At 39.7% G+C, this 72,089-nt stretch overlaps 1 protein-coding gene across 2 annotated transcripts; it reads right to left on the reverse strand.

Moving 5' to 3' along the window:
• Nucleotides 1-33,765: 33,765 nt before the first annotated feature.
• Nucleotides 33,766-56,950, reverse strand: LOC142170714 (uncharacterized). Of its 2 annotated transcripts, none has more exons than XM_075232975.1 (4): nucleotides 56,423-56,950; nucleotides 54,105-54,168; nucleotides 35,765-35,833; nucleotides 33,766-33,991 (listed from the first exon to the last, which is right to left on the reverse strand). In XM_075232975.1, exons 1-3 carry the CDS (start codon nucleotides 56,948-56,950, stop codon nucleotides 35,805-35,807), a joined length of 621 nt encoding a protein of 206 aa, XP_075089076.1. In that variant the 3' UTR covers nucleotides 33,766-33,991; nucleotides 35,765-35,804. The 2 variants fall into 2 exon arrangements, with proteins under 2 accessions (XP_075089076.1, XP_075089075.1); XM_075232974.1 differs by lacking the exon at nucleotides 33,766-33,991 and adding an exon at nucleotides 34,028-35,062.
• Nucleotides 56,951-72,089: the final 15,139 nt, after the last annotated feature.

Raw genomic sequence — 72,089 nt, forward strand, 5'->3', positions numbered from 1 at the left:
GCCTAAAGGATTACCCCATGCAATATAAATAATACTTCGCAACTCCCTTAAGGTAGGAGCTGCTCATACTATTCAGTGGGCACAGACTATCATCTCCTGCTACCCGATTACTATGTTAAAATTGTTTACTTAAAGGCGCTCTAATCAATTCTAAGTCGTGTTCTATACGTGCACTACCCGTCCCATGCTTATGGTCCAGGAGGCTTTGGACCTATTATTAGGTTGTTCTAGACTCTACTTAGGATGCTCAAAAGTGATAAAACTAGCGCACATTCAAAAAATATAGGACTACACATAATCAAAAAATAAGAGCTCAAGTTTGCCTCCTCATATAGACACAGATGCACGCAGGCAGTTATGAACTTATGCTAACTACGTTCAGATTATTACGTAGGAAACAATATATAGGAAGTCTCGGAGTCAAGGTATATTAAATTATTTAAGACATATAGGCATTATTTCTATTTGATTGAACGATTCAAAAGTTAACAAGTCCTATAGGCAGTATTTCTAGGTGAGTGACAACATCCTATAGATATGATCTCTACACGATATACGTCTGGGCAGTGAGGCCACTGAAAATGTAGAATTACTCATTTTGTCCTATAGGCATATTTTAGACAAACTATTTAATAAGAAGAGAACATCAACAATACCAGTTTTAATTAATCAATTCGAGATCCTATAGACATGGTATCTAGATGAGTCACGTAATTGAAAGAAGTACGTTAAAGCATGCATTTCCAATCATTGCATTAAGTTCCTATACGCATGATATCTAAGCGCAACAAATCCAATTTCAGACCTTATAGGCATACTTACTAACGTTTGCAAGTTAAGGAATTATATTAACCCTATGTCATGCTTTCTAAGTGAATAAACAAGTTAATCAACATGTTGTGCAGATAACTCCCAAAGGTGGGACATGGAAATCAAATAAACAATTAGAGCCCTATAGATATGCTTTCTACATATTCATGCGAAGATAGAGTATCCCAGCCCCCTCAGCTTTCACTAATCCCTAGTTGTTATTTATTACAAGTTATTACAGGCCCAAGTAGAGGAATACATGCTTCAAATGTGGCCAAATTACAAGCTGAAACAAATACAGGTCCAAAGAAAATAGCCTAGTGACATTTCTAGGTCTTCAGCAGCCCCATTCTTTGCACAAACATCAGACTCAAATCCCAGGCTCACCCAAGGCATCAGAGTGCGCCAGTTACAAGGTACAACTACAACAACATACATAGGTCAAAACCAAGCCCAAATGGATGACTTACTTATCCAATCAGATGCCAAACTTAATCATAGAAGTAAAAAACTACACATTGGATTAATTAAACAGCCTTTTGAAGTCTACACACTGAATTCCCAAAGTTGTATCTAACATCAGTTTTCACTAAAGTATATTGACAAGTTCATAGGGCATATATAAGGCAGGTTCATGCTTGCATTCTTTGAGAACAAAGCTAAGGTGGCAGAATTGACCAACATGAGATAGCATACTACTTCAAGTAAAGTTTCAAAGCAAACATGGTCCAAACTTAGGATAAAGAACTTAGTCATGAGATTTTAAACATGAGAATCTAATAAAATCATGGACAGAAAACTAACAGAGTATAATCCTCACATAAGGATGCCTAACATGAGAAACTAATGAAAATAGCATAACCAAACAAGTTGGTGGACATGGTCTACAAATAAACCTTAATTTGAACATGCTAAGTACCAGTCATAGCACAAAAGGTTTAATCAACACCAGAACTTAGTAGGCAAGAACACATCAAAAACTAGACTATCAGATTACACATAAGAGAAAAGCTGGATGTTGCACTTTCACCATGTAAACCATAGGTAGTACTAGACAACATGGGATTAGGTCAGGCAAGAAACACATCTTAAAGTTCACAATTAACAGGGCAATATGTTTGGCTAATAACATGGCTAAGAACTAACTCTAGTAGGGTATTAAGTACACATGAAAGATCCAATGGGAATTAGAACACATCAGTTGATTTATCACAAAGATACAGAACAAGGCAAAGAGATAAACTCAGGACGAGTGGCACGTATAAACATTCAAACACACAAAAACACACTAGGTTGGGCATGCTTAAGGTAGTGAGAATTATTCATGCTGAAACACATACATCAGGGATACACCAGAGTCAGAAGTTGGACAAGTTCAGATGCTAGAAAAGTTTTGAGTCATAAAATGACCGGGGTAAAACAGTAGCACATAGATTCACAACGTTTAAGTGACATAGATGTACAAAACATGAACACATCGAGAAGTAATGAAATTGACAGAGCCACAGACACTTACCAGTTTCGAATTAATAAACGGGTAAACAAGAAGAATAATTCCAACCATACTTCAATCGTTGACAACAGAGAGAGCAGCATAACCCAAAACTCAGTGCGTTAGAGTTCCCAAGGGTTTTAGATGAACCCCGAGCAGTGATCGCACTGAGAAGGCCAGTTAATCATAAACCGGTAGCCTTCGCTTTCAGCCGACCAAGATCCAAGAGTGCAGAAAGTATAGAAGAATCAGAGTAGTAGTAATAGTAGTTAAGTAATGAATCATTGAGACCTCAAAGGGGAATGGGGAAAATGGTTTATATAGTAGCAAAATTAAATACATGAACAAGGAAAACAATCAATTAAACATATAAAGGAAAGAATAGCATGCGAAATCGATTCACAATCAATTTAAGAGAAATCAAGCGAACCCTAGTTCAAGACGGAGAACAAAAATAGTAAATGATCTCACTGAATCATAACCATATGGCCTGGTAGTGAGTGTATCAGGTCAAAAACATGAATATAGTGCATAATCGGAGTTGAACGAACACCCAATGACCCAATGTCCATAAATAATCGAGTACCAAATACTGTAACGTTGAGGAAATAGTAAGAACCATCGTGTGAGCAAAAAAGGAAATAGGATATGGAAGATTTTCCATCTGATATAGGATTATGGGTTTAAATGAAAGCGACTAGGGTTTCTCAGAGAAAGGGGAGAGAATAAGAGGATTTAGGGGCGGCTGTCTCAGAAGAATGGGCGTTAGGGTTTGGGTGAGTGTAATTAAAATTATTTTATAAAAAGTAATTTATAAATAATAAAAATTTGACCTATGTAGTAAAATGATTGAAAATAATAGCTTAACGTTATAAAAATATAAAATGCTATTTTGGTGTAAATAATGTAATTATGTATAGAATATAGGCTATTATTGTAAAATTGCGTAAATAGCTTAAAGATACAGATGTAATTATATGAAATAAAGTAAAACTGTTATAAAACAAGTATGTGCATATAAATAATATATTTGGAAGATTAGGTCATCACAAAATAATTTTAAAGGATAATTAAATAAATATTTGAATAATTTAAATGCAAGAAAATCAATTTTAAAGTCTTATAAATTATGAAACATTACAGAAAGTACTTATATGACTCTTGTATATTGGTAATGATGCAAGAATGATATTTTGAAAGTATATAGGATATTTATAAAAATATGAGAGCAAAATTGGGTATCAACAGCTGCCCCCTCTTTACCCGGGAATGAAAAAAGAATTGTCGGGTAAAGAAAGTGATGACCAATTTTGCCCAAATAAGTGGGGAAGATGCGTTTTGAAAACAAAAAATGGGGTCGAACCCTGGTTCTTGAGTTGCCTACATATCCTTGGTGTTATGGAAATCAGGTTGTGTGTAGTTATGGATTCAACGGCGAACGAAACCGATGGAGTTGTTATAAGAGTGGTCGTGTGTTTCAAAAAGGATTTTTGGATATGATAGTTTCGTAAGTAACGGATAATTTCAGGTGGAGTTATGATTGCGAATTTGAATGTTACGGATGTATAAGGCAAATATTTGAGCGGTTACGGGATAAAGAGTAATCAATTGCTGATCATCGGTTATGTTTGAGATCATAGAGGGTTGCGAACGTTGTGAACAGAAACCGGAGTGAGAATTGCTCCTATAAGTAGAACGGTTACCTCCCAAGTTACCTACAAAACTTAAAACATAACGCATGCGAACATACATGGGTTATTCAAACATGATGCAAATTCCCTTCGGACCATGAGATTTGTCTTTGGACGAGGAGGATAATGTCCTTAGACCATGACATCATGGGCCATGAAGCATACGATAAGTGATTCGCAGGCCATGAAATGGTGTCCTCGGGCCATGAGGATGGCGCCTCTAAACTATGACGCCTTTGAATAATGATATGCAATTTCGAGAGATCCTCCAGCCAAGGCATGATGTCTTTGGGCTATGAGGATAATGCCCTAAGATTATGAGGCTTTCGGATAATGTGGCGATATTTCAGCCCACGAAATTCATAGACACGGAGATATCAATTATTTGATAGAGGGAACAACTGATGTTTAGTTCTATGCAAGAATAGGACAAGACAGCGCTTAGCCTTGTGTGTGATGAGGGCAGTGTTTAGCCCTATGAAGAGGAAGGTAGAGTTTAGTCTTATGCAATAATGGAGGTAGATCTTAGCCTTGCATAATGTAATGGAGACAGTGCTTAGTCTCATGCAAAGAAAGGCAGTGCTTAGCCTTATACAATGATGGAGGCAGTGCTTAGCCTCATGCAAGGAATGGAGCATTTAGCCTTATGCAATGATGGAGATAAGCCTCATGCAATGTAATGTAGACAGTGCTTAGTCTTATGCAAGGAAAGGCAGTGTCTAGACTTATGCGATGATGAGGGAATTGTTTAGCCCCTATCCAATGTAATGAGGGCAGTGCTTAGCCCTATACAGGAAAAGCAACGATTAAATGTGAGAGGAAAAAAATGATTCTTAGCTTGACGCATTTGTGTTTGTCGACTTCTGTTGGTGTGAAGAAAGTGATCTTGCTATATATATTTGCTGACAGTTTGTTATGTCCCCTGTCCCTGCATCTAGAGAAAGATCGTGAGTTGTGGGGGGGAAGGTCGGTTCGTCCTCTCGATTCATTGCTTTGCCTTCGCTCATGTCTTGACACCTTGTTCGAGTCAACCTGGGTAACATCAGGCTATTGCAAAATGAAATTTTCAAAAATATGCATTTGTGACAAATCATAAAAATGTAGTTGTTCAAAATATGCGATAACACATAAAATAATTTTGTCAAATCGGCGACTATGACATGCTTTTGAGACATTGCAACCTCCTCAGTTCGGAATTTTGAGTACCCTCATCAAAATTCTACCCTAGTTTCAAGGCATACTTCTGGCAATACACTTCTTGGCGATCCTTGACGTAATGAGATTTACAAACTCGAAAGCTTGTCCCAAGTTATGACCATAGAGGGGAATGAAGATTTTATTATGATGTGACTGAACCCACAGGGCTGCCTACATATCCTCTCTTAAACGGGAATTAGGTCAAGTGTAGTTCAGATTACATCAAATAGAAAGTGCAAACATAATCCTAAACGTAATATCTCTTGTTTGCGTCTGAGTTGATATGTTTTGGCCATGCTTCTCCATCCACCTCTGCAAGTATAAGCGCTCCTCCTGTCAATACTCGATGAACCATGTAAGGGCCTTGCTAGTTAGGTGAGAATTTCCCTTTTGCTTCATCCTGATGCGGGAAGATCCCTTTCAGCACCAATTGCCCCGGCATGAATTGCCTCGATCTAACCTTTTTGTTGAAAGCCCTTGCCATTATATTCTGGTAGAGTTAGTTGTGACACACTACATTCATCCTCTTGCCATCAATGAGAGCCAACAATTCTTACTGACTCCGTATCCATTCCCCGTCGCTTAGCTAGGCCTCTTGTATGATTCTTAAGGAAGGAATCTCCACTTTGGAGGGAATAAGGATTCCGTTACCATAGACCAATAGATAGGGGGTTTCCCCAGTAGACATACGAACTGTGGTGCGGTACCCGAGCAAAGCAAATGGTAGCTTCCCGTGCCATTGCTTGTATTTATCCACCATTTTCCTCAATATCTTCTTGATGTTCTTGTTGGAGGCTTCAACGGCTCCATTCATCTATGGCATGTATGTTGTAGAGTTCCGATGCTTGATCTTGAAAGTTTTACACATAGCTTTCATCAAATCACTGTTGAAATTGGCGGCATTGTCAGTAATGATTGACTCTGGTACTCCAAATCAACAAATGATGCGATCCTGGACAAAATCTACTACGACCTTCTTAGTCACAGCCTTATAGGAAGTGGCTCCAACCCATTTTATGAAGTAATCTATAGCCACCAAAATGAACATGTGTCCGTTTGAAGCGGCTGGTTCAATTGGTTCGATGACATCCATGCTCCAAGCAGAGAAAGGCCAGGGTGGACTCATTGCATTGTGTTCGTTGGGCGGCACTCATATCATATCAGCATGTATCTAGGATTTGTGACATTTTTGAACATATTTGATGCAGTCTGTCTCCATGGTCATCCAGAAATACCCTTCTCTTAATATCTTATTGGCTAAAATGAAACCGTTCATGTGAGGTCCGCAACTTCCGGCATGTATTTCTTCGAGCAATCTAGATGCCTCCTTGGCATCGACACATTGCAACAATCCCAAATTAGGATTCCTTCTATACAAAATTTCTCCACTCTGAAAGAAATGGTTGGTCAATCTTCAAAACGTGCATTTTTGAGTGTATGCAGCATTCTCTAGGTATTCTCCTTACTCCAAGTATTCCTTTATATCATGGAACCATGGATTTCCATCAAACTCTTCTTCAACATGAGCACAATAAGTTGGCTACTTACGAATCTCTATTGGGATAGGATCAATGAAATTCTTATTCGGATGTTGTATCATGGAAGACAAGGTAGCTAATGCATCTGCAAACTCATTATAAATCCTTGGAACATGCTTGAATTCTATCTTTGTAAACCTCTTGATCAACTCTTGTACACAATGCAAGTATGGCAATATTTTGGTATTCTTGGTAGCCTATTCTCATAGTACCTGGTGTACCAATAGATCAGAATCTCCAATTACCAGCAACTCTTGAACATTTATGTTGATGGCCAACCTGAGTCCCAAGATACAAGCCTCATATTCTACCATATTGTTAGTGTACGGGAACCTGAGCTTTGCGGAGACCGGATAATATTGACTGGTTTATAATACTAAAACATCTCTGATGCCCACTCCCTTTAAGTTTGCTGCTCCGTTGAAAAACATCCTCCAGTCGTCATATGTTTCGGTGATATCTTCACCTACAAATGACACTTCCTCATCGGGAAAATACCTCTTCAATGGTTTGTATTCTCCATCTACGGGGTTTTCTACTACGCGATCGGCCAATGCTTTCCCTTTGACTACCTTTTGAGTCACATAGATGATGTCGAACTCACTTACTAATATCTGCCACTTTGCTAACTTACCCGTAGGCATAGGTTTTTGAAAGATGTATTTTAGTGGATCCATCTTTGATATGAGATAGGTAGTGTATGCATATAAATAATGTCTTAACTTCTGAGCTATCCATGTCAAAGCACAACAGGTGCGCTCTAGTAAAGAATATCAGGCCTTGTAAGGTGTGAACTTCTTGCTCAGATAATATATCGCCTTCTTTTTCCTTCCGGTTTCATCATGTTGCCTCAGAATGCAACCAAAGGCTCCATCCAGCACAGACAGATACAACATCAGAGGTCTTCCTGGTTTTGGTGGGACCAACACGGCCGGTTTAGACAAGTATTCCTTTATTTTGTCAAAAGCCTTTTGACATTCTTCGGTCCAGTTTGTCGCAACATCTTTCCTCAGCATCTTGAAAATCGGCTTACATATCACTATTGATTGTGCTACAAAATGACTGATATAATTGAGGCATCCTAGGAAACTCATCATATCTTTCTGGTTCTTTGGTGGTGGCAAATCCCGTATAGCTTTGATTTTTGACGGGTCTAGCTTAATATTGTGGCGACTGAAAATGAAACCCACCAACTTCCCAATAGGGACTCTGAAGGTGCATTTTGCAGGGTTCAACTTCAAATTGTATTTTCGAAGTCGGTCAAAAAACTTCTTCAGGTCTCCTATGTGATCTGAACTCTTTTTAGGTTTGATGATAACATCATCTACGTATACCTCTATTTCCTTGTGTATCATGTCGTGAAAAAGAGTCGCCATGGCCCACATGTAGGTGGCCCCAGTATTCTTCAAACCAAATGGCATCATTTTGTAATAGTATATCCCCCATGGTGTGATAAAGGCTGTCTTTTCGGCGTCCTCCTCATCCATCCAAATCTGGTGGTATCCTGCGAAGCAATCCACAAAGGATTAGAGTTCATGCTTGGCGTAGTTGTCGATCGGTATGTGTATGTTGGGCAAAAGAAAATCATCTTTAGGACTTGCTCTATTCAGGTCTCGATAGTCAACACACACTTTGACTTTCCCATCTTTCTTCAGAACCGACACAATGTTGGCTAAGCAAGTCGGATATTCAATCACTCGAAGGACCTGGGCTTTGATTTGCTTGCTAACCTCCTCTTTTATCTTCAGGCTCATATCTGGCTTGAATTTTCTGAGCTTCTGCTTTATCGGCAGACACATGGGGTTGGTGGTTAGCTTGTGAGCTACTATGGATGTGCTTAACCCAGTCATGTTGTCGTAGGACGATGCAAAAATATCCTCATATTCCTTTAGAAACCTGATATACTCTTCCTTCTCTGATGGTGATAGTTGAATGCTTATGCGAGTTTCTTTGACTGTTTCAGAATCCCCTAAGTTAACTGCCTCAGTTTCCTCCAAATTGGACTTTGGTTTGGTCTCAAAATTCTCTACTTCTTTGATAATTTCCTTAGGTATTATATCATCTTCCAAATCTTCCGAATCACTTTCCTTATGTTGCCTTGTCTCATTACATGTCACAGTCGTAGGTTCATCAGGATATGTAATAATTACGCTAAAAAGAATATAGAAAGATAATAATAAATACGAAAAGCGATAATGCATTAATAACACTTAAAATTGTCAACAAGTACGACTCGATGGCTCGAGTAATTATTTCAAAACAAAACACTAAAAATGTCTTAAATGCTCAAAAACAATTTAAAAATAAGTCATGCTAATTCTTCCAGGCTACCCAGGTACTCGCGAGCTCGGGACGGTGCATCGGTCCAGTTCTTGAGAACAACTCCTTCTCCTACTATCTGGATAGTATGGTCTTCCTCCTCCTCCTCTAAAATTTCACTACAGTCTATGTCTTCCTCGTTCAGAAACAGCTTCCTCATACCGACCAAAATCTCATCTTCCTCAAATCCCCAAATCATGTCAGTCTAGTAGAATATTTGTTTTAGGTGTGGTATAGGTTGTTCCAGCGGATAGTAATTTGTGCGCCACCGTGGTGTCCAATCCTGGTACTCCTGCACTATATATTCATATCTGAGTCCAAAGGTCATTCCATGATACTGTGGTCATATGGGTTTTGTGATTCCCTGAAGCTTTCGGCCAAGACCCTTGTCTAGTTCATATCCCAACCACATCAATATGCTTTCTATCTTATTGTTCCACCATAGATCCTTCTCAATGCGTTTACTCGCTCAATGCGGTGGTATGTTTCTCCTCCTAATTTTCGCCTGTTTTCGATGACTGGAACAGTCCGGTTAGTGTAAATATGGTTGTTTCCATCTCCATGAATGATCACCTCCTGATGATTCCACTCGAACTTCACAACCTGGTGCAAGGTAGAAGTGATACCCCAGCTGTGTGTATCTATGGTTGTCCCAACAACAGGTTGTAGGTGGCAGATATGTCTAGAACTTGGAATTCGACATCAAACCAGGTCGGGCCTATCTGTAGATCAAGGTTGATTTCTCCGATAGTGGCTCTCTGAGATCCATCGAACGCTTTCACATTCATGCTTCCCATCCGTATCTCATGCAGTCATTTACCTAATATTTTCAGAGTGGTCAATGTGCATATGTTCAGGCTCGAACCTCCATCTATCAGAACCCTGGCAATGAACTTATCTTCAAATTGCACAGTGATGTGCAACACTTTATTGTGACTCAACCCTTCTCGTGGTAGCTCATCTTCGTGGAAAGTAATTTTATGACTCTCCAGTACCTGTCCGACCATTTTAGCCATCTCCTCGCTAGTGATACCAGCGGGCACGTAAGCTTCGCATAACACTTTCATCAAGGCATTCGTGTGCGCGTCTGAATTTTGCAACAATGACAAAATGGATATATAGGTGAATGTCTTGTTCAGGTGATCAACAAGAGAGTGTTCCCTCGCCTGTACCTTCCTCCAAAGATTGTCAGTGATCGACATATGACTTAGGTGCAGCTTCTTTGCTTGTTCCTCCAAGATTCTCAAGTGTATAAACTCTGCCAGTTCTAGTCATACCTTGTGTAGCACCTGTTTATTCCATCTTTGCTTTTACCTTACTTCTTGCCTCTGCAACATAATCCCATAGGACAATATTGTACTTATAAGATGGTGTAGGAGCTACCATCACAGTGAAAGGTATAGCTACCTCGACCTCAAACAGTGCTTGGGTTTGTACCACAACTGGCGAAAGGTAGAGGTGAATGATAATATACGGGTTGGGTGTTATATTTATGGTAGGTTGTAGCGGGGTATTGGTATTTTGGAGGTGAGGGTTGATATGTGGTTAGGGGTGTTTGATAGGTAAGGGGAGACTTAGGGCCCTTGGCTACCATCACAACACCCACTTCCTTTTTCTTCGAGATGCCTCGTGATTGCAAGGCTTTGTTTGTGGCTTGCAGTGCCTCGAAATTAGTCACCATCCCGCTCTTGATTCCTTCTTCTATCCTTTCTCCTAACTTGATGATTTCTGAGAACATGTGATTCTCGATAACCATCAGCCTTTCATAGTACTGTGGATCTTGTGCTCTAACAAAGAACTTATTCATCTGTTCTTCTTCAACTGGTGACCTTACCTTGGCGGCCTCTGATCTCTAACGAGTAGCTTACTCCCGGAAGGTTTCTGTCAGCTTCTTCTTGACGTTTTGAATATAAAAAATGTCTGGTGCCATGCTTACCCAATTTGCCCACTTCATCGGATTGTGACTGATATACCAAGATAATGCGTCTCCTGTAAGACTTCGCATGAACAGTTTCATGCGGATTTGTTCATTCTTACCTACTCCTACAAGCTTTTCGTAGTAGGTTCTCAGATGCACCTTTGGATCACTAGTGCCATCAGACATCTCAAACTTGGGAGGTTTGTAACCCTCTGGCAGTTCTATATCTGGCTGGATACACAAATCTTCGTAGTTTAAACCTTCAACACCTTTCCCACCTTCAAAACTCTGGACTCTCCCTGTCAGTTTCTTGAGTTCTTATGCCGTGTTCCAAATGAGCAGGTCCTTCTCTGTCGGCTCAGGTATGTATAAGGTTCATTGCGGAGTATGGGGTAACGTTTCCAACTATATCGGGTTGCCTTGATGAGTTCCTGGAACTTGGGTATATGGGTGACCATTGATTGAGGTTTGAGGAGGATCGGGACAAGGTTGTGGTGCATTTTGAGGAGTCTGATAAGTGATGGTTTGTGGATATTAGGTCGGGTGATGGTGGTGTTGTTGAGGGGTTATCACTAGTGGTGGGTTAAGGTTTTGGGGAGGTGCGAGATTGTGATACTGGTGCGGTGCGGGAGGTTTAGGAGCTATGGGTGATGGATTCTAGTTTTCTGTGTTTTGTGGTGGTGTTTGGTTCTGAGTGGTTGTGTTTTGCTGGTTGATGTCAGGAACATTTAGGGTAAGAGAGAGGTTTGCTAGTTTTCGGACCTGCTCAAGCTCACCCTGCAACTCCAGGATTTTCTTCTCCAAATGTAAGACCAACTCATTTTGTCATGGCGTACTTCTCCCGTCTTAGGTTTTAACATTCTCTGCCACAGTAGAATTGTCTTTTCGAATACCACTTAAATCATCCATCTTCCCTTTGCCTTTTCCTTTACTTTTCGGGTCGCTAGGTTGAGGAGGAGGTGGAGGACCTCTGGATCTGGTGTGGTATATTGATGATGCTAGTATGCATGAACCAACCTTTAGGAATGGAAATAATCAAAAGAAAGAAAAACAAAAGGTAACCAAGTCAGTAAGACGAAGTAAAAGAGTATTTGAAATATTTATACATGTATCACATAAGGTCATGCAATAAATAGCGTCCTAATTTTGGGAACTTCATTGTGCCTGAGGTAGGCCTAAACAACACATAGACTTGAAGAAAATTCATGCCAGTGTTTGCCTCATTTCATTAGTGCGAAAATAAGCCCAAATCAATCTTCCACTAAATCGACAATAATAATTATAAAAAGTCACTAATGGCATCAAGCCTTATTACATCGAAATCTAATCTAATCTAGAAAGCAATAAAGAATATTATTTCCTAGTCTACTTGGTCCCTGAAGGACCCTCTCCATGTTTGGCTCTCTTGACCCCATCAATCATATTTCCCAAATCGCGCATGTCCAGTAGCAAGTAAGATTTTGCCAGCTTCCCCCCTTTATCATCGTCCGTGCCTTGACAATCCCAAAGTCTCTTTCTCATCTTTCCTTCCAGCTCTATCAATCCTTGCTCTAGATATTCTAACCTCTCTGTTGCCTTATTGACAATTTCCTTCCATTTCCTTATCGCCTCCATGCTCACTTTATGTTGTTCTAGATGCTTAGCTTCGGAATCGAACACCTATTGTGTAGCCTCTTATACTTCACCTGTGCTTTAGCCTCCTCATCTATGATCCTATCTTTTAGATTGACTCCCGGTTTGACGTCCCCAGCTATGTCGTCTTCTAACCATGGGAGATAGTAGTACATATGACCAGCGTGATACCTGTCTGACTCAATAGTCTCCCCTTCCACGATGATCATTTGGTTCCACATGTGTTGCGCTTCGAACTTGAATGTGATGACATCCCCTTTGAAATCTACCTTATACTTAACCATGTTGGAAACCCGAGGTATGACTTGTTTCCTTCCAGCTTTCCTCATTACCCTTATAGGAGCGTAAGAGTAGATGCCTCGCAGCCCGATCAGTACTAAGTGAGTAGTTCTTTTGGATCTAATAATGAACTCACTACTAGGAAACCATTCAAACATCCAATTCACTTGCTCATCTATCAGATTTCTAAAGAAACGCACCCAGCCTACAGCATTTCCAGGCTTTGCAAACCTATTTGGAATGAATGTCATCTTCTTTGGATGATGACTAGCTATGTAGTCATTCAGTGGCCTTCCATAATCCTGGCGATACTCACCCCTCTAAAAGTATTCAAGCAGCCAAACTTGTAGCAAGAGATTACAACCCTCAAAGTGTCTGAACCCATGCTTGCACCGATCCAGAGATTGGTACATCATGGCTAAGATCATCGGCATGATAGTGTACTTTTGTCCCTCGTTTTTTTTACCCTCATTAAAGTCCTGGCGACCATGGCTAAGCGAGTATGAATTTTTCCCCCTTGTATAGGAAAGATCAACAAACCCAAGAAGCAGACTATGAAAGCATAAACCCGGTGGTGTACCCATCCCAATGAGGTGATGGCTAGCTCCTCATGATGAAGGTGACATGATTTGCTATGCCCATAACGCTCATAGAGTAATTCAAATGGGATGTATGATTTCTTCAAAAAGACCAGCTCATCATTCTTCTTAAAACCCAACATTTTCAGAAAACTGCGTAGAGTGTGATTCTCTAGCACCAATAGTCCTGGACTATCCTATAGTAACTTGATGAAACCCCCTATTTCTTCCAGGGTAGGAGTCATTTCTATATTGCCAAATCAAAAAACAGCTCTTTTCTCGTCCCAAAACATGGTAGCAACCTCGATCAGTTCTCTATTTGGTCGAATGCTCAGCAAAGATGGAAGGTCACCAAGTACTCTTATCACATGGTTTCTATCACAGGGTGCAAGGTCTTTCCACTAGTCAATTAGCAAAGGCAGGATATTCTGGACCATACCGAACCTAGGGATTTCATGCTTCATTTTCTACAAACAAATAAAAGTTAGCCATTTCCCCCTCTAGATTCGGCTATTTACGCAATAATGATCAACATGTTGGCAACGTTTTCTCCAATCAATGCACATAATATGATGGTGTCCTTTGGGATTATGGAAATCTCGTTGGTCTTTGGACAGGATTCATCTAAGCTGGTTGTTCCATCAATGACGTCTCAACCCGTACTTGGTTTAGCATGATGCATGTACATTTCAAGTCGGAGTATGGTTTCTAGAAAGGCCCATACTGGTACTCTCAAGTGGACAACTTGAGAGGAAAAGGAACGGGACCGTCGACTGTATCGCTGATCAACTAGTCTACCGCAAATAAGCCTTTCCGGTTTAAAAGGTTTTTTTAGGAAAGCGCAGACACTCATCAAGCGTCGCTATGTTGATAATAGGCACGAGTGGAGTATGATGTGGAGCATGCTTTATGCAAAAATAATAACAAGTTGCCAAATATTTGCATGAAGAAAGTGCATAAAAAGACATTAAATAATATGGTAAAAACAAACAGGAGGAAAAGAAGGGAAAAGAAAAGAAAGACAAAAGAGAGAAGTCAGTTTAACTCATGAAAATGTTCGAGAACGTAATGAAGCAAATAGGGATAGGAGAGTCATGATATGCAGTCTTAGACAAGATGAAAGAAATGGGGAGAGGACGTACATGTCATAGCAATTCAAGTAAATAAAGGGGAATAAGGGAGGGGATGTACATGTCATATGAATTTAAACAAATAAAGGAAGATAAGGGAAGGGATGTACATGTCATCAAATATATCTGTTAATCCACACAAGTCAACTTCGTTATGCTAAGAGTCTAAGTGTAAATCCCCAGCAGAGTCTTCATGTTGTCGCGCCCCATTTTCTCGTGAAAGCGGACTTTGACGTGTGACAACTCTTTTAAATGGGTTAAAAGAGAAGAGTTGCCACCTAACCATTTTAATGGTGTGTTAGGACACCTATTTGCGAATAATTCTGGTTTGACTAGTCCGTGCCACCAAAGAATCTGGTAAGGGCTCAAGTTACCTCAAGGAGAAGGTATTATGCACTCTTCGAGGTCCACAACTGTGGGTCCCGACCGAGGTTTACACTATGCGGATTATCAGATTACAATTGTCCTAAGCGATCATATAAGTGAAGGAAGACATGGAATTTAAAGGTTCTATTATGAACACGAGCAAAGAAAATCGGGCAATAATTAGACTATTTAGATAATCAATACAAGTTTTTAGAGGTTACAAGGCACAACCATTCTATATTTGATGACTAAGTGTGAATAACAAACATATAGGGGGGTCCTAAGTTGTTTAGCCTAAAGGATCACCCAGTGCAATATAAATAATACTCTGTAACTCCCTTAAGGTAGGGGCTGCTCATACTATTCAGCGGGCACAAACTATCATCTCCTGCTACCCGATTACTATGTTAAAGTTGTTTACTTGAAGGCGTTCTAATCAATTCTAAGTCGTGTTCCATGCGTGCACTAGCCGTCCCATACTTATGGTCCAGGAGGCTTTGGACCTACTATTAGGTTGTTCTAGACTCTACTTACGATGCTCAAAAGTGATAAAACGAGTGCACATTCAAAAATATAGGACTACACATAATCAACAAATAAGAGCTCAAGTTTGCCTACCAATATAGACACAGATGCACGTAGGCAGTTATGAACTTATGCTAACGACGTTCAGATTATTATGCAGGCAACAATATATAGGAAGGCTTGGAGTCAAGGTATATTAAATTATTTAAGACATATGTACATTATTTCTATGTGATTGAACGATTCAAAAGTTAACAAGTTCTATAGGCAGTATTTCTAGGTGAGTGACAACACCCTATAGACATGATCTCTACACGATTTGCGTTTGGGCAGTGAGGCCATTGAAAACACAGAATTACTCATTTTGTCCCTATAGGCATGATTTTGAGACGAACTATGTAATAAGAAGAGAACATCAACAATACCAGTTTTAATTAATCAATTCAAGATCCTATAGACATGGTATATAGATGAGTCACGTGATTGAAAGAACTACATAAAAGCATGCATTTCCAGTCATTGCATTATGTTCCTATAGGCATGATATCTAAGCACAAAAGGTCCAATTTCAGACCTTATAGGCATACTTACTAACGTTTGCAAGTTAAGGAATTATATTAACCCTAGATCAAGCTTTCTAAGTGAATAAACAAGTTAATAGACACGTTGTGCAGATAATTCCCAAAGGTGGGACATGGAAAGCAAATAAACAATTAGAGCCCTATAGACATGCTTTCTACCTATTCATCGAAGATAGAGTATCACAGCCACCCAGCTTTCACTAATCCCCAGCTATTGTTTATTATAAGTTATTACAGGCCCAAGTGGAAAAATAAATGCTTCAAATATGACCAAATTAATAGTTGAAACAAATACAGGCCCAATAAGCAGTTACAAGCCCAAAGAAAATAACCCAATGACACTTTTGGTCTCCAGCAGCCCCATTCTTTGAACAAATAGCATACTCAAATCTCAGGCTCACCAAGGCATCAGAGTGTGACAATTACAAGGTAGAACTCCAACAACACACATGGATCAAAACTAGGCCCAAATGGATGATTTACTTATCCAATTGGATGCCAAACTTAACTATACAAGTAACAAACTACACATTGGATTAATTAAACAGCCTTTTGAAGTCTACACACTGAATTCTCAAAGTTGTATCTAATAGCAGATTTCACTAAAGCATATTGACAAGTTCATAAGGCATATATAAGGCAGGTTCATGCTTGCATTCTTTTCGAACAAAGCTAAGGTGACAGGATTGACCAACATGAGATAGCATACTACTTCAAGTAAAGTTTCAAAGCAAACATGGTCCAGAATTAGCATAAAGAACTTAGTCGTGAGATTTTAAACATCAGAGTCTAATAAAATCATGGACAGAAAACCAACAGAGTACAGTTCTCACATAAGGATGTCTAACATGAGAAACTAATGAAAATAGCATAACTAACAAGTTGGTGTACATGGTCTACAAACCAACCTTAATTTGAACTTGGTAAGTACCGGTCATAGCACAAAAGGCTTAAGCAACACCAGAACTTAGTAGGCAAGGATACATCAAAAACTAGACTATCAAATTACACATAAGAGAAAAGTTGGATGTTGCACTTTTACCTTGTAAACCATTGGTAGTACTAGACAACATGGAATTAAGTCAGGCAGGGAACACACCTTAAATTTCACAATTAGCAGGGCAATACGTTTGGCTAACAACATGGCTAAGAACTAACTCTAGTAGGGTATTAAGTACACATGAATGATCCAACAGGAATTAGAACACATCAGTTGATTTATCACAAAGATACAGAGCAAGGCATGGAGATAAACTCAGGATGAGTGGCAGGTATAAACATTCAAACACACAAAAACACACTAGGTTGGGCATGCTTAAGGTAGTGAGAATCATTCATGCTGAAACACATACAGTAGGCATACATCAGAGTCAGAAGTTGGCCTGGTTCAGATTCTAGAAAAGTTCTGAGTCATAAAATGATAGGGGTAACACAGTAACATATAGATTCACAAAGTTTAAGTGACATAGATGTACAAAACATGAACATAATGAGAAGGAATGAAATTGACAAAGCCAAAGACACTTACTAGTTGCGAATTAACAAATGGGTAAAGAAGCAGAATAATTCCAACCATACTTCAATCGTTGAGGACAGAGAGAGCATCAGAACCTAAAACTCTGTGAGTCAAAGTTCCCAAGGGTTTCAGATGAACCCCGGGCAGTGCTCGCACTGAGAAGGTAAATAAATCAAAATCCACTGGCCATGGCTTTCAGCTGGTCAAGAGCCAAGAATGCAGAAAGTATAGAAGAATCAGAGTAGTGGTAAAAGTAGTTAAGTAATGAATCGTTGAGACCTCAAAGGGGAACGGGGAAGGGGGTTTATATAGTAGCAAACTTAAACACATGAACAAGGAAAACAATCAATTAAACATAAAAAAAAAAGGAAAGAATAGCATGCAAAATCGATTCACAATCAATTTAAAAGAAATCAGGCGAACCTTATTTCAAGACGGAGAACAAAAATAGTAAAAGCTCTCACTGAATCGGACCCATATGGCCTGGTAGTGAGTGTATCAGTTCAGAAACATGAAGATAGTACGGAATCGGAGTTGAACGAACACCCAATGACTCAGCTTCCTTAAATAATCGAGTACCAAATACTGTAACGTTGAGGAAATGGTAAGAACCATCGTGTGAGCAACAAAGTAAAGGGGATATGGAAGATTTTCTATGTGATATAGGATTAGGGATGGGGTTTGAATGAAAACGGCTAGGGTTTCTCAAAGAAAATGGAGAGAATGAGAGGATTTAGGGGCGGCTATCTCAGAATAATGGGCGTTAGGGTTTGGGTGAGTGTAATTAAAAACGAGGGAATGGTTGTGGGCCGTTGATCATTTCAGATGAACGGCCAGGATTAGAGGAGAAGCGGGGCAGGTCAAATGAACGGGTCGTGTCTGAGTTGGGTTAATGGGGTCGTTTGGTTTGGGCCGCTGAATAGTGAAATTGGAGCAGGCTAGTTGTTTGGGCTTGATTTTGATCCGAAAATTAGCCCAAAATTGGGCTAACAATTAAATACATGAAAATTGTTTAAAATAATTTATAAAAAAGTAATTTATAAATAATAAAAATATTACTTATGCAGTAAAATGATTGAAAATAATAGCTTAACGTTATAAAAATATAAAATGCTATTTTGGTGTAAATAATGTAATTATGTATAGAATATAGGCTATTATTGTAAAATTGCGTAAATAACTCAAAGATACAAATGTAATTATATGAAATAAAGTAAAAATGTTATAAAATAGGTATGTGAGTATAAATAATATATTTGGATGATTAGGTCATCAAAACATAATTTGAAAGGATAATTAAATAAATATTTTAATAATTTAAATGCAAGAAAATCAATTTTAAAGTCTTATAAATTATGAAAAATTACAGAAAGTACTTATATGACTCTTGTATATTGGTGATGATGTAGGAATGATATTTTGAAAGTATATAGGATATTTATAAAAATATGAGGGAAAAATTGGGTATCAACAACTGACCCTCTTTATCCGAGAAAAGCATGCTTGTAGGCCACCTCACCCACTCTCTCTAAAATCATAAATTGACCAATATACTGAGGGCTCAACCTTCTTCCCAAATCTCATCACGCCCTTCATAGGCAAAGCACGAAGAAGAATTTTCAGGCTCCGCTAATGGTAGAAACTGATCCCACTTGCCTCCGAAATCAATAACATAGGCTCTCAACATATCCTCAATAATCTCAATGGTCCGTTCGGACTACCCATCCGTACGAGGGTGAAATGCAATGCTCAACTCCACCTGCATGCCCAACTCACATTGCACAACTCTCCAGAAGTGCGATGTGAATCGAGTACCCCGATCCGATATGATAGAAATAGGTACACCATGCAAACGGACAATTACGATGATGTTGATCTGAGCCAACTTCTCTAAAGTGAAAGAAGTCATGATTAGAATGAAATGAACAAACTTGGTCAATCTGTCCACAATGACCCCAATATCGTTAAACTTCCTCAAGGTCCATGTCAATCCTACAACAAAGTACATATTAATGTGCTCCAATTTCTACTCCGATATATGTAACCTCTAAAGATAACCACATGGTTTCGGATGCTCACACTTGACCTGCTGACAATTCAAACATCGCGAAAAAATGTCCAACAATGGCTTTCTTCATCCTCTGCCACCAATAATGCTGCTTCAAATCACAATACATCTTTTTAACACTTGGATGATTAGAATACCGAAAATAGGAGCCTCATCAAGAATCAAATCCCTCAAACCATCCATAGTAGGAACACAAATTTTACCTTGAAGTGACAATCCACCATCATCACCAATAACCACATCCTTATCCTTAAGGACAAACAAATGAGGATCATCATACTAGCGAGCCTTAATGCACACAAACAAGGATGACTAGAAACAACACAAGCAAGGACTCTACTAGGCTTAGAAATATCCAGCCTCACATATTCTATTAGACAAAGCATGAACATCTATACCCAAAGGCCTCTCCACTGCTGGAATAAATGCCAATCTGCCTATACTCTCCGCCTACTTACTCAAGGCATCCGCTACCATATTCGCCTTACCCGGATATATGAGATAGTGATATCATAATCCTTCAACAACTCCAACCACCTCCGTTGCCTCAAATTCAAATCATTTTAATTGAACAAATGTTGAAGACTCTAATGATCAGTGTAAACCTTACATAACACGCCATATACATAATGCCTCCAAATCTTAAGCGCGTAGCTAAGTCCAAATCATGTATCGGATAGTACTTCTCATGGGGCTTTAACTGGCACAATGCATAGGCAATCACCCTACCTTCCTGCATCAACACACATCCAAGGCCAACACGTGAAGCATCCCAATAGTGAATATACATCCTCGGCCATGAGGGAAATACCAAAATGGGATCTATAACCAAAGTAGCCTTAAGCTTCTGAAAGCTCTCCTTGCACTCGCCAGACCATCTGAATGGAGTTCCCTTATGAGTCAACTTGGTCAATGGAGTTGCAATAGATGAAAACCTTCTACAAAGAGACGATACTCTCCAACAAAACCCAAGAAACTCCTGATATCTATAGCAATAGAAGGTCTAGTCCAACCTTGAACTGCCTCATTATTTCTTCAGATCCACCTTGATCATATCACTCCCGTGACATAAGCATGCCACTTATTCCAACTAAAACTTGCACATGGAGAACTTATAAATCTTCTTCTCCTTTAGTATCCGAAGCAAAATCCTCAAATATTGTTCGTGCTCCTCAGCCCTGCAGGAATACACCAAGATATCATCAATGAACACAATAATAAAAGAATCAAAATAAGACTGGCATGAAAGCCATTATGGCATTAGTCAAACCCAAAGATATCATCAAAAGCTCATAATTCCATAACGAGTCTTGAAAGTTGTCTTAGGGATGTCAGAAGCCCTAATCTTCAACTGGTGATAACCCGATCTCAAGTCATATTTGAGAACACCCTGGCACCCTGAAGCTTATCAAACAAATCATCAATACAAGGAAATGGATACTTATTCTTGATAGCAACCTTGTTTAACTGCTTATAATCAATGCATATCCTAATGGAACCATCCTTCTTCTTCATAAACAACACTGGTGTACCCCAAAGAGACACACTCTGCTTGATGAATCCCTTATCCCACAACTCCTGCAACTGCTCCTTTAACTCTTCAACTCAGCTAGATCCATGCGATATGGTGGAATAGATATGGGCTGAATGCCCAGCTCCAAATCAATACCAAGATTAATGTCCTTATCGGGTGGCATGCCTGGTAGGTTGCTTGGTTTCACGTAAAGTCTCTCGCTCCTCTCCCTCTTTTTCTTGGTAGGTCTGTAGGAAACACATCTAAAACTCACTCACTATAGGGACGGAATCAACCATAGGATTATCATCTCTAGCATCTCTAACAAAATTGACATATTCCAATCATCCTTGCTCAACAATTCGTTAAACCTTTAGAAATGAAATCACCTTACTTGAAGTATGACCAAGAGAATCCCTCCATTCCAACCTTGGTAAACCCAGCATAGCCAACGTCACAGTCTTAGCATGATAATGAAGAATAGAATGGTACGGAAATAACCAATCCATACCCGAACTCACCTCAAAATCGACCATATTAAGCAACAGAAGATTAACTCTAGTCTCATAACCCCCAATGGCAACCACATCAGACCAATATACACGATCCACCCTAATAGAATCACCAATAGGTGTAGACATAAGAACAAAAATATCAACAGAACCATAGGCATATCCAAAGAAGAAGAAAAATATGATGACACATATGAATAAGTAGACCCCAGATCCAGCAATACTGAAGCATATCTAACATAGACAGAAACCATCACGTGATCACTGCATCTAAGGCCACTGCCTTGGGTCTACCCAGAAAAGAATAGCAACGGGCCTTATTATCACTAGTCGAGCCTCCACCAACCTGACCTCATTCTATAGGGTGACCTCTAACTGCATGCCCTTCCCCTCTAGCTGACTGGATAGGGGTGACGCAATTGGTGTGGGAATACTGACTTGGGAACTTTTATGAGTTGTGCATCTTCGAAGTTTAGGGCAATACTTCATCATATGGCCGAACTCTCTACACTCATAACAACCCCTAGTTGAACGAGGTTGTGAAACCTGAAACTGCCCCTGATTCCCAGACTGATCATGGTACGAGCTCGCTGGGAGAGTGTTAAAAGATAATGGAATTGGAATGCTGAAAAATGGTCGAGCCATTGCACCACGGGCTCCATTCTGTGTAGAATAAGGTGGCCTGCCATGATGGTCTCTATCAAACTGACCTTTACCTCCGGATGAGATACCACTGAATCTACCAAAACGACAAGGCCTCTTTCCTCACCATGTCCTCTCTCCCTGACTATGAATATACTCGATCCTTTGAGCTATATCTACGGCCTAATGGAAAGTAGTCCCGATCTCTGACTCTCGGGCGATAGCAACTCTGGTATGATAAGTCAAGCCCTCAATAAACTGCCTTACCTTCTCTGCCTTGGTGGGGATCAAAAAAGCTTCATGACGAGACAATTCTATAAATCTTGTCTCATACTTAGTCAATAACATATGATCCTTCTATAGATGCTTGAACTGGCCTCTCAACTCATCCCTCCTGGTGGGAGAATATACCTTTCAAGAAACAAATGTGAAAATTGAGTCTATGTAAGAGGAGATGAACCAGCTGGCATGCCCAACTCATAAGTCTGCCACCATCTCCGAGAAGGTCCTCCCAACTAAAATGTAGTAAAGTCCACCCCGTGAGACTCTACCAAACCCAAATTGAGAAGCACGTGATGACGTCGATCTAGAAAATCCTGAGCATCTTCTAAAGAGTCACCATCAAAGTGAAGAGGTTGTTCTCTATCCTTTTCTGCTCCTCAGCAGACATGGCAGGTATATCTCAAGCCTAGTTGCTACAGTAGGATGCTCGTCACGAATAAGCAATACCCATGCGGCTGAAACCTCATCGTTGCTTGCTCTAAAGTACAAGTGATAGGGTTTTGAGATCCTCTTCCAGACTGAGATATGGTTGGGGCCACTGGAACCACTCTAGCCTAGGTCAATGCATCAATAAAGCTGACCAACTTGGCAATAACCTCCTAAAATACTAGTGCGGCAACAAAGACCTCTAGATGTTGGGCAAGCACCGGAGCCTCAACATTCTCATCCATGATCTGATCCTCTACCTAATCTGAAGGTAGGTCTGTTGCAACTGCCTTAACATGGCCATGGGCTCCAATGGATGCTCGACCTCTAGATATGGTTGTGCGGCTCCTGGCAGGAGCCTTGGCCCTACCCCAACCCCTACCTCTCTCGGCTATAGCCGGTAGTGCTGCCTCTCTGTCAACTGCTTTTTCTACTGAAGCACGCATTCTCACCATCTATGAGAGAGTAGAAGAGAAGATTTAGACTCAGATAATAATCAGCGCACTATGAGAAGTCAAGAAAGGAAATGTTTTCTAAAGCCCTATAGCCTCTCATAGATAGATAGTGACGTCTCTATATAGATGTACAAGACTCTACTAGGCCTCCCCGTGACTTGTAAGACCCTTAGAACCTAGAGCTCTGAGACCAACTTATCACGACCCAAAATCCCGCATAAGGACATGATGGCACCTAACGCGCTTTCTAGGAAATCCAACACTCGATCAACAATAAAAAAAGTATATTATTAAGCCTTTAACAAATTTATTATAATAATATGAAAGAAAAAATAGTCTCAAAACCAATATCTTTAACACAAATGTCTAACACTCTGTCTGGATCATTGTTACCTATCATTTTATAATGTATTGTACTGTATTGTATTGTACTGTATTGTATTGTACTGTATTATATCGTTTTGATGGATACAACATTTGGATAGATTGTATCATTTACTATTGTTAAATAACATCTTTATTGTTTGGTTTGACTATATTGTATTGTATTATACTGGTAAGTTTACTAAAATACCTTCAATTATTTTAAATAGTAAACTTTTAAAGACTTACTCATAAAAATGATTTATTTTATCCATGTCTTCCTCACAAGGAATCACCATTCTACCATAATAGCGAAAGCACCAAACTCGTTTCATAGAAAAAAACAAATAATAATTCACATCCGCATAAAAAATTAGATATAGTTGCAACACAATAAGGAGAATTAAAATATGTGGTCATTGGGGAAAAAAGTACCGGTAGTTTCGAATGGCAGAAACCTAAGCAAATTATATATGTTAATAAAATCAGCAAAAAGTTTGCAAAGATCATCGATGAGATAAAAATACTGAAAATATGATAGGGAAAACTAACCAAAATAATGCATGGCAGAAGGATGGAGACAAAGTATATAGTTGGATGAAGTACAATGTAAATAATAGGGTAAAGGGTAAAATTAAAATATAGAATAATAATAAGTGGAGTCGTAATTGGAAAGAAAAATACGGAACAATCCCATCACACCGATTTGGTTGTTTCATAAAATGGGGTTTTTCATTGTTCCGGAACAATGGATTTAACAATATAATACAATCAATTTTATATTAACAATCAAAACAAACATTGTACCTGGGTAACAATACAATACAATACGACGGGTAACAACCATCCAAACAATATGTAAGACATGGTCTAAACATGACTACCATTGTTTAACAATGCCCAAAACTCGGTGCCACATTATCATAAGCATCTAACAAGAGTAAATAGTACCATCTGAACAACAACATCTATCTAAAAAAGGGGAAAAGCTAGATAGAAATAGACAGGTAGGGAGGAGGACGTCATGTGCTACGGATCAGATCAAGTAAGATAGCTCACCACAAAGTCTCCAAAATAGAACTCCTACTTTGTTGGATGAATTCCACTAACACCAGCCTCAGAACATGCATAAAAATGAGCAGAAGTGTAGTATGAGTACACGGTACTTAGTAAGTACCAAGTCTAGCATCAAAGAAGTAGTGGCGACTGGTCGACAACGACACTTACTAACAATCCAATAATCAGGTGAAAGTATAAATAAGATACGAAATAAAGCATGGCATCATCAAATGAGTACAAAAGCTCAACACACAGTTCAAACAGAATTTAGGCATACTTTACAGATTAAGGAGATCAAATAAGATATCAACACCTCAATCCTCATATAAAGACATGATACATGTCAAAAACATTTATATAAAATTGTTGCACCAGTCAAAGTATATATATATATGCATGCTCGTGATCCTTTCTCAATACCTCACAACACAAATCCATGTGCCTGACACAAGCCACGTGTTCAAACCAAGCACAAAAAATTCAGGAGCCTATGCTCACAAGGCCCAAAGCAATATGAGTAATCATCTTACTCAGAGAGATGGATCCATATCCAGGCGTTGATCATTTTCCAATAATCCATATCCACTCATAGTGTTCGTAGTGCGAATATCCTCAACTTTGCACAATAACCGACTCTCTATGCATATGCATATGAAATAATAATTAAGAAGTATTGGGCTTAACAATAAAGATGAGGATAAAAGCTCATATGGCTAAAAGATAGTTATGGCTGGTCATGTAAGTCAATTTATCAGAACGGTTTAATAAGCTATTTCAACATACATAAGCTTAATCATATTATTCATGAGTAAATTAAGCCATATAACCACGAAATCATGAATCAAATAAGGCAAGTTTATGACTACTGATTAATAATAAAGCGCAACATGGGAAAAATAATCCTTTATGCCCAATTCAACAAGTCATAACCTTAAAGATGCTTCTAAATCATAATTATGAATCACCACGTAGCCATGGAATCAATTGAAACATGGATAATAACTTCGCATAATCCAAACAAGGCATAACTCAAGTCGAAACCACAGGATACGGCCATAACCTCGTCACCTCACATACACGTGGCTCTTAAATCAAGAAACAAGCAGCAAATAGATCACATATGGAGAAAAGTTCCTCTTACAAGGAAAGACAAGAGACTTACCTCCACCCGGTAAGCTTTAATCAATCAACCACTGCCTTTCCTTTCAAATCCAACACCAACCAACTCGAATCTAGTCAAATATAACCCAATAACGTCAAAAATGTTATAGGAATCAATTCTAAATGATAAAGCTTTAACCTTTAATCAAATTCTGAAAAGTCAAAAAAAGTCAACCCGGGCCCACATGGTCAAAACCCGAGTCAAGGGGTTGATCCCGACTGCCCATAACCCTACTAGTCCAAATATATGATTAGATTCCAAATTAGGGTCAAATTTCATAATCAAAAACCCCCCAAAATTACTCCTTAAGTTCATACCAAACCCCCAATTTCTACACTTAAATTTTTTGTTTTAGGGATTAGAAATCCATGTAGATTCTTGAAATGTATTCACAAATGATTAGAAATTACTTACCCTCTTTCCTTGTATGAAAGTCTCCTTGCAAAAACTGCCTCTCTCCAAGTCTAGAGTTCAAAATATGAAAGAATGGGTAAAATCTCGAAATAACAACTTAAAATAGTCCTCCCTGGTATACCCTTCGCGATCGCGGTCCAAAGCTTCTTGATCGCGAAGCACACAATGCTGATGCCCAAAAATTACCGTACACATTAACATCTGAAGCCCCGTGATCGCAAAAGCCAAACAGTTCAGCCCCCCATGAATGTGAGCTCCACTTTACGAATGCGATGGCCAACATCCTCCAGCCAGACTCCGCCTCTACGCAAACGATGAACCACCCACGCGAATGCGAAGACAAACCTCTCGTCTAACTCAACACTCTATGATTGATTACCACCTACCGCAAACACAATGAGCAAAATCATACCTACCAGACCCACTTCTCCGGGATCGCGAGACTAAGTTCTGCGATAGCAAAGCACTACCCTGCACCAGCAAATCAGCAGCTACTACACATAGGAAATGGTCCAAAACTACCTTGAATCACACTTGACCCCCTGGGACCTCGTCCAGTCACTTAAAAATTCTAAATACTTCCTAAAAACTTGTCCTAATGCCCAAAACATAAAAAACAATAATAAAACCAAGGATCATATATCAAAATTCTTCTCTTAACTTTCAAATATTCCAACTTCGTCGAACCCGTCCGAATCACACTTAGACATTCTGGCTCACCACCAAAATTTGCACACAAGTTTCAATCAACTAAGTGAACCTATCCAAAGTTTTATAACACCAATCGAAACCCGCTAAAATCAATGTCAACTATCAGTCAAACCAAAGAACTCTTCAATTCTACAAATTGCCAGCTTTCATCAAACATAGCCAAAACCTTCTAGAACCTCTTAATCTAAATTTGAATATATGCCTAATTCCAAAATTACCATACAAAATCTTGAAACCATACAGTTTTGGATTTCGAGGTCGTTTACTCAAAAGTCAAACCTTGGTCAACTCTTACTACTTAACCTTCCAAAATGAGACTAAGTATTCCAAATCACTCCCAAACCTTTCCAAATCGAACCAATCATCTCTGTAAGTCACAAAACAAGAAACAAATGTATAACAATTACTAAAGAGGGGAACATGGCTCAAATACACAAAACGATCAGTTGGGTCATTACAAAAGGGGGTTGTTACGATGGGTGTAAAGGAAGAGGTAGAGAAAACCAAAGAGGAGGGTTTCTGCTGGTTACAGATCATTTTAAATTAAACAAATCTATAAAAATGCCCTACCGCGCCACAGGGTGCGATGCCTCACGGTAGATTAGAGAGTCACCAAATAATTAGAAATTTTGCTTAGAGTGGCATATGGTTCGACACCCACGAGGCGTGCTAGGACATTCTTTTCATATTTCTACTCTTTTGCTTGCTAGGTTGCTCCCCGACTTTATTTTGCACATTTTACTGTCCAATTGATGCCAATACATGTTCCTACAAACACAAAAAACTCCTATAGTACAGTTAGTCATATTCTATAATCATTTAAGCTACTTTACGAATGCAAGATAAAATGTAAAAAGTTAATCTGAGTTATAGTCATTAGCTTGACTCTGCCACTTAGGCTCATTTGATTACAATAATTGAGAATTTCTTGTCAAATGCTCCGACAAAGTACGCTTTTAACTTGTATTTATTCACTTTAAAACTCTTCATTCTTTCCTTATTATGGATTTCAATCACACCATATGGGGAGACATGTTTCACCACATACGGTCCAGTCCACCTTGACATGAATTTTCCTGCTGACAATCTAAGTCTACTATTATATGAAAGAACTTAGTTCCCTTTATGAAACTCCTTTGGCTTAATCAGACGATCATGCCACCTTTTTGTCTTCTCTTAGAAAGGCTGTGCATTTTCATACGCGTCCAATATAAATTACTTCAACTCATTCATCTGCGATGATCTTTTCTCACCTACAAGACTAAGATCAAGGCTAAATAACTTAATTGCCCAATATGGTTTATGTTCAATCCCAATAGGTAGATGACATGATTTCCCATATACTAGCTTGAACGGTAAAGTCTCTATGGTTGTTTTGAATGTAGTTCTGAATGCCTATAATATAATGACCCAGCCAATGTTTAATGTATTTGAGCCTCGTTCCCTAATTGATGTTTCCTATATGTGTGTTTGTTATTTTGTGACTTGCGGTGTTGGTTATCTTGGCTTCGGGAAGATTTGAGAGTGATTGGATACACTTAGTCTCATTTTGGAAACTTAAGTTGTCAAGAGATGACAAAAGTTTGACTTTTGAGTAGACGGTCTAAGAATGGCGATTTGATGGTTCCAATATTTTTGTATTGTAATTTTGGACTTATGCGTATGTCCGGGTTTGGATTTGGAGGGTCATAGTATGTTTTGGCTCTATTTCCTAAGTTGGCAATTTGAACGTTTGGAGAGTTCATAGGTTTGACCAGGAGTTGACTTTAGATTTAAGGGTTTCGATTTTATTCCAGGACTTTGGATAGGTTTTCTTGGTTGATTGGAGCTTGCGTGTGAAGTTTGGTTGGAATCCGGAATATTTATGCATGATTCGGACGTGTTTGTGGAAGTTAGAAAGTTTGGAACTTAAAAGATTGATCTTGATCGTCGATTCTTAGTTTTGATATTATTCGTGGTGCTTTGACCATTTCGATAGGTTTGGATTAGGCACTCTAACTTGTTGGTATTATTGAACGGGGTCATGGGAGTCTCGGGTATGTTTCGGATAGGTTCTGGATCATTTTTGGTGTTGAAGGTAGGTTTGGTGCTGGTGTGTCGCACCTACGAGTTTTGGGTGTGTATGTGCGATGTTGCACCTAGAGATAGATAGGCACATATGCGAGCAGTAGCGGGGAGCTGAAGGACTGCCTCTGCGAAGGTTGTTGCGCATAAGCGAAGTGTGGGGCGCACCTGCGAGATTGCAAAAGCAGAGTTTATCTCCATAGATGCGAGGAGTCGGCTGATTGGTGAACCTCGAAGATGCGAAGATTATGTCACAAAAGCGACTAAGTAGGCCGCAAGTGCGAGATGCGTGATAAGAGGTTTTTAAGTTGAGTTTTAGGTCATTTTTCATTATTTGTAGTTTTGGAGCTCGACTAGAGTTGATTTTTAGGGAGATTTTCATCACTACTTTATGGGTAAGTATTTATCACTTGGATTTGACTATTTATCTTGAATTCCCATGGATTTATGCACTTTAATCATGAGAGTTTGGAGAGAAAATTGGGGTTTTTAGCATACAACTTAAGAGAACACATTTTGGGGATTTGAGGGTCGATTTGGACTTGGTTTCGGAATTTAATCACATATTTGGACTCGTAGGGTATGGGAAGTTGGGATTTACCCCTTGACTCGGGTTTTGAACGTGTGGGTCCAGGTTGAATTTTATTGACTTTTTGAGAATTGAATAAAGATTGAAGCATTATTGTTAGGAATTGATTCATATGGCTTTATTTGACGTTATTGAGTTATTCTGGCTAGATCCGAGCAGGTTGGAGGTGATTTTCAAGGGGAAGGCGTTCTTGGTGTATTGATTTGGCTCGTTTAAGGTAAATATCTTGGCTAATCTTGTGGAAGAGAATAACCTTAGTATATGACTTTACTTGGCTAATTGAAGTGTGTGAATAAAAATGTATATGCGAGACGACGAGTGTATATACAGGTGCTATGTATGTCTTTGACTGGATTGGACCTTAGGCTTATAGTTTGCTTTGTTTGGACTTTGTATTTCCTGTGGTAGGTATTTGATCATTTGTATGGTTACATGAACTAGTTGAGTCATGTTAAAGAACATGCATAAACTTGATTTCCTGTTTGAGTATGAATCTTGTTATTGTATGGTGTACCCGCCTAATTTGAGTTGTAGTTGTACGCTTTGTACATGAATACACCTTAGCATTTTAGTTTCCTCTTTCCTTTAGTATTTGACTTGATATCTATTGTTCGTATACATGTATTCTAGTTTATGGTTTTCTATGATATGGACTGGTTTAGAGCACGTGAGTTACCCGTGCGGATGTTGTGATTATTGGTATGTGAGTTGTCCATGCAGCGTATGGATAAGGATCCATCCCCTTAGGGTCTTCCTCTCATATCTCTCCTTGGTGACGTACACGTGAATTATGAAAAACTGGCTAGTGGTTGGATTTTTGTATCTCCTCTATATGCAAACTCCTTGGATGTATACATAATTTTTATTGTGTATATTCTCTATATGCTAGCTCAAGAAATGTATATCCTTTTATGCATATCTTCCATATATGTTGATTTAGTTGATGTAATGACTCACGTTACATATTTCTCTATATGTGGACTCTGTGCAACGTGATTTGATATTCTTGCATATCTTCTCTAAATGTCGAGCTCTAAGATCCTTAGGACTCTTTTCTAAGGAGGTGACAATTGGCGATAATGGTGTATTGAGACTCTAGGGTCGAATTTGTGTTCCTAATGTGGATGGCTTGAGGGAGTTGATCTTTAAGAAGTCTCACAGTTTGTGGTATTCTATTCATCTATGTTCTACAAAGATGTACAGTGATTTGAAGCAGCATTACTGGTAGAGAAGGATGAAGGAAATTGTCAGGCATGTTGCACGGTGTTTGAAATATCAGTAGGCCAAGTATGATCATCAGACACTGGGTGGTTCGCTCTAGAAGATTGATATACCGGAATAGAAGTGGAAGCGCATTACAATTGGGTTTGTGGTAAGGTCTCCACAGACTTTGAAGAGTTTCATGCCATTTAGTTCATTGTGGATCGGTTGACCAAGTTGGCGCATTTCATTTCGATTATGACTTCATACATATCAGAGTAGTTGGCTAAGGTCTATATTAGAGGGAGTTTTCTCTTGCATGGTGTACCTTCTATCATCTCAATTCAGGGCACTCAATTTACTTTGCACTTTTGGAGAGCTATTTAATGTGAGTTGGGCACGCGGGTGGAGTTGAGTACTGCATTTCACCCCCGGGCGGATGGGAAGTCTAGGAGGACCATTCAGACCTTGGAGAATATGCTGAGGGCCAGTTTTAATGATTTTGAAGACCAGTGGGATCAGTTTCTACCTTTAACGGAGTTTTACTACAACAACAACTACCAATCTAGTATCCAGATGGCTATGTATGAGGCATTATATGGAGGCGATGTTGTTCTCCAGTTGGTTGGTTTAAGCCTGGTGAAGCTAGGTTATTAGGCAAAGATTTGGTTATTGATGTTTTAGAGAAGGTGGAGTTGATTTAGGAGAGGATTCGCACAGCTCAGTCCAGGCAGAAGAGTTATGTTGATAGGAAGGTTCACAATGTGGCATTTATGGAAGGTGAGAAGGTTTATCTTAGAGTTTTGCCTATGAAGGGCGTGACGAGATTCGGGAGGAAGGGCAAGTTGATTCCTCGGTAAATTGGTCTACTAGAGGTTTTGGAGAGAGTAGGTGAGGTGGCTTACAGGCTAGCTTTGCTACCCATATTATTGGGAGTTCATCCGATGTTTCATGTTTCCATACTTCGAAAGTATCATGAAGATCAATCACGTGTTGGATTTTAGCTGGGTGCAGTTGGATGAGAATTTGGCTGATGAAGAAGAGCTAGTGTCCATAGGCAGATCCGAAAGATGAGGTCAAAGGATATTGCATTAGTGAAGGTTTAGTGGAGAGGTCAACCGATCGAGAAGGATACTTGGTAGACCGAGTCAAATATGTGGAGCAGATATCCTCATCTTTTTAGCACTTCAGGTGTGATTCTAAACCCGTTCGAGGACGATCATTTGTTTAAGAGGCAGAGAATGTAATGACTAGGCTGGTCATTTTTTTGTATTTGAGCCACATTCCCCTAATTGATGTTTTTGGTATGTGTATTTGTTATTTTGTGACTTGCGTGGTTGGTTATCTTTTCGGGAAGGTTTGAGAGTGATTGGAGACACGCAGTCTCATTTTGGAAACTTAAGTTGTTAAGAGTTGACCAAATTTTGAATTTTGGGTAGACGATCTCGGATTGGTGATTTGAAGGTTCCAATAGGTTTGTAGTTGATTTTGGACTTAGTCGTATGCCCAAATATAGATTTGGAGGTTCCTAGGATGTTCTGGATCTATTTGCCGAAAGTTGGCACTTTGAAGGTTTGGAGAGTTTATAGGTTTGACCGGGAGCTAACTTTGGTATTAAGGGTTTTGATTGGTATTTGGGGACTGTGGATAGGTTTATTTGGTTGATTGGAACTTATGTGCAGAGTTTGGTTTGAATTTGGAATGTTTAGGCATGATTTGGACGTGTTTGTGGAATTCGGGAAGTTCGGAACTTAAGAGATTGATCTTGATAATTGATTATTGGTTTTCATGTTATTCCTGGTATTTTGAGCATTTGGATAGGTTTGGAATAGGCATTCAGACTTGTTGGTGTGATTGGACGGGGTCCCGGTGGCTCCAGTGTGTTTCGGATGGGTTCCGGAACATTTTTGGTATTGAGGGCAGTTCTGGTACTGGTGTGTCGCACCTACGAGGTTTGGGTGCATAGGTACAACATCCCACCTGCAAATGGATAGGCATTGATGGGGGCAGGAGCTGGGATCTGAAGCACCGCTTCTACAAAGGTTATTGCGTAGAAGCATATGCACAGAAATGGAGTGTAGGTTGCACCTGCGAGATCGCAGAAGTGGAGTTTAGCTTTAAAGGTACGAAGGGTTGGCTGATTGGTTAGCCTTGCAGATACGAAGATTATGCCGCAGATGCGACATCACTGAAGCGGGTTACTAGGCCGCAGGTGCGAGATGCCTGACAGGAGGGTTTTAAGTCGAGTTTTATGTCATTTTTCATTATCTGAAGTTTTGGAGCTCGGCTAGTGGCGATATTTGTGGAGATTTACTTCACTACATTATGGGTAATAATTCTCATTTGGATTTGACTATTTATCTTGGAGGAAAATTGAGGTTTTAGCCTACAACTTAAGAGAATTGATTTTGGGGATTTGAGGGTCGATTTGGACTCGATTTTGGAAATCACATATTTGGACACGTAGGGTAATGGATAGTCGAGATCACCCCTTTACTCGGGTTTTGGCCATGTGGGCTCGGGTTGACTTTTGTTGACTTATTGGGAATGGAATAAAGTTTGAAACGTTATTGTTAGGAATTGATTCCTATGTCTTTGTTTGACAATATTGGGTTGTTTTTTGCTAGATCCGAGCCAGTTGGTGTCACGACCCAATTTTCCCTCCGTTTGGGTATCGTGATGGCACCTAGTCTTAGGGACTAGGTAAGCCTAACAATAATTTAAACAATAATATTATTTAAATAGAATCTCTTACAATTCCCAAAATCAACATTACAAGTCATAAGCTCTACAAAGTGTTCTCTAGAAAACTTCTAAATACAACTGTCCAGAAATAAGAATAAACAGTGCAAAACGAAAACTTGAAGGTGACTCTTAAGCCTGCGAACGTAGCAGCAGGTTTACCTTGAGTCTCCACAGCAATAGTCCACACAGCTAGCTAACGAATAAGTACCTGGATCTGCACAAAAATGTGCAGAAGAGTAGCATGAGCACACCACAGCGGTGCCCAGTAAGTATCAAGACTAACCTCGGTAGAGTAGTGACGAGGAACAGTCAAGACACCCACTGGTCTAATAAACTGAACTGATATAAGTACATGAATAACAGAAGTATAATGTCTACATAAGCACTATGCAATATGACTAACAATACAATAAGGGTATTAAAGCAAGAAACAACAAGTATCAACGGAATATCATGAAAATGACGCAGACAAAGTGAATGGAACACAACTTAAATTCGGAATCATGAATACAGCAAGGACAAGTAATAACTCAGTAACTACAACCACTTTTACATCAGGTTTTAGCCAACAACTCCACGAGGTTCCGAACCTCGGACAAATTCACAACTCATGGGTCTCAATACCTAAACCCTAACACTTGGCATCCTGTGCCCTCATAACACCTCATAACCACACTGACGACTCACGTGCCAATAGAGCCATTCTCCCATAGAAGGCAAGTAAACAAGGGTGAGCATCTATGCTTAACAATATCAAGAACACCTCTTATCCGATAAGAGTGTTTAACTACGTGTATGCTTGTGCAAGTGTCTTAACATAGTCCATACTAGCAAATAAGCATAAGGAAGAAGAAGAACGGACAACACGTAGAATATTTTCTCACGGCTTTCACAAGATAAAGCTCACACAGGTACGTATACCACTACACAAATATCAACAACAAGAATGCCCCTAAGCCATAAATAATCACAAATCAATCCCTGACACAGCCCACCTTGTCTCGACATGTGTGCAATAGTAACATAAATACCCGCCTTGTCTCGCCGCCACACGTGCATAATAATGTTCCCCCTTGTCTCGCCACATACGCAACCCACATATATATATATATCCATATCCCGCCTTGTCATGCCGCATGTGCAAATATAAATGGTAACAATAGCATGGCAGAAACCTCGTGCAACCCCATAATAACAACCGCACGGCAGAAACCTCATGCATCATAATAATAACAACCGCACGGTAGAAACCTCATGCATCACCACAACAAGTACAACAGCAACACTGACAAAAATACAAAGTACGACAAGTAAATCAACTCAAGAATTTTAATTTACAAAGAAACGGTAGAACCAATTCACAAGGAATAACCAAAGTAAAGAATGCTAAACGTAAAGAGAACAGCTCAACAAAGGGAGAACTAATGTGCAGCAACGATCCCACAATATACACTTCAACAACAGGGAAGCTAACACGAATCAAATAATGCCAAATAAAATAAGTCGACTAAGATATAGGATATCTAAACTTCTTTTAAGGTTGAGGAAATTAAAAAGGATATTCAACAATTCAATTAAGGATAAGCAGCAAAAAAATAATCATAACCTCAATTAAGACTGAACAATTATAGGATGAAATAATATAAATTCCAAATAAAGATAAGCAGTTATGAAAAGATAGCATGGCTATAAAAGAGATAACAATTTCAGTTAAGGCACATATGAATTAAGTAACAATAATAGTGGGTCATGAAGCAATTGATTCTAATTAAGCAGGTAGATGTGAATCTAGTAATTAAGATATATAATCATAACAAGAACAACTGCATATTCAATGAATACAAGGACCTAAGAACCCTAAAAGGCCAACTTCCCACAAATAAGTCCGTGCACGCACTCGTCACCTCGTGTACACGGACTACAATCAACATAGAAGACTCAAATCCTAAGGGGAAGTCCCTCACACAAGGTTAGGCAAGATACTTACCTCGAACCAAGCTCAAACAGTCTGTAAGAATGCCCTTTGCTCAATTATCCGACTCCGAATGGTCCAAATCTAACCAAACACAATTGCATATCATGAATACAACGATAATAGACTCATTTAATTAATGAAATCAATATTTTAACAAAAATTCCAAAATTTGCCCAAAGAAGTCGACCCGGACCCACGTCTCGGAATCAGGTAAAAATCATAAAATATGAACACCCATTCACTCACGAGTCCAACCATATAAGAATTACACAAATTCGACCACAAATCCCCTTCCAAAACTCGAAATCTTTATTGAAGAAGTTCTTCCAATTTTTCTCAATTTCAACCCCAAAAATCCGAAACTAAATGGAGAAAACAACTATAGATTAATGGAACACAACCAAAAATGAGTTAGGAATCATTACCCCAAAGCTTTCTCTGAAAATCCCTCGAAAAATCGCCAAATTTGGAGCTCTCAAGTCCAAAAACGAAGAAAGAAACCAAACCCTCGAATTTCTCTTTTCTGCCTAGGCGTGACTGCACCTGCGACATAATTAGCCGCATCTGCGCGACCTCTCGCTTCTGCGTGCCAAAATCCGCTTCGCGGAGCCGCTGATGCGCACAAATTCTCTGCACCTGCGGAGACTGTCAAGTCCATCTTTTCTCGCACCTGCGCCTCAACCTTCGCATCTGCTCCTCGACCTTCGCATCTGCGGGCAACGCAGATGCGGAATTTTCCTCGCACCTGCAACCCCTGGCACTCCTCCACTTTTCCGCTTATGTGCTTGCCTCTCCGTACGTGCGCTCCCGCACCTGTGGTCTCTTCACCGCAGGTGCGAAAATACCAGAAGCCTGAAGACTTAGCAGTAACACAAATCAAACTTTTAATCCATTAAGCACCTGAAACTCACCCGAGACCCCCGGGACCTCAACCAAATATACCAACCAATCCTAAAACACCATACGAACTTAGTCAAGCCCTCAAATTACATCAACTAACGTTAAAACTACGCATCGCACCATGAATCAAACTTATAAATTTTTAAATCTTTCAACTTCTAAAACTCGTGCTGAAACCTATCAAATCAACCCAGAATGATGTCAAATTTTACAGGCAAGTCCCAAATAATATAACGGAACTGTTCCAACTCTCAGAATTGCATTCTGACCCCGATATCAAAAAGTCCACTTCCGGTCCAAATCTCCAAAAATTCGACTTTCACCATTTCAAGCATAAATTAGCTACAAACCTCGGATTTACAGTCCGGACACGCTCTTAAGTCCAAAATCACCCAACAGAGCTAATAGAACCGACAGTACTCCATTCCGGAGTCATCTTCATATTGTTTTGACTACAGCCAAAATCCTAAGACTTAAGCTTAAGTGTCCCAAATCACTCCGAATCACTCAGTAATTGAATTGAACTACGCACACAAGTCGAGTCACATAATACGAAGTTGCTCGGGGCCTTATGCCACTAGACGGGATTTAAATTCTCAAAATGACCGGCCGGGTCGTTACAGTTGGAGGTTATTTCCAAGGGGAAGGCATTCTTGGAGTATTGATTTGGCTCGTTTGAGGTAAGTATCTTTCCTAATATTGTGTGATGGAATACCCCTTGGGATGTGACTTTATTTGCTAATTGGAGTGTGTGAAAAGTGACATATATGCGAGGTAACGAGTGTATATGCAGATGTTATGTTTGACATTGACTGGATCGGACCTTAGGATTCTAGCATGCTTTGTTTGGATTGTATACTTCTTGCGCTACCTACTTGATCATTTTTATGGTTACGTGAACAATTTGAGTCATGTTAAAGTCCATGTATAAGCTTGATATCGTGTTTGAGTATGAATCTTGATTTTTTATGGCGTACCCGCCTAATATGAGTTGTAGTTTTACACTTCGCACATACATACACCTTAGCATGTCATTTTCCTCAGTCCTTGATTATGTGACTTGATATTTGTTGTTCGTATACATGTATTCTTGTATATGTTTTTCTGTGATATGGACTGGTAGAAAGCACGTGAGTTGTTTGTGCGGATGTTGTGATTATTGTACGTGAGTTGTCTGTGCAGCGTATGGATAAGGATTCATCCCCTTAGGGACTTCATCTCATGTTCTCCTTGATGAAATGTTTGGGCTTTGTGTATCTTCTCTATATGCAAACTCCTTGGATGTATACATGTTTCTCTTATTGCGTATCTTCTCTATATCTAGGTCACGGAATATATTCATGCCTTCTAAGTATATCTTCTCTATATGCCGCATGATTTAAGAAATGATTCAAATTATGTATCTTTTCTATATGTCAATCTATGCAACATGGCTTATCTATTCTTATATATCTTCTCTATATGCTGAATTGTTAGACTGATTACCATGCTTAGATTCGGGTACTGTTGTTGTGTACATATATATCCATGAACTGTACAGGTTGATTAATGAGTATCATTGACCATTCTCGCCACTAACTTATCGAGGTTAGTCACGATACTTACTCAGTACATAGGGTCGATTGTGCTTATACCGCACTCTACACTTAATTATGTATATCCCAGAGTTAGACCCAGCTGAGCATTGGAATTTGTGGCTATTTTTGTGGAGACTTGAGGTAGAGTTGCACCCTAATTGTTGTCCTTGGAGTCTCCTTCTGTAAGGCCCCGTGAAAATTTTCCTAAAAATCGGGGTTCTATGATGCCGGGGCAGGCGTAGAGGTTAATAATAGTGAGCTGGGGAGTTGAAAAATATGTTGGGCAGAAGTAGGCATTTCCGCGGCCTATTCTGCGACCGTAGAACCATTCTGCGGACCGCAAAATGGTCGCAGAATGGGTCAATTTTCTGGATCATTTTGATGTCAATTGCGCGGCCATTATGCGACCGCATAATCACTTCGCGGGCCGCACTCTTGTCGCATATCCCGCTTTGGGATTTTTCGGAGGGAGGTTCTATGGTGCACTATAAGACCGCAGAACAGGTCTGTGGGCCGCATAGTGACCGTAGACCTGGTCAGTTCCTTTCTAGTTTTGGCACCCAAATTTCGCGGTCATTTCACGGACCGCATATTCATTATACGGTCGCATATGCGACCGTAGAACTTGTTCTGGAGCTTCATTTTTGGGGTTTTTAAAACCCGACCCTACTTCGTTAAAATAGATATAAGGGGCCATTTTTTAGCAAAACCTGATACTTTAGAGTGAGAAAGAGTTCTTAGAGTGGGGGAGTAACTTTCAACCTATTATCCATCAATTCTTTCTCAATCATTGAGGATTAACAAAGGAAGTCTTCATCCCAGTATTTTGAGGTATAGCCGGGGCCTTGTTGTCAGCATTTCCATATTACTCTTCTATTGTACTTAGAGGCTCCGTAGACAGGTTGTGGGTTGTGGTTGATGTTGGATATTGAACTAGAAATATTGATATTTGGAAATCATGTTTTTCATTAATTCTATAAACTCGTAATATTTTAGAAATTATGAATGAAGCTGCTAATGGGAATGAATTGGAAGTTGTTAATAAAATCTTTTCAGCATTTGATTAATGGAGTACATCTCCTATTTATTCATGGATGAGTTTGGGTAGAAGAAAATCTAACAGGCTTTCTCGGTCGGGTTCTCTCGGTTAAGCGCCGATCACGCTCCCCGAGTTTGGGGCGTGACACCTTCTCTCAGTTTACTATTGTATTCGATTCAGATAGTGTATTATATTATCAAGCTTGTATTAATATGTTAAAGTTCATGACTCAGTGTTACTAGTTTCTGAGGGATTATTGTATTTGTTTAATATTATTTATGCTATTAGACCTTTAGTCTCTTTTATTTCTATATTGTTATTGTTCTTCTGCTACTGTTTTATGGTTGTTTTGCCTTGCAAGTGGTTTAGGCACCATCACCACCGGTGGGGGTTTGGGGTCGTGACATATAAAGCTTCATCTAACTTTACAAACCAATTCTTACGAGAAGAACTAATCATTTTCTTAAGAATTCATTTAAGCACCTAGTTAAACACTTCAACTTGTCTTCTAGTTTGTACATGGTACGAGGTTCCTATTTTATAAGTCACCCTATACTTAGATAAAAGTGCAGCAAACTGCTTATTCACAAAATGCGGCCCATTACCACTACTGATCACTCGAGGTGTCCCAAAGCAACTAAAGATATTCTTTTATAAAAATTCACATATCACGTGAGCATCATTAATCCAAGTAGGGGTTGTCTCGACCCATTTAGAGGCGTAGTCAATGGCTACTAGGATATACTCATATGAATGGGGCGATGGGAACGACCCCATAAAGTCAATATCGCAAACATAAAAAATTTCACATACCAAAATCGATTTCAAAGGCATCTTGTCCCTTTTGCTAATATTACATGCCCTTTGACATTTATCACATGTAGCCACATATGCCTGTGCGCCTATACAGATGGACAATAGAAATCGGCATTCATGACCTTTACCATAGTACGATTTTCATCATAGTGCCCTTCAGCTGCTCTATCATGGGAATGAGACAGAATACTTGCCATCTCTTTTTCTGGTGCATATTTACGAATCATTCCATCTACACGTAATTTAAACAAGAAAGGGTCATTCCAAAAGTAACGTTTTACCTCACCTTGCAATTTTCTCTTTTGACCGTAGGAGAGATCTCGAGCAACCATCCGCTAGCTAAATATTTGGTTATATCAACATACCATGGTGTTCTTTCAGAGACAGCAGCAATGGAGAAAATCTGCTTTTCAGGGGACTCTTCCATTATTTCCACAGTCTCTACAGGTGGTGTTTCAAGTCGAGATAGATGATTCATGACTTGATTCTCAATACCCTTCCTATCCTTGATCTCAAGATCAAAATCTTGCAACAACAATACCTACCACATCAGACACGGTTTGGACTCCTTCTTACTCAGCAAGTATTTCAAGGTTGAGCAGTCTATATGCACTATTACTTTACTCCCCACAAGATATGATCTGAACTTGTCAAAAGAAATGACCACTACATAGAAATCTCTCTATGTAGTAGCATAATTCAACTGGGCATCATTCAGAGTTCGACTTATATAGTAAATGGGCCTGAATATTTTATCTTTTCTCTACCCTAAAATTGTTCCCACAGCTACATCGCTTACATCACACATTATCTCGAAAGTAAAGCTCCAATTTGATGTCACTAGAATAGGAGCACTAATGAATTTCTCCTTGACCAATTCAAATGCCCGTAGGCACTCCACAGTAAACACAAACGTCACCTCCTTAGCTAGCAATGTTGTCAATGGCTTGGTAATGCTTGAAATATTTTTGACGAACCTTCAATAAAATCCATCATGTCCTAAGAAGCTCTTAATTCTCTTCACTAAAGTCGGTGATGGAAGTCTAGAAATAATATCAACATTTTCTCCATCAACATCAATACCATTTGTAGTCACCTTTTGGCCCAGAACAATTCTCTCTTTAACCACGAAGTAACACTTTTCCCATTTGAGTAACAGGTGAGTGGTTTCACAATGTTTAAGCACAAGTTCCAAGTTTTTCAGACAATCATCAAATACATCACCAAACAAAGAGAAATCATATATAAATACCTCTAAACACTTCCTATTCAGATCTGAGAAGATAAACATCATGCACCTCTTAAAAGTGGATAATATGTTACACAACCAAAATGGCATCCTACGGTAAGCAAAATTCTAGCCGAACAAGTGAAAATGGTCTTCTTAATATCTTCATGGGCAATGGGTATCTTATTGTAGCTTGAATGTCCATCTAAAAAGCAGTATTATCTATGACCGGCCACATTTTCATGTATTTGATCAATGAATTGAAGTGAAAAGTGATCTTCCTTGTTGCATTATTCAACCTCCTATAATACAATACACATTGTACCTCACGACTATTCTTGTAGGAATCAACTCATTGCCCTTGTTCTTTACCACTTTCTTGCTCTCTTTCTCTGGTACAACTGCATAGGGATAAACTATATGCTATTAGAGATGGCAAAAATCACTCCCTCATCAATCAATTTGACTATCTCTTTTTGAACCACCTCCTCCAAACTTTTATTCAGCTTGCATTAGGGTTGCACTACTAGATTGTTATTTTCTTCCAGTAAAATTTTATGTATGCAAATGGCTGGGTTGATTCCCTGATTATCAGCTATGTTCCAACCAATTGCCTTTTTGTACTTCTTCAGTAGCTCACCTAGCTTCTATTCCTTTTCACTGTCAAGTAAGCAGAAATAATCATAGAAAAATTGTTAGTTTCAAGAAAATCATATTTCAAGTGATTAGGGAGCACTTTTAATTCCACACTAGGCTTAGACGCCTCCTTTTTTACTTCCTCCTTGTCTACTACTTGATTTTCAAACTCAAGAGCTTCTGCCTCTTTCTTGATTTCAGGATCTTCATCCTTCACTGTGCTAGATTGAGTGATACATCTTTCTAGAGAATCATCTACAAGCTTGTCAAACTTATACTTCTCAGCCAACTCACCAACAACATCCACCTTGAAGCAAGAATAGGTAGTCGACCCATCAATAGGGTACTTCATCATCCTTTTCATATGGAAAACTATATTTTTATTCCCCATGATCATGAGCTTCCCCTCATTTATTCTCCATGACATTTTTAAAGGTTAAGAATTGCCTTGTTGTGTAGAGGAATGGTCTCCCAAGATCAGAGGGACCTCCTTGTTCACCTCAATATCTGCCACAAAAAAATCTATAGGAACACAAACTTATCAACCCGCACCACAATATCTTCAATTATCCCTTCCAATATGATGGTGATATGGTTAGACAGTTGCAAGGACACTGTATTGATTTGATCGCTCCAAGCTCGCCTTCTATTTTTCTGAAAATAGACAAATCCATTAGATTTATAGATGCTCTTGAGTCACACAAGGCCTGTTGAAACTCTCACTCCCAAAAGAGCATGGTATGGTGAATCTTCCAAGATTCTCATATTTCTAAGGGATCTTATTTTTCAAGATAGCACTGCAGTGGGTATTAAGTTTGACCACTATTGTCTTTTCCAACTATCATTTGTTGGACAAGATATCCTTCAAAAGTTAGCATAGGCAGTTATCTGAGTGAGTACCTCTATAAACGAAATATTCACATATAATTACTTGAGCATCTCCTAGAATCTCCCAAAACACTTGTCTAGTTTTTCTCTCTTTATCTTTTGCGGAAACTATAATGCATGCATGTGTTTTCTTTCCTCAACTTCATGATTCTTTTTGTGCTTACCCTCCTCCTTTTTAGTAGCATTGTTCTCACCATATAGTTTACCATTTTTTAGCTCTCTACTGTTTCAGTCTTCTTACTCACAACCTTAACTTTTGTTTTCATAACAGGGCCTGCTAATGTTTTGGCATTCCTCAGATACACAAATTTTATTGTCTCTTTTAGATTCTTCTCGGTATCAGCAGGAAGGGTTCCAGGAGCTCTCTCAGATAATATATTGGCAATTTGTCGTATCTGTCTCTCTAAGTTCTGGATAGCAGTACCGTGGGTGTCAAATCTCCCATCAGACTTTTTGATGAACACTTTCATGTGGTCTTCCATACTTGACTGATTAGACTTTGGTAGCTGGTATTGTTTCCTTTGCTGATTCTAAAAACCTATAGGTTGTTATCCTAGGGTCTAGGATTATTCTGCTGCCACGAGTTTAAACTCCCATTTGGCGAGCTCCATGAAAAATCTGGGTGTCTCTGACCCATAGAATTGAAAATTGTTGCCTCATTGGTAGTTCCCTCTATTGAAATTCTCCACAACATTTACTTCTTCATCTGCGGTTATGGCCTGATATTCATATGTTGGGTGCCCCGTTTCACAAAAATCACAAGCCATTTGTGGCTCACTCTGACTTAGCTATGGTCAACTTCCGGATTTCTTTTGCCATAGAGTCAATTTGAGATTACATAGTAGTGTTGCAATCCCTTTGATGTATTCCAACTGCCTTTCTCCTCTCGTTTGCCTCTGCAGACCACTAATTTGCATCTTTAGATGACCTTCGACTACATTACTTAGAGTTGGCCTGGAGTTAGGTATCAGTCCATCCAAAAAAATCTTAAATTTGCATCCACAATTCAATTCCATTATGCTGATATTTTCTAACTATCTCCTTGAACCTTTCACATGCCTCAAAAACTATTTTCGTGTCCCTCTGGCAAAAGTTATGGATTTCCTTTCTAAATTTCTTGTTTTTGCAGAAGAGAAATATTTATCAAGAAATTTGTTAATCATATCTTCCCATGTCCTAATTTATTTCGTTGGCGAACTCTGCAACCAGTGCTTGGCATTATATTCCAGTTAAAAGGGAAATGCTCTTAAATAGACAGCATCCTTCGATACCCCGTTGTACTGGAACATATCCATGATTTCATCAAAATCCATTACGCGAGTATTTGAATCGTCATTGAATTTGTCTCGGAAAATACAATTATTCTAAATCGGTCTGGAGCATCCCCTGCTTCAATTCAAAGTTATTTGCTGTAATAGGTAATGTAACGACCCGATAGGTCATTTTGAGTATTAGCTTCCTTTTCATTATTTCAAAACTTTTCTTGGCTCAATTTGATAATTTATGACTTGCGTGAGTGGTCCGTGTCGATTTCTGGAAAGTTTATATGTGAAATTATAAAGAAAATGTGATTTTTGACTTTAATATGGCTAGAGTTGACCACGACCAACATTTTTGGTAAATGACCTCGGATCGGTATTTTGACAATTCTGGTAGGTTCGTATGATGATTTTGAACTTGTACACATATTTAGTTAGGGTCCTAGGGTGATCGAGGCTATTTCGGCGCATCATGTGAAAGGTTGGATAAAATGAATTTTGAACTTGAAAATATTGAGATTTAATGACTGATTCTTGAATTTTGATGTTATTTAGATGATTTAAGCTAGCGAGCGAGTTTGTATGATATTATTATACTTGTGTGGATGTTCGTATTGGATTCTGAGGGGCTCGGATATGTTTTGGATAGTTTTGGATAACTGATGCAGCAGCTAGTGTGATGTCAGGCTCGCAATTGTGAAGTGGGACTGGGAGTTGGGGTTTCGCTTTTGCGAAGAACAAGTCACATTTGCGACCATGAGGGACCTCGCATTTGCAACACTCATAGACTAGGCACAGGTTCGCTTTTTTGCGAAGCATGGTCCGCATTTGCAATGAAGGGGGCCTTCGCAAATGCGAAGGGAGAGTCGCATTTGCGCCAAGTGTGGAGCTGAGACGTTGATCGCATTTGCGATTAGTGGTTTGCATTTGCGAACATCGCAATTGCGAACAAGGTTTTGTAATTGCGATATCTGCAGCTGGGTAAAATATGAAAATTTCAAGACTTAGCTCATTTTACACCATTTTAAAATAGTAGACTCCATAGAGGTGACTTTAACTTATTTTCAATCAATTTCAATTACTTTTTAATGAATTTCATCATCAAATCCAAGAATTTCAAAGTAAAAATTGGGGATTTTGGGTAGAATTTAGGGATTGTGAAATTGAGATTTAGACCTCGAATTGAGGTCGGATTTCGAAACAAATGATATATCTGTGATCGGGGGTGAATGGGTAATCGAGATTTGGTCTTAATTTTGGATTTCGACCAAGTGGGTCCGGTTGACATTTTGGTTGACTTGTTCAATTATGTTAAAAATTGAACCTTTTTCATTCGAGGTAGTTTCTAATGATTTTTTTGAATGGTTTGATTGGTTTGGAGGCTTGGTCTTAAAGGAAAAGTCATGTTGGATTGCTGATTGTGTTTCGAAAAGAGGTAAGTGTCTTGGTTAACCTTGATTTGAGGGAAATAGGGTAGAATTGAGTCTATTTGCTATGTGAACTATGTGTTGGGGGCGGCATATATGCAGGGTTATGGGTGTATATGCGTTGGCCATGGGATAAGCATAATTAGCCTTAATTGTGCCATGTTATTTGTGTATTATGTCTTCCATGCTTTAGGTAGATTGCTTAAATCTTTAATTTCTCGTATTCATGTTATTTTCTATGATTGAGGATATTGAGATATTGGTGTTGAGATCATTTAATTGCTGATCGGTTGTTGGTGCCATTTTGTTGGAATATTCTCATATGAAGAGTTGTGTTAAAATACTATTGTTGATGTTGAATTTTCTTCTCACCTTGCTGGTAATGTGCGGTATGTGATTGCTTGGTGAGGAAGAGTGAAATGCACGAAGGGTGATGTCATGCCTTATTTAAGTATTAATATTATGGCTTGAGTGAACATGAGGATATGCATGAAGTGTGTTTCCGTGCTTGTTATTATTTTATAATGTGAGAAAGTGAAAGCACGAAGGGTGATGTCATGCCATTATTTTACATTATCAAGTGAGGATGAGAGTAAAAGCACGAACGGTGATGTCATCCAATTGTTTTTACATTATCATGTGAGGATCAAAGTAAAAGCACGAAGGATGATGTCATGCAACGTTGTTAATTTCATGCTCCTACTTTGATATTTGGAATGTGGGCTTGGATTTGTGGTTTCACTATTTACTTTTGAAAGAGGCTTACTCGGTAACACTTTAATTTATGTTTCCATTTTATGCTCCCTTACCTGTGTACTTGTTATCTCATTCACTTATCATTATTCCGCTATTATATTTGATACTCTATCTGTTATTTTGTTTCTTCTGATATATAACTACACATGTTTTATGTAGGTGTCTTGTCTTAACCTAGTCACTACCTCGTCGAGGTTAGGGTAGATACTTACTAAGTACATTAGGTCGGTTGTACTCATACTACACATCTACACATCTTGTGCAAATCCGGATATTGGTACCGGCGGAGTTCTGAGAGGTGCTTAGCAGAAACCGGGCACGTGATTCGAGGTAGATCTACATCTCATTCGTAGGCCTTGAGTCATCTTCTTATCTTTTCTCCATTTAGTTTCGGACAGTGCTGTATTTCTTTCAGAACAGTGTATGTAGAAAACTCTAGAAGCTCATGTACTTGTGACTCCACATCTTTGGAAGGGTTGAACGTTAGTATGGATTTTAGACTTATCTGGTTCACTTGCGAGTTGCTTTTACTTTTTCTTGTTATCTTGTTGATTAGTCATTTATTGCAATTCTTTCATAATTTTTTATTGTGTGCTAGCTTGCCGAGCAAGCGGTATTGGGCTCCATCACGAACCCGATTGGTTGGGATTTCAGGTCGTGAAAAGTTGGTAATAGAGAACTAGGTTGCATAGGTCTCACGAGTTAGTAGAGTCTTTAGAATCGGTACGGAGACGTCTGTACTTATCTTCTAGAGGCTATAAGGCATTAGGAAACTTCACTTTCTTTCTTTCATTCTCTATCGTGCAACTTTGTTTTATCATTAAGTTTGAATCATTCTTCCCTTATTCTCTCACATATGGTGAGGAGGCTTACGTCATCTGCAGCTGATCAGGAGCCGGAGCCCTAGATAGTAGCCACTACTAGGGGTAGGGGCCGGGGCCGAGGCAGATTTAGAGGTATAAGCATAGCTCAGCGTAGATCGCACACAGCGCCACCCATTGTCAAGCCTGAGATAGAGTAGGATGAGGAGATCCTAGCCAGTAGCACCTGCTTATGTCCGAGATGGGTTCATTGCTACCCTAGTGCTTTAGGATGCCTTAATTCGCATGGTTGGTCTTATGGAGAGTATGGCTGATGCCGGTATGTTTCTTGTAGCACCAGTTGTTTCTCAGGCCAGGGGAGGAGCCCAGACAACTGCTACTCACACTCCAGAACAAATGGCTTATGGTTATCAGACCCCAATAGTTCTACCAGTTGAGGCGGTTCAGCCTATTATTTCTACACAACCCAAGGACATACCCGCAATGTCGGCTGATGAGCTAAAGATTTTGGACAAGTTCACCAAGTTGTGTTCCCCTCACTTTAGTAGTACAGCTTATGAGGACCTTTGCCAAAAGATCTTGCGCAACGTGGGTATAGTGGAGTCCAATGGATTATATTTCACAATATTCCAGATGCATGGTTCTGCCAAGAGGTGGTGGCAGGTGCATCTGCATGACAGGCCTGCGGGATCACCTCCTCTCACATGCGCTCAGTTCTCACATTTGTTCTTAGAGAAGTTCATTCCCTTCACTCAGAGAGAGGAGTTGCGTAGTCTGTTAGAGCGCCTTCTGTAGGGTAGCATGACCATTTCTCAGTATGAGACTAGATTTGTGGATTTGTCACGCCATGCAGCTATCCTGATCCTACTGAGAGGTAGAAGGTGCGGAGATTCATAGATGGTCTTACCTAGGGAATTAGACTTTAGATGGCCAGAGAGACAGAGTCTGATATTTCTTTCACTCGGGTAGTGGAGATTGCTAGGAGGATCGAGTGCATCAGAGGCCAGGATAGGGAGACGACCTAAAATAAAAGGCCCGTCATTTTTGAGGATTTAGTGGTGCCTCGTCTGGATGCAGGGCATACTTTGGTAGAGGCCACCTATCAGGTCGGTTCAGTTAGCTCTACAGGTCACCCATGGTGCTTAAGGCAGCCACAATGCTAATAGACATTGTCCTGAGCAGCAAGCATATAGTGCACCTCCAGCTCCGGTTAGTGCACCTCCAATACAGATTTACCAGGGTGGTTATTCAGGTTGACAGGGAGAGTTTCAGGGTCAGTAGTCACGTCAGCCGAGGGCTTATTATACATGTGGAGATCTGAGGAACATCATAAAGTTTTGCCTTAGGTCACAAAGAAGTATGCCACGGCAGGGTACTCGTGCCATGGTTCCGGCATTGATGGCTCCACCACCCGCACAATTAGCTAGAGGCGGAGTTGTGGCAGCCCGAGGTTGAGGCTAGTTTAGATAGAAGTGGAGGTCAGTCAGTTAGAGGTCATCCCAGAGGTGGAGAACAGGTTGGTAGGGCTCAGCCCCGTTGTTATGCATTTCCAATTAGACCTGAGGCGGAGTCGTCTGATGCAGTTATTACAGGTATTATCTCAGTCTATCATAGAGATGCTTTCGTGTTGTTTAATTCGAGTTCTACATATTCTTATGTGTTGGCATATTTTGCTTTGCATTTGAGTATGCCTCGTGATTCTCTTGCTGTTCTTATTTCTGTGTCTATACCGGTTGGAGATTCCGTTGTGGTTGATCAGGTATATAGGTCTTGTATGAATACTATTAATAGATTTGTTATAGTAGTCGATATTTTGTTGTTGAACATGGTGGATTTTGAGGTCATTCTTGGTATGGATTGATTGTCTCCGTGTCATACTATCTTGGATTGTCATGTCAAAACTCTGACTTTAGCCATGTCAGGGTTGCCTAGATTAGAGCGGAGAGGGACCCTTAATCACTCCACTAGCAGGGTGGTTTCATATTTGAAGGCTCAGCATATGGTCGAGATGTATTGTTTGGCGTACTTGGACTATATCCGATATTCTAGTACGGAGCTTCCTTCTATGGATTTGGTACTGGTTGTGAGGGAGTTTCCTGAGGTGTTTCCTACATATTTGTCGGGTATTCCACCCGACAGGGATATCGACTTTTGCATTGATTTGGTCACGGGCAATCAGCCTATTTCTATTCCACTGTACCGTATGGCTTCAGCTGAGTTGAAAGAATTGAAGGATCAGTTGCAAGATTTTCTTGACAAGGGATTCATTAGACCGAGCATTTCACCTTAGGTGCGTCGGTGTTGTTTGTTAAGAAGAAGGACAGATCGATGAGGATGTGCATAGATTATCGGCTATTGAATAAGGTCACTATCAAAACAAGTATACGGTTCATAGGATTGATTAATTGTTTGATTAACTTCAGGGTGCCAAGGTGTTTTTCAAGATTGATTTGAGATATGGCTACCATCAGGTGAAGATTAGGGCATCGGATAACCCTAAGATAGCTTTTAGGACTCGTTATGGTCATTACGTGTTTTTGGTAATGTCGTTTGGCTTGACTAATGCTCCAGCAGCATTCATGGATTTGATGAACCAAATGTTCAAGCCTTATTTAGATTCCTTCATGATTGTCTTCATTGATGATATTCTTGTTTATTCTCACAGTAGAGAGGAGCAGGAGTTACACCTGAGGATTGTACTTCAGGCTTTGAAGGATCATTAGTTATATGCCATGTGTTTGAAGTGTGAATTCTAGTTAGACTCGGTTGCCTTTTTGTGTCATGTTGTGTCTTCTGAGGGTATCAAGGTGGATCATAAGAAGATTGAAGCAGTTCATAACTGGCCTAGAACTACTTCATCTACAGAGATTCGAAGCTTCTTGGATTTGGCGTGCTATTATCGTCGGTTCTTGGAGGGGTTTTCATCTATTTCAGCCCTATTGACCAAGTTGATCCAGAAGGGTGCACTTTTCAAATGGTCCGACGAGTGTGAGGAGAGCTTTCAGAAGCTCAAGACTAATTTAACTATAGCCCTTGTATTGGTAGTGTTGCCCACAGGTTTGGGATCTTACATTGTCTATTGGACTTGGCACGGTATTAATACAGGACGATAGGGTGATTGCCTACGCATCTTGTTAGCGTAAGTTTCATGAGAAGAATGAACTTGTGCATGATTTGAAGTTAGCAGCCATTGTTCACGCGCTCATGATTTGGAGGCACTATCATCACGACATTCCATGCGAGGTCTATACTGACCATCGGAGTCTCCATCATCTATTCAAGCAGAGGCAACTTAATTTGAGGTAGTGGAAATGGTTAGAGTTACTGAAATACTATGATATCACCATATTATATCATCCCGTGAAGGCCAATGTAGTGGCCTATGCCTTGAGTATGAAGGCGGAGAGCATGGGTAGTTTGGCATTTTTACAGAAAGTGGAGAGGCCAATAGCTATAGATGTTTGGGCTTTGGCTAACCAGTTCGTGAGGTTGGATGTTTTGAAACCTAGTAGGGTTCATGCTTGTGTTGTGGCACAATATCGTTGTTGAGCGCATCAAGGCTCGCCAGTTTGATGATCCTTGCTTGTTGGTGTTGAAATGCACAGTGCATCGGGGTGGTGCCAAGGATGTCATGATTGGAGATGATGGTGTTATGCAGATTCAAGGCCGGATTTGTGTTTCGAATGTTGATGCGTTGAGAGATTTGATCCTTGAGGAGGCTCCAAGTTCACGGTATTCCATTCACCCAAGTGTCACGAACATGTATCGTGACTTGAAGCAGCACTATTGGTGGCTGAAGATGAAGAATGACAATGTTAGACATATCTCTCGGTGTTTGAATTGTCAACTAGTGAAGTATGACATCAGAAATCGGGTGGGTTGACTCAGAAGTTAGTAATACCGGAGTGGAAATGGGAATGCATCACTATGGACTTTGTTGTAGTCTTACCAAGAACCTTGAGGAAGTATGACACAGTATGGGTTATTATGGACCAGTTGACTAAGTCTGCATACTTCATTCTTGTAATGACATCCTATTCTTCATAGAGATTGGCTCATATTTACATTCAGGAGATTATCCGCATGCACGGTGTGCCCATTTCTATCATTTCAAACAGGGGCACACAGTTCACTTCACACTTTTGGAGAGTTGTGGAGTGTGAGTTGGGCACGCGGGTCGAGCTGAGTACCATATTTTATCCTCAGATAGACGAACATTCTGACCGTACTAATCAGATTTTGGAGGATATGTTGTGGGCATGCTCTATGGATTTCAGGGGTCAGTGGGGCTAGTTTCTACCTCTACCAGAGTTTTCTTACAACAACAGCTATCAGTCGAGCATCCAGATGGCTCCATACGAGGCCTTATTTTGGACATGATGTCATTCTCCGGTTGGTTGGTTTGAGCACTGTCAGGCTAGATTGTTGGGCACGGACTTGGTTCATGATGCTTTGGAGAAGGTGAAGGTGATTTAGGAGCGGCTCCATACAACAAATTCCAGGAAAAAGAGTGATGAGGACCGAAAGGTCCGGGATGTGGCTTATATGGAAGGTGAAAAGGTTCTTCTCTGAGTGTCGCCTATGAAAGGCTTGATGCGATTTGAGAAAAAGGGCAAGTTGAGCCCGAAGTTTATTAACTAGTTTGAGATCTTGGAGAGAGTTGGGGAGGTTGCTTATAGACTAGAATTGCCTCCTAGCTTAGCATGGGTACATTCGGTACCATGAAGATCAGTCACATGTTTTAGACTTCAGCACGGTGCAGCTTCATGAGAATTTGACCTATGAGGAAGAGCCGATGGCTATTCTAGACCGGCAGGTTCGGACATTGAGATCTAAAGATATTCCTTCTATGAAAGTGCATTGGAGAGGTCAGCTGATTGAGGAGGATACTTGGGAGTCTGAGTGCCGACATGAGGAGTAGATACCCGCACCTTTTTGCCAGTCCAGGTACATTTCTAGGATCATTCGAGGACGAACGTTTCTTTTAGATGTGGAGAATGTAAAGACCCAGCAGGTCGTTTTGAGCATTAGCTTCCTTTTCAGTGTTTCGAGATTTTCATAGCTCAATTTGATGATTTATGACCTGTGCGTGTGGTCCGTGTCGATTTTTTGGAAATTTTATATGTAAAATTGTAAAGAAAATGTGATTTTTAAGTTTAAATGTGGCTACAGTTGACCACGGTCAACATTTTTGGTAAAAGATTTCAGATCGGTGTTTTGACGATTCTGGGTAGGTTCTTATGATGATTTTGGACTTGTACGCATGTTTGGTTGGGGTCACGGGGGACCCGAGGCTATTTTGGAACATTATGTGAAAAGTTGGAAAAAATGAGTTTTGAACTTGAAAATCTTGAGTTTTAATGATCAATTCTTGAATTTTGATGTTATTTTGATAATTTGAGCTAGCAAGTGAGTTTGTATGATTTTACTACACTTGATTGGATGTTAGGATTGGAGCCTGAGGGGCTCGGGTGAGTCTCGAATAGTTTTGGATAGCTGATGCAGCAGCTGGTGTGCACGATCTGAAGAACTCGTAACACCTTGCGCACAGATCTTAGAGTAGAAATTGGGGGCTTTGGGTAAAATCTAGGAATTTTGTGAAATTGAAATTAGACCTCGAAATGAGGTCGGATTTCGAAATAAATTACATATCTAGGCTCGGGGGTGAATGCGTAATTGGAATTTGGTCTTAATTTGAGATTTCAACCATGTGGGCCTGGGTTGACTTTTTGTTGACTTTTTCAATTATGTTAAATATTTAACCTTTTTCATTTTAGGGTAATTTCTAAAGCTTTTTTTGAATTGTTTGAACGATATTTAACTAGATTTAATTGGTTTGGAGGCTTGTTCTAAAGGAAAAGTGGTTTGGAGGCTTGTTCTAAAGGAAAAGCCGTGTTGAATTGTTGATTATGTTCCGGAAAGAGGTAAGTGTCTTGGTTAAACTTGATTTGAGGAAAATAGGATAGAATCGAATCTATTTGCTATGTGAACTATGTGTTGGGGGCGACATATATGTAAGGTCACAGGTGTATATACGTTGGCCATAGAATAAGTATGCAGGCAGAATTAGCCTTAATTGTGCCATTTATTTGTGTAATATGTCTTCCATGCTTTAGATAGATTGTTTAATTCTTTAGTTTCTCGTATTCATGTTATTTTCTATGATTGAGGATATTGAGATATTGGTGTTGAGATCATTGAAATCTTGATGGGTTGTTGGTGCCATTTTGTTGGAATATTCTCATATGATGAGTTGTGTTCAAATACTATTATGGATGTTGAATTTTTTCTTCTCACCTTGCTTGGTAATGTGTGGTATGTGATTTCTTGGTGAGGAAGAGTGAAATGCACGAAGGGTGTTGTCGTGCCTTATTTATATATTAATATTATTGCTTGAGTGAACGTGAGAATATGTTTGAAGGGTGTTTCCATGCTTGTTATTATTTTATAATGTGAGGATGAGAGTAAAAAATCTCAAAGGGTGATGCCATGCCATTTTTTTTACATTATCAGGTGAGGATGAGAGTGAAAGCACAAAGAGTGATGCCGTCCAATTGTGTAACGATCTGACCAGTCGTTTTGTATAATTGCGCCCCTTTATTTTTGCAAGCTTGTAGATGAAATTGAAAGCTGCTCGACGACTGCCTCACCCTTTTCTCACGACCCAATTTCACCTATAGGTCGTATGACGCCCAACACTATAGCTAGGCAAGCCAACAAATAAATTAAACCTATATCAATTATTTTCAGAATAATTTTTTAAGTAATTTTATTCTTTTACTAGCAATATTAAAGAGAATAGAAAAGATATCGGTTAATTTAAATTCAAGAAAATAATACCAATTCCAAATTCTACCAACGTGTGTGCCAAGACCTGGTGTCACAAGTATATGAGCATCTAGTAGATTATGCAAAACTCCAAATACCGTCTGAAATAAAAATAGATAGAATAAAATGCAAGAAGAGGTACTGGTTGCTGCAGAATGGCTCAGAAAGGCAGCTCACCACTACGCCTCTGGATAACGTGGATGTAGGATGATAGGTCCTCCACTAGTGAATGTCTCAGATCCTGTACAAAAAGTGCAGCAAGTGTAGTATGAGTACGTAAACAACGTATACCCATTAAGTATCAAGCCTAATCTCGAAGTGGTAGAGACAAGATGGTCGACTTTGACACTCACTAAGGATCAACAATATTAAATAGAATAAAATAGAATTTATTTAACCCAGCATGATTCACAAAGTCAACAATAATTTTATTTAATCAGCAGAAATAATTAAACCCTCAAATGCAACAATTCTCAATATATTAATTAAATTCTTTCAATTTCAATAAATTTCAAATTTATCAATTAGCTTTACAAGCTGCAATAAAAATTCAAGTATCGTGTAATTATTATTATTATGCACGATTTTCTTCCGAGGTCGTACGACCCGATCCAGAGTGTCGTGTACACTACCGAGTGACGTGAGGCGCGATCCATAGATGCATCTATCCTGTCGAGGCGTTCGGCCCGCTCCACAAGAAAGGAGGACATTTTCTTATGTACCTCCGGAATGAGAATATATTTATTATAAGATAATTTCGGGAGAAAGAACAATTTCTCTTAATAATTAATTAATTTAAACAGAAAATCAAGTATATGAAATTTTCATCCTTTAATATTTTTATCTAACAATTCACAATATATATATTCACATATATATATATATATATATTAATTAAACAAAGAATACAATTTACACAAGTAATTCATGCTTTGAGTCCTAAACTACCCGGACTTTAGCATTAATAGTAGCTACGCACGGACTCTCGTCACCTCGTGCGTACGGAGCCCCCACAATTAGCACTAATTATTACTTTAATTACCTATGGGGTAATTTTTCCATCACAAGATTAGACAAGAAACTAACCTCATCTTGCTCCAATTTAATCCACTAGTAGGCCTTTTCCTCGATTATCCAACTTTGATTGGCTCGAATCTAACCAAAAATAATTCGATACAGTCACCAAAAATTATAGAATCAATTTCATACGAAAATACTACATTTTCAATAAAAATTCCGAAATTATTTAAAAACTCGTCTGTGGGGCCCACGTCTCGAAATCCGGCAAAAGTTACGAAATCCGACAACTCATTCAATTACGAGTCCAACCATACCAGTTTCACTCAAATCCGACTCCGAATCGATACCGAAATCTCAAAAATTCGTTTCTATGAGATTTCAAAAAATTTTCAAATTTCAATCTCAAAACACTAATTAAATAGTGAAAACAATGATATATTCGTGTATATTGACCAATCCTCGGCCTCAATCTATAATTCCTCCTTTATAATTCTGCCCAGGCAGCCCTCGATCATGACCTCAATCCTCGGCCTCGATCGTGGTTCGATCATGGCCCTCAATCATGGCCTCAATCCTTGGCCTTGATCGTGGCTTCGATCATGGCCTCGATCCTCGACCTCGATCATGGCTTGATCATGGCCTCGATCCTCGGCCTCGATCGTGGCTTCGGTCATGGCCCTCGAGCCTTTGCCTTCGATCATGACCCTCGAGCCCTGCCTTCGATCATGACCCCCGGGCCCTGCCTTCGATCATGACCCACGATCTTGGCCCAGAATTTCCAGCAGAAGAGAAAATTGCAGCAGATGTTTTAAGTCCAACTTTTGATCTGTTAACCATCTGAACTCACCCGAGGCCCTCGGAACCTCAACCAAATATACCAACAAGTCCTAAAACATCATACGAACTTATTTGAAACCTCAAATCACATAAAACGACGCTAAAACCATGAATCACGCTCCAATTCAAGCTTAATAAAACTTAAAATTTTCAACTTCTACATTCGATGTCGAAACCTATCAAATCAAGTCTGATTGACCTCAAATTTTGTACACAAGTCATAAATGACATAACGGAGTTATAAAAATTTTTAGAACTGGATTCCGACTCCGATATCAAAAAGTCAACTCCCCGGTCAAACTTCCAAACTTAAATTCCTATTTTAGCCATTTCAAGCCTAATTAAACTACGGACTTCCAAATAAAATTCCGAACACGCTCCTATGTCCAAAATCACCACGCGGAGCTGTTGGAATCATCAAAATTCTATTCCGAGGTCGTTTTCTCAAAATGTTGACCAAAGTCAAACTTGGCCTTTTAAAGCCAACTTAAGGAACCAAGTGTTCCGATTTCAACCCAAACACTTCCAAATCCCGAACCAACCATCCCTGCAAGTCATAAATCATTAAAAGCACATACGGGAAGTTTTATTTTAGGAAACGGAGTTCTAAAAGTCAAATGACCGATTGGTCATTACACCTTTGCTCCAAAATATTTCTGCCCAGCATCGTCACCTGAGCATTGGGTTGCTTCATCAGTTATATCTTGATAGCTATCTCCACAATCTTCTTCTTCCTCCTCTTCAACTTGCTCAGCCCAACTCTTGCGATTAACCGCAATTGCACTCGTCGCAACTTGTTGTTTCTTAGAACTAGTCTTCTCATTTGTAGAATTTGATTGTGTAGGTGATGCCCTACCTTTCTCCACATGTTGATTGTTACCTGTAGAGAGTAACGGATATCCTGAATCATCTGTTTGCTCACCAACAACCGTCTGTGAAGGAACCTCATGAACCGAGGTATTCAAAGTAACCAATGTAGCGTTGGTCTTTGGATTTGTGTTTATGAACATCGCTGCCTGAGCATCCTTTACCATTTTGGCAAGATCTGGATTGCTAAAATGTAAAGTTGGTGAGGCTGCATTAGACACTTGGAATGCCCCAGACTTTTGGTCGTCAACAGGAACAAGATCTTTTAAGCCTTTTGTTCGAGCCTCTACATTCTTCATGGACTGCTAGTGTTTCCCACTGCCTGGTGACTTAGAAACCGTAGATGTTGAAGCTAATTCCTGATCAACCTGATTATTTGATGTAGTAGACTGTGTTCTATTAATTGGAGCTTTATGTTTAGGAGCTGGAGCATTCTTCTTGTTTGGTGATCGATTCACTACTGCCCATTCCCTTTCATTTGATTTTTGCATTGCTTGGACATCTGACTTTTGAGAAGTTACTGTCTGTAAGGGAGCTGTAACAGAATTGCCATAAAAAACATCTCCTGTTTTGCCCGGAGATAGTAGCTGCCCAGCTTGCACAGCAGTTGATACAAGGGCTGTTGGTTTTCCTAATGTAGCAGTACTTTTAATAACTCCAGCAGTAGCTAGACAAGCTGCTGCCTTCCTCTCTAATTTATCATCACTAAACTCATCATTAATACCAACGTATCGAGCTGCTGTGGAACCAGATTTGTCTTGAGTTTCATGCACCTTCCCAGCTATGTCTTCGATCCCAAACACCCGTCCATTTTTTGCTTCTTCTCCTCTACCCAAAACATCAACATCTTCAAATTCTTTCCCTTCAGCTTGAACTGGAGTTGCTATTAAATCTGCTGGTGTTTTAGCTAGATACACGTGCAGGTGTAGTTCTAACATCCCCAGCAGTAGGTCTTGAACCAGCTCCATTCACTGCAACATTTGCCACCACATGTGAGACTGCTGGAACTGGTCATTTTCCAGCTTTGTCAAATTGTCCTAACACTGCATCTGCTGCATTATTCTTAGCATAGATTGCTCGAATAGCTGCAGCTAATGCACTATCATCCATCATCTGTTGAAGATGTCCAGGTTCAATAGCTGAACCTTTAGAAGCTCCAGCTATACCTCGATTAACCACTGTATTTTCTGCAGATTTCAAGTCCTGAGCAACTCTAGCAAGGGCTTCAGCAACTGGAACAACTGCACCAGAAACAGGACATCGGCCATTAGGTGCATTCCCTGTAACATTTGCCTCCAGTTTTGAACCTACAGCAGCTGGTTCAATGCAAGGTTTTTCAAACACTGCTGCTGCTGCATTCTTCTTAGCATTGGTTGGTCGATCATCCCCAGCTATTGTACTGTCGATCACCTTGTGTTGAATAATTCTAGGTTCATAAACTGAGCCCTTAGCACCTCCAGCTGCAACTTGATGACTCACAGACTCGTTGGAGACCTTCAATTCCTGAGAAACAACTTCTGCAAGTTGAAACATTTCCTTTCCATTTGCATTCCTCTTCTCAGGCATACGAGCACCACCATTAGCGGTAGACAACACATCAACAGCCTTCTTCTTTTCATCCAACAAATTCCTTAGATCACCTTGATACTTCTCAAAGTTTTGGCCTTCATACAAAGGATTTTCTCTTTCATTAAAAACATTCTTTTGTTTTAGCAAACGGCAGCTATTTTCCCCGTGTCCTTGATGTTTACAATACGAACAAAATTGAGGCAAATTATCATATACAACTTCCCGATATAGTTCAATAATCTGCCCAATATTTTCGTCTACATAATGAATCCTTACTCTGTTTGGTTTCTTATCCAGAAGATCAAGTTAGACTTTAATTCTCGCTGTGCTAGGCCTCGATTTTTCTTGTGTGGCTTTATCAACTGCTATAGGTTTACCAACAGCTGAAGCAATTGAAAGTATAGATCGCTTGGCAAATAACATCGGAGGCAGATTAGGTAGTGATATCCAAACAAAGGCCCTAGATGTTTCTTCCTTAGGATTAAAACCAAGAGTCCAAGGGAACACTCGAAACTGATGGTTCTCACCATTAACGAGCATATAGTTAACAGATTTAGAAGCTGCTAAAACATAATCTTCATACAAATCAAACCTGATAAGTATGTGATTTCTCTCCAACCATCCGATCAAGTTGCGTCCTTTAGTTACAAACAGTTTCGGCAGAAGCTTTCGAAGTTCTTGCATGTCCCGTCGTTCAAAGGAGAATTTTAAAACTAGGGCCTGGTGTAAACCTTCCTCGACAGTAAACTGCCTAAGTTCTTCCATAGTAAATGTGATAGAAGGCTCACCATGTATTAGCTCAATAGGTTTAAGCGTCGTTTTTGATGGATTTTGAGCAGTTTGATGCGCGAGTAGTCTTGTAGTGTATGTAGTGGATGGATTAGTGTTTGCTTTTGTGTCTCCCAACTCCATGGGAATTTCTGGATTTTGGTTAGCCATGACTTTGTCATTTCGTCGAGTATCTTGTGTCTCAGTTAGATTTGTGAGCTTAGAGGATAATTGATGATACCCATGGCTAATTGACGGTTTGGTTGTGTTCTCCACTTCAATAGGAAGCGAATTATATTGAGTTTGATGCAATTTAACACCTGAAACTCCATTCCCAACCAGTGCTGATTCCCTATCAATTTTCAGATCAGAGGAGGCGATTCCCATGGTGGAGTTCTCTGAAATTTTGTCATGATGTGCGCCTGATGACGGGGAACATTCTCCATGACCTGGAATTTTAGAGTTCGTCCCAGAAACGGCCTGTGAAATTGTTGACGCTCTTAAGCGATGAACTGCTACAGTAGTCGCACTATTGTGTAGCAGATTTGTAGCAATTTGGATTTGTTTTGGGATGATGTTTGGATGGTTGTGTGCGCCTTTAGTAAGCGCTACTTTTGACCTTGATCCTATAATTTTTCATGGCTGGACGGTGATTGTCGGGCCATTTCGGCGCTGCAGTGTCATTGTTCATCTCTGTCTCATCTCTAGGGAGAATCTGGAAAAGGTTTGGTTGATTGGCCCTTGATTCTAGACTTAAATTTTTAATTTGAAAATATTGATCAAATTTTGACTTTTGTGGAAACGATCCAAAAACTGTATTTTTATGACTCTAATAGCTTCGTATCATGATTTCGGACTTGGACGTATGTCCGGAATTGATTTTGGACGTCCGTAGGTTGATTTGTGTTGATTTGCCGAAATTTGGCAATTTTAAGTTGAAAAGTTTGAATGTAGATTGACTTTAAGCTATTGAGCTCGGAATTCAATTTTGGTACTTGGAATAGGTCAGTTATGGCATTTAGAAACTGTCTGCAAAATTTGGCGTCGTTCGGAGTTGATTTGATAGGATTTAGACACTTAGTTAAATTTTTAGAAGTTCTTGAAAATCTCTTTGAAAATCATGCGTTTTAGAGTTCAATTCATAGTTTTAGATGTTATTTTTGTATTTTGATCGCATGAGCGAGTTTGTATGATGTTTTTTGACTTGTGTGGATATTTGGTTTGGAGTCCCGAGGGCTCAGGTCAGTTTCGGACGCTTAGCAGAGTGTTATTGGAAATCAAAGTTTGCTGGTCATTCTGCAGGCCTCTGATCTCGCATTTGCGAGATTTTGGTTCGCAATTGCGAAAACATGCCAAGTCTGTTGGGTTTCCATTTGCGAACCCAGTGTTCGCATTTACGAAGTATGCTGGGATGGTCTAGGATCGCAATTGCGATGATTTTTGTCGCAATTGCGAGGGCAACAGTGGTTGCAATTGCGATCCAACCTTCGCATTTGCGAAAAGTATCTTAAGTATTCAGTGCCGCAATTGCGAGGATTTATTCGCAATTGTGAGAGTTCGCAATTGCGAACCCATGTTGCAATTGCGATATATGCAACTGATCAAATAGTTGGGAGATGGGATTTTGTTGTTCATTCTCTCATTTTTGAACCCTAGGCTCGGTAGGAGACGATTTGGGGAGGGGAGTTTTACCTACAAACCTTGGGTAAGTGATTCTAATCTATTTCTAATCATATTCCATCAACATATCTTAGATTTTAACATCAAAATCATGTGAATCGAAGTAGAAATTTATGAAATTTTGTCATGTTTTTGAAAAATAAGAAATTGAGTTTTGAGAGTCGATTTGGACTCGAATTTTGAAACTAATCACATATATGAACTTGTGGGGTCATGGGTAGACAGAATCTACCATTAGACTCGGGTTTTGAAAGGGGCGGGTCCCAGGTTGACTTGTATTGACTTTTTGCGAAAAGTGTAAAAATCTTAAACTTTATCTATTGCAATTGAATTCTCGAGCATTGTTTGATGATATTGAGTCGATTTTGGTTAGATTTGATCCATGTGGAGGTAGATTTTAAGGGAAAAGCTATTTTCGAGTGTTGAATTAGCCTAGTCGAGGTAAGTGTCTTGCCTAACTTCGTGTGGGGAACTACCCCTTAGGATTGGTATTGTTGGATTCAATTGTGCTAAGTGAAATTTGTGTACGCAAGGTGACGAGTGGGTACACGAGTTGTACATAGTATTGACCGGTTTAGGCTACTTAGATTATTTCCATGCTTTAGTTGAAATGCCATATTATGTTCTAAATTCTCATAGTCAAATCATCCTTAATTGTGTTAGATTATCCTGAAACGCCTTAGTTGACTTGTTTAGTATTTGTTCTACATCCTACTTGCTAAATTACTCCCATGCTTTAGTTGAACCTGTTGCCCCTTATTGTTACATGTTATCTCTTCATTGCTAATTATCATTGTTTGAATTAATTGTTCATGTTGCCCCCCTTTACTTGTTGACTCTCATTATTTGAGATTCATTGTTGAAGATTATTTCCTCTATTGTGAGCTAATCTTATCTAATATCGTGGTTATATATTATTTTCTCATTGTTGAGTTATTTGGTGTTGAATTTGTGAAAGTCGTTAATACGTTGATGCGATGTTGGTTATTGTTGAAACATATATCTTATTGAGCATTTTCCATCCATTATTGTTGTTGGTATTCTTGCATATGTTGTGGTGGAGCCATGGGCTATTGTTGTGAAAGTATTGATATTTTTGTTGTTGGCAAGTTATGATATGTGGGCACTTGTGGTGCGAGTTATTATTTTGACATGATATTGATGTGCATGCGGCAGTATATAGATTGGGTTGATGTGCATGAGGCGGTATAAGGTGGGACTTATGTGCGTGTTGCTTGTAGGGAAACTCGTGAAGCCACGCGGCTTCATAAGTTGGGCTAAAGTGCGTGTAGCTATTTCAGGAAAACTGTTCTCGAAACCTATTTTCAAATGTAAGGGTCACGCGGAGGTATAAGGACAGATTGTTATTGAAATTGAGTAATGTGAGTATGAGACAGTACCTCTGTTTGATTTCATTATACACGAGGCAGTACCTCGTTGTGTTCCTGCTATTTATTTCATGTTGCAAAGTGTTGTGGAAGGAATATTTCTTGTTGCTTCACTCTTTATCATTCTAGTAGTTGTAGTCCGTACATGATCTTTGTATCACTTTAGTTGTTTCTTTTATGCTTCTTCTATTGTTAACTTCCGGTACTAGTTCTTGCTATTATCTTATTCCGTTTCAGTTATTCTTTATTTTCCGTTACTTATCTGTATTACACTTTTATACTGTTTATTTCATATCCTAGTAGGTGTCTTGACCTGGCCTCATCACTACTCTACTGAGGTTAGGCTCGATACTTATTGGGTACCGTTATAGTGTACTCATACTATACTTCTGCACATTGTTTTGTGCAGATCCAGGTACGTCCGCTCGTTCCGGTAGTTAGAGAATTCCTGCTAGCTGATATTACCGGAGACTTCAAGGTATGTCTGTTCGGCGTCCGCATGCCTCGGAGTCACCTTCCCTTATTTTTATTACTATTGTATTTCCTTTCGAACAGTGATGTAGTAGTACTCTAGTTGCATTCTATAGAACTTATGACTCAGTTCCACTGGTTTTAGGGTATGAAATTGTGGGATTTTATTTATAGATGGTTTTATCTATTATTCAGCCGCTTTTAGTAACTTGTATTTATATATTTGTCCAGTGGTTGCTATCTGTTAGTCTTACCTAGTCATAGAGACTAGGTTCCATTACGACATCCTTCGGATAGAATTGGGGGTCGTGACAAATTGGTATCAAAGCTCTAGGTTCATAGGTGTTACAAGTCAAAAGAAGTTATAGTAGAGTCTTGCAGATTGGTACGGAGACGTCTGTACTTATCTTCGAGAGGCGACAAAACTATTAGGAAAACTTCACTTCTTTGATTCTTTATCGTGCGAATTGGTTGATTTCGAAAACTAAATCTTTGACTTTCTATTCTCTCACAGATGGTGAGAATATACACCGCAGGATCCGACAATCAGACACTCACGCCCCCAGCTAGATCCGTGAAGGCCGGGGCCGGGGCAGAAGCCGAGGACGGGCACGGGGTGCAGCCAGAGCACCTGTCCGAGCTGCTACGGAGGAGCCACCAGTAGCTACAGTCGGGGGTCAGACACCCGAGGCATCTATTTCCACCCCAGCACTTCAGGAGAACCTCGCACAGTTCCTGAGCATGTTCAGTACCTTAGCTCAGGCGGGGTTGATCCCACTTGCACCAGCCACATCTCAAGCTGGGGGAGGAGCACGGACTCCTGTGGCCCGTACCCTAGAGCAGCGAGTCCAGGTTGATCAGGTCCCAGAGGTTATACTGGTACAGCCTCTTGCTCCAGCTTAGCCCGTGGTTAGGGCAGGAGTATCTAAGGACGAGTAGCTTAGGCTCTAGAGGTTCAAGAAGTACCACCCTCCTACTTTCAGTGGTTTGGCATCCGAGGATGCACATGGTTTTCTTGAGGAGTGTCACTGTATTCTCTGCACTATGGGCATTGTGGAGACGAGTGGGTTGCTTTTACTACGTTCTATCTGAAGGGAGCAGCATATCAGTGGTGGTGGGCGTACGTGGTGGGTAGCCCGGCCGAGGCAGCTTCACTTATATGGGATCGATTTTTAGAGTTTTTCTTGAGAGAGTTTGTTCCTCAGACCCTTCTGGATATATGGCGCACGGAGTTTGAGCGGCTGCGCCATAGTACTATGTCAGTGTCGAAGTATGCTATCCGATTGAGTGATTTGTCCAGGCATGCACCAGCCTTGGTTGCTATGGTTAGAGGGCTAGTCCGTCGATTCATCAAGGGGCTCAACTGGAGTATTAAATTCAGTATGTCTAGGGAGTTAGAGTCAGACACTCTGTATCAATAGGTGGTTGAGATTTCACAGAGGTTGGAGGGTATGCGAGACTGTGATAAAGAGGATAGGGAGGCCAAGAGGCCTCGTGGGATAGGGGGATTTAGTGGTGGTCATGTTGCAGCTTCAGCCCATCATGGTAGAGGTTATGTGAGCCATCTAGTTCATTTCGCACTTCCAACTTCTAGTGGTGCTCCGGTTGTATCAAGGTCCCAGGTTGCACACTTTGCTCAGCCACTTCTTAGTGTGCCTCCTGCACGGGGTGCCTTCCGCGGTCAGTCCAGTTGACCCGACTCGAGCCAGTTCCAGTCGTCACACCCACCAAGAGCTTGTTTTGAGTGTGGTGATACCCGCCACATGGTCAGAGACTTCCCAAGACTCAGTAGGGGGCACCTTCCCAGATTACTCAAGCTTCACGGATTCAGTCAGGTCCGCAAATTTCTCAAGCCATGATTTCTGCTCCAGTTGCCACTCCACCCGCTCACCTAGTTAGGGGTAGGGAATGGGCAGGTAGAGGTCGCCCTAGAGGGGGAGGTCAGGACAGATTCTACGCTCTTCCGATTAGGACAGAGGCAGTTGCTTCAGACTCAGTCATTACAGGTATGGTTCTAGTTTTCCATAGAGATGCATCAGTCTTATTTGATCCGAGATCCACTTATTCATATGTGTCATCTTACTCTGCTCTATATTTAGATATATCGCGTGATTCCTTGAGTTCTCATGTTTATATGTCTACGCCTGTGGGAGATTCTATTGTTGTGGACCATGTGTATCGGTCGTGTTTAGTTGTTATTGGTGGGTTTGAGACCAGAATTGATCTGTTGTTACTTAGTATGGTAGACTTTGATGTTATATTGGGCATGGATTGGCTGTCATCCTATTGTAACACCACGAAAAATTTCGAAGTACTTAAGTGTAAAGCCTAGTAAATTTTGCAAAGAAAATAATATTTTATGGTGTCGTACTAGGCTTATGTGTTTGAGGATTGTAGAAATTCTTCGCGGCTTGTAAGCTCGCCACGGTTCGGACCTTTTGGGTTGAACAATGCACCGGAAAGTAAAGGAAAATTTTTGACAGAAAAGCGCGTTTATGCAGTTTATTATGCGACCGCATAATCACTCTGCGGGCCGCATAATGGCCACATAAGTGAGCAGGAGAGGCCATTCTGGAAGCAGTTATGCGGTCGACTATGCGACCGCATAGTGACCGCATATACAGATAGATTGTTGATCATTTTTTCATAAATTATGCGACCGATATGCGGTCCGCATATCCATTCTGCGGACGCATATGCGACTGCAGAACCGTTCCGGAGCTCCATTTTTGAGTTTTTAAAACCCAACCCTATTTCGTTAAATACACTCTTTGGGCCATTTTTGAGCTATAATCTGATATTTTAGTGTGAAAGAGAGTGCCCTAGAGTGAGAAGGTATTCTTCAATAATTGTTCTTCAATTCTTGCCCAAGTTTTGGAAGATTAAGAAGGGAAACTCACTGGGTCTTCATCCTAGAGGTAAGATTCTACATCCTAACCCTCACTTTCGAATTTTATGTAGAAATGGACAATTAGCAAGATAATTTCTAGGCATGAGGGTTGTTTATTTACATGCATGTGTTATAAAAGGGTGTAGAAAGATTGTAGAGCTAAAAATGGTAAAGATTGGGTTGTGGGATGATGGAATTCTCCATAAAAGGACCTTGGAACCTTAATGCACACTTAGTGTTTGACAAAATGCTCAAATGAGCTAGAACCATGAACATCTTCCTAATTTTGATTCAATTTGTTATATTTATACAATAGATTGAAGTTGCTAAGAATTCTGGAATATTTTAGAGTTTAAGGAAGCTCAATTGAGGTATGTTGGCTATACTCTTCTCTTAGAATTGGATCCCACGATATCCATGTGAATTATGTAAGTCCCGAGTGGATCATTATATGATTGGTTGTTCCGAGTAAGATTGGGTTGAAAGATATATGTTCAACAAGTATTCCAAATGCTCCATTTATGTTATGTTATCAATTGAGGATGTGTTAAGAATATGGGCTGTGTATTAGAAATGTTCGACTTCAAGTTAAATTCAAACGAAGACTATTATGCCAAATTATGTGAAATATCTCTATGTGCCTTAGACTCTTAATTGCTCACATGTGTACTACATGCCTTGATTTGAATTGTTGTTGTTATTGTTGATGATGTTGATGTTAGAAAGTGAAAATATGAGTATGAAATACAAAATATGGCCAATGTGCCAAGAATGATCTTATAAAAATGGCCATTAGTGCCAATGAAATGAAATGATGTAAAATTAATATGAAGTGCGATGATTAATATAAAAAGGTTGATGTCTCGAATAAGACAGCCTAGCCGGTCAGGTCGTGATCGGACACCATGCCGCACACATGGTAGTGATTGTGCTGGAAATTGTAACTGAAATTGTGATTGTGGTCGATGTCCCTAATAGATAGCCTGGCCTATCGCGTCGTGATCGGACTCCGTGTTAAAGACGGTGGTACTGATACTGAAAGTAATTGTGGTTGATGTCTCTAATATGATAGCCTAGCCGATCGGGTCGTGATCGGACTCCGTGCTGAGGGTACGGTGGTATTGGTAATGTGAATAATGGTATTGTGGATAATGGTATATCGATACTAAAACTCTCCCAATGTAAGATATGGAAATTAATTTGAACACTGTCTTGATCCTAAATTGAGGTTTAATGTTGATTAAGGCTTTCATTGATATTATGATAATCGTTTTTGTATTATTTGTCATTCTATTGAGAGGGTGTTTAGTTATACATACTAGTGTTATTCGACTGTACTAACATCCCTTTTGCCGGGAATCTTTTCGGATGAACTCCCCGAGATCCCATCAGACAGGGAGATTGATTTTGGGATTGATGTGATGCTAGACACACCTTCTATATCTATTTCACCCTACAGAATAGCACTGGCAGAATTGAAGGAGCTAAAGGAACAATTAAGAGATTTGTTAGAAAAGGGTTTCATCCGGCCGAGTGTGTCGCCTTGGAGCACACCGGTCCTTTTTGTAAGAAAGAAAGATGGGTCACTGAGAATGTGCATTGACTATCGGCAGCTTAATAAGGTCACAATCATGAATAAGTACCCACTGCCAAGGATAAATGACTTGTTTGATCAATTGCAAGGTGCCATGTACTTCTCCAAGATTGATTTAAGATCCGGGTATCACCAATTGAAGATTAGGGAGCAGGATATTCCGAAAACAGCTTTCAGAACCCGATATGGGCACTTTGAATTTTTGGTGATGCCTTTTGGGCTAACAAATACCCCAACAGCCTTCATGGATCTTATGAATCAATATTTTAAGTCGTTCCTCAACTCTTTTGTGATAGTGTTTATTGATGATATTTTTGTATATACACGAAGTCGAGAAGACCATGCCGATCATCTCAGGGTAGTTATGCAAACCCTACTTCAGTACCAGTTATATGCAAAGTTTTCAAAGTGTGAATTTTGGCTTGAATCAGTCATATTCTTGGGTCATGTAGTTTCTAGTAAGGGAATTAAGGTTGATCCGCAGAAAATTTCAGCTGTGAAAAATTGGCCGAGGCCTATAACTCCAATAGAGATTCGCAGTTTCTTAGGCTTAGCTGGATATTACATAAAGTTTGTGGAGGGGTTTTCTACTCTTGCCTCCCCATTGACTCAATTGACAAAGAAGGCGATTAATTTTCAATGGTCAGATGCTTGTGAAAGGAGTTTCCAGAAATTGAAAGCAAGATTGATTACGGCACCGGTGTTGACTCTACCAGATGGTATAGATGGATTTGTGGTATATTGTGATGTTTCAAGAATAAGGATTGGATGTGTATTAATGCAACATGGAAAGGTGATAGCTTATGCTTCTAGGCAACTAAAGAATCATGAAAAGAACTATCCAACACGTGATTTAGAACTTGTAGCGGTGGTATTTGCATTGAAAATTTGGCGTCATTATTTATATGGGGTCCATGTGGATATATTCACGGACCATAAGAGCATTCAATATATTTTCAAACAGAAGGAATTGAATCTAAGGGAGAGAAGATGGCTTGAATTACTTAAGGATTATGACATTGATATTCTATATCATCCGGGAAAGGCCAATGTTGTCGCAGATACTCTTAACCGGATATTTATGGGCAGTTTGGCTAACTTGGAGGCATATCAAAGGTCATTGGCCAAGGAAGTTCACCGATTGGGTAGTTTGGGAGTTCATCTTATGGACTCTAGCGAAGGAGGGATAATTGTGCAAAATAGGGCTGAATCAGCACTTGTTGTGGAAGTCAAGGAGAAGCAATACAACGATCCATTGTTGGCACATTTGAAAGAGAGGATTCATAAACATAAGACCATGACTTTTTCTCTTAGCATGGGTGATGGTACACTAAGGTACCAAGGGCGTCTATGTGTTCCAAATATAGATGATCTCCGGGAAAGAATCATGACTGAAGCTCACACTTCTAGGTATTCCGTGCACCCAGGTTCTACAAAAATGTATCATGATCTTAAGGAAGTCTATTAGTAGAATGATATGAAGATGAATGTGGCGGACTTTGTAGCAAGATGTCCGAACTGTCAACAAGTGAAGGCCGAACACCAATGGCCCGATGGGTTGGCATAGAACATAGAAATTCCAATATGGAAATGGAAAATGATTAATATGGAATTTGTGATGGGATTACCGTGCACTCCACGCAAGTTTAAATCGATTTGGATGATTGTGGATCGACTCATGAAGTCAGCACACTTTTTGCCGGTTAAGTCTACCGATATAGCAGAACAATATGCTCAGTTGTATATCAAAGAAATAGCCATCTTGCATGGCACCCCAGTTTCCATCATTTCTGATTGGGGAGAACAATTCATTGCTAAATTTTGGAAGAAGTTTCAGCAAGGTTTGTGTACTCAGGTGAATCTTAGTACACCCTTTCACCCGCAGACTGACGGGCAGGCAGAGCGGACTATTCAGACGCTTGAGGATATGTTACGTGCTTGTGTGCTAGACTTCAAAGGTATCTAGGATGATCATTTACCACTTATAGAATTTGCATACAACAATAGGTATCATTCTAGCATTCAGATGGCACCATTCGAGGCTTTATATGGTAGGAGATGTAGATCTCCCATTGGGTGGTTAAAAATTTGGGAAGCAGAACTTGATAGGGCCAGACCTCGTGCATCAGGCTATGGAAAAAGTTAAAATTATTAAGGAGCGGTTGAAGACTGCTCAGAGTCGTCAGAAATCTAATTCGGATGTTCGTTGTAGGGATTTGGAGTTCAAAGAAGATGATTGGGTTTTCTAGAAAGTTTCCCCCATGAAGGGTGTAATGCGATTTGGTAAGAAAGGGAAATTGAGTCCGAGGTATGTCGGACCGTACAAAATCATTCAGAGGATCGGTGAGGTAGTATACAATCTTGAGCTACAACCCAAGATGTCATTAGTATACCCGGTGTTTCATGTGTCTATGTTGAAGAAAGTAGTTGGAGATCTGACACTCATTGTTCCGGTTGAGACCATTGAGGTAAATGAGAAATTGACTTACGAAGAGATTCTGGTTTCTATTATTGATCGCTAAGTCCGGAAATTGAGAAATAAAGAAATTACCTCCGTGAAAGTGTTGAGAAATAAAGAGATTCCGGTTTCAATTCTTGCCCAAGTTTTGGAAGATTAAGAAGGGAAACTCACTAGGTCTTCATCTTAGAGGTAAGATTCTACACCCTAACCCTCACTTTCTAATTTTATGTAGAAATGGACAATTAGCAAGATAATTTCTGGGCAGGAGGGTTGTTTATTTACATGCATGTTTTATAAAAGGGTGTAGGAAGATTGTTGAGCTAAAAATGGTAAAGATTGGGTTGTGGGATGATGGAATTCTCCATAAAAGGACCTTGGAACCTTAATGCACACTTAGTGTTTGATAAAATGCTCAAATGAGCTAGAACCATGATCATCTTCCTAATTTTGATTCAATTTGTTATATTTCTACAATAAATTGAAGTTGCCAAGAATTCCGGAACATTTTAGAGTTTAAGGAAGCTCAATTGAGGTATGTTGGCTAAACTCTTCTCTTAGAATTGGATCCCACGATATCCATGTGAATTATGTTAGTCCCGAGTGGATCATTATAAGATTGGTTGTTCCGAGTAAGATTAGGTTGAAAGATATATGTTCAACAAGTATTCCAAATGCTTCATTTATGTTATGGTATCAATTGAGGATGTTTTAAAAATATGGGTTGTGTATTAGAAACGTTCGACTTCAAGTTAAATTAAAACGAAGGCTATTATGCCAAATTTTGTAAAATATCTCTATGTGCCTTAGACTCTTAATTGCTCACATGTGTACTACATGCCTTGATTTGAATTGTTGTTGTTATTGTTGTTGATGATGATGATGTTGCTGTTAGAAAGTGAAAACGTGAGTATGAAATACTAAATATGGTCATTGTGCCAAGAATGATCTTATAAAAATGGCCATTAGTGCCAATGAAATGAAATGATGTGAAAGTAATATGAAGTGTGAGGATTGTTATAAAAAGGTTGATGTCTCGAATAAGACAGCCTAGTCGGTCGGGTCGTGATCGGACACTATACCGCACATATGGTGGTGATTGTGCTGAAAATTGTAACTGAAATTGTGATTGTGGTCGATGTCCCTAATGGATAGCCTAGCCGATCGGGTCGTGATCGGACTCCGTGTTAAAGACGGTGGTACTGATACTGAAAGTAATTATGGTTGATGTCTCTAATGATATAGCCTAGCCGATCGGGTTGTGATCGGACTCCGTGCTACTAGTTTTGTGAATAATGATATTGTGAATAATGGTATTGTGGACAATGGTATATCGATACTAAAACTCTCCCAATGTGAGATATGGAAATTAATTTGAACACTGTTTTGATCCTAAATTGAGGTTTGATGTTATTTATGGCTTTCATTGATATTATGATAATCTTTTTTATATTATTTATCATTCTATTAAAAGGGTGTTTAGTTATACATACTAGTGCTATTCAACTGTACTAACGTCCCTTTTGCCAGGAGCGCTGCATCTTTAAATGGATGCAGGTGGTTCCACAGCAGGAAATATTGATCAGTGATAGCAGTACACCTTCTTCCCATCTGTGTTGGTGAGCCCCACTTCATCTCGGTGTCATGTATCTTTTGTTCTTTATGTATTATGGTTGAGGTATAGCCGGGGCCTTGTTGCCGGCATTATCATTGTACTCTTCTTTATCTGTAGAGGCTCCATAGACATAGTTTGGGTTGTGTATTGGTGCTGGGGAAGACAAAATATATTATGTTGTCGTTGTATTACTTGTCCATTTAAGACTTTAAAAATGATGAAGCTATTGGAAATGAATTAGTATTGAAGACGTGAATACCATTTTGTCTAATTAATGAAAATATATATTATCTCTATTCGTGGATGAGTTTGGGTATAATGAATTCTAACAGGCTTGCTCGGTCGGGTTCACTCGGTTGACCGCCGGTCGCGCTCCTTGATTTTGGGGCGTGACAAACTTGGTATCAGAGCCTAAGGTTTTAAAGTGTCCTAGGATGTCTCGGAGCCATGTCTAGTAAAGTCCTTATTATCGGTGTGTTATCGATCACATCTATAATTAGGATGCTACACGGACATTTAGGAATAATACCCTTCTTTCATGTTCTTGATCGTGCGATAAAGCTGGTTGTAAGATTGTTCCTCTTTTAATTCCTAAGTTGCTCTAATTTTCAGTACATGGCACCTAAGAAGAAGGCAAGAACTGGCCAAAGAGCCAATGTCACCCCAGGAGTGACAATTGATCGTATAATTGATGATGCGGGTGAGCACCCGAGGAGTGAGAATATTCCTCCAGTTACTACACTGCCTGACTCTACTACAACTGATCAGACGAAACCTGTCCCTACACCTACTGAAGGTGTAACAGTTCCTCCAACTGATATACCAGTTCCACCTTCAGTTCTAGCTTCCGATTCTGGTGTTTCTGATGTTGATCTTAGGGGAGCCATACAGATGTTGGCTCAAATAGTGGCTTCCCAGACCCAGAGGTCAAATGTTGCACCCACTTCTTGCAGTCAGCCAGGGGATTCTATTGGTTCCAAGGTGAGCAGGTTTCTCCAGTTGGAT

This window comes from Nicotiana tabacum, chromosome 2 (assembly GCF_000715075.1).
Source record: "Nicotiana tabacum cultivar K326 chromosome 2, ASM71507v2, whole genome shotgun sequence".
Lineage (NCBI taxonomy): Eukaryota > Viridiplantae > Streptophyta > Magnoliopsida > Solanales > Solanaceae > Nicotiana > Nicotiana tabacum.

Bases quoted from the DNA above. Each gene is read 5' to 3' on its own strand.
- LOC142170714 (XM_075232975.1), bottom strand. From the start codon at position 56,950: ATGAAGAATGTAGAGGCTCGAACAAAAGGCTTAAAAGATCTTGTTCCT. The intron at 54,169-56,422 runs GTGTAATGACCA...CTTTTTGTACAG, and splicing joins AGAAATATTTTGGAGCAAAG to GATCTGAGACATTCACTAGT. The intron at 35,834-54,104 runs GTGAGCTGCCTT...GTGTTTGGTTAG, and splicing joins CGTTATCCAGAGGCGTAGTG to ATTTGGACCATTCGGAGTCG.